This window comes from Paramisgurnus dabryanus, chromosome 2 (assembly GCF_030506205.2).
Source record: "Paramisgurnus dabryanus chromosome 2, PD_genome_1.1, whole genome shotgun sequence".
Lineage (NCBI taxonomy): Eukaryota > Metazoa > Chordata > Actinopteri > Cypriniformes > Cobitidae > Paramisgurnus > Paramisgurnus dabryanus.
Window position 1 is genome coordinate 31,069,542 of NC_133338.1, and position 72,089 is coordinate 31,141,630.

Sequence of the window (72,089 nt, forward strand, 5' to 3'; positions counted from 1 at the left end):
GAGTAAACTGATACAAATCTAATTATGCGACACCACCTGTGTGCATTACTTTATTAAACATGCCAAGCATCATCATTGCAAACATTCGAATGTAGAAGCGCCTGTGCGATGCTGACAAGCAGACATCATGACATGACAGCAGAACTACTGTAGGAACAGGTACTCTTCAGTACATTCATAAGTATCCATATGCTGTTTCTCTCCTCCCTGCAGCTACAATGGCTTGACAGAAAAATACCACACAAATTTGGATTGAACAAATTGGCTCGAGACTTTACCGTCAACATTTGGTGAAATAATATAAGATATTTTATCTTGATAAACTTTTCTTTGAAAGTTCACATATCTGGCTTACACACAATCAAATGCATTTAATGATGACACCAGAACCTACTGTAGCTCTGACTAGACTCAACTTTATATTAATATTAACACTCAAAATAACAGCTGCCTGTAACATGCTATTTCCAAGAGGAAAATAGATGAATAAGCCTGCTTTCAAATTTAATAGCAATGATATTTGGTAAGCCGTCTACAACTATCATGGCACAGTGAGGTAGAGGCCATTTGTTATAGTTTTACAATTAATGAACAAACCAGGGTGTCTGTTGTAGACAATTAACATGGACAAAATAGCCCCTGGTGGTGCATGTTAGAACTACACACCATCTGGACCCAAAAACATTTTTGATGGACACTCGAAAGTACGGAAGCTGAGAAAGGTCATGTAGTATTTTTATTTTTGCTTGCTTGTTTTCTCATGATCACATCTTAAATTCTCATTATCTCAAGATAACAAAAGTTGTTTTCTCGTGATCTAGACATAACAAAAGTTGTATTCTTGTGATTAAAGCATGTGTACTCGATAGAATGTGTTGTTTTGTGTGTAGACAGCAAAAGCATATTTTGCTAAATATTAGACAAATTAGATTTTACTTGGAATAATAATTAAATATATATTTGCAGGCAACATATATAACACATATTTTTGTTATATTACAGCAGAAAGTATTAAAGGCCTCCGCAGAACAATGTAACAGTCTGAGAAAAATTTGGTAAATGTATAAGATCCTTACAGCACAAGCCCTACCTGAATTGTCTTGCAGATATGGGATGGTTTACACTCTGATGAAATAAGATGAAGCACTTTAAAGCACTTAGATCTGTGAAGACAGCATTAATTGTAAAGGAATATCTAAGCATACAGTATGTAAAACTGAGATGTCAAAACCTACAAATTATTTAAGTACTGCTACAATTAAACAAAGTATACCATCAGTTACCGAGGTCAGTGTATACAGTGCACATGGTTATGAATGGTCAGCCTGCAAAGTTAGTTTATTAACCTGCTGTCCTGCCACAGCCATCAACCAGTACAATAACCACTAGTGGTTTGTGCGTTCAATAGACCACTTGAGTAAAATGTTATTAGTAATGGGTCGCTGTCTTGATTTCTGTCCCACTCAATGGCTACTCTTCACTGGGCAGAGATTGAGCAGCCATTAATCAGGAGCCTGGCAGCCGGTGGACTAAAACTTAAGCTGTTAGATTTTCAGTGTGTGTAATGGGAATGTTATTGCATTCGAAATCAGTCAATATGCCCTTTTTCGTAATACATGTGACATCACATCCGGCATCAAACAGTAGAGTAAGCTAATTTCCACGTGTTGTTGTTGTCAGTGGACAGTCACGAGTTGTGATAAATCAATTAAAAAATGTGTAATTGTTTGTATTAAAGCTGGTAAATAGGCGATTATGTTACTGATCCTACACACAGTTTTTAAGTTTACCAGCTAAAATTAACAAACTTGGGTCAACATTTCAACTTGGTGTATTGGGCTGAACACTTCCTCAAATGTTAATTCTGGTGGTCATCAATGCTAGCCAGGGGTTCTGTGAAATTATTTGTTATAAATTATATATTTGTTTTGTTTTTATAAAAAATCGGATATTTACATCTAAGAACCATGTCAGTCTTGCTAATGTTGATTTTATAAAAGCTTTTAAGATCATTTAAAAAGTATAAGAATAGGGTAAGAATATGCTTAGTAACTATTAAAATTTTAAGGGGGTCCTTGAAAAAGTTTGGTAACATGTTTATGACATAGGAAACCAAACATTTTCAAACTGTCTTTGAGAAACTGCAATTTTATGGAAAAAAATACTCAGCAATGGTGCTGAATAATGAATTTGCACTTAATTTGTCAGAAAGTATATTAAAGGGACGCTTTTTTTTGAAAATATGCTCATTTTCCAGCTCCCCAAGAGTTAAACATTTGATTTTTACTGTTTTGGAATCCATTCAGCTGATCTACGGGTCTGGCGGTACAACTTTTAGCATAGCTTGGCATAATCCATTGAATCTGATTAGACCATTTAGCATCGCGCTCAAAAATAACCAGATAGTTTCGATATTTTTTCTATTTAAAACTTGAATCTTCTGTAGTTACGTTGTGTACTAAGACCGACGGAAAATCAAAAGTTGCAATTTTCTAAGCCGATAGTGCCTAGGAACTATACTCTTATTCTGTCGTAATAATCAAGGACGTTGCTGCTGTAACATGACTGCAGGAGGCGCAATGATATTACGCAGTGCCCGAAAATAGTCCCCTGCTATTGAAAGGGGACTACTTTCAGGCACTGCGTAATATCATTCCATCAAAAGACTCCTTTAACATGGAAAAATCTGTTGCAAGCACAAATTTATGCAAACGTCACGCAAAGTTGATTCACACAATGTGAGAAACCTTTTTAATCCTTTTTAAAAGACATGGTGAGAGACAAAATCAGAGCATTGACTTCACACAAAATTGTGTGTTTGTTATAAATCCATCACCCCATTACCCATTCCAAGCATTTGAAACACAAACTTGGCATCCCTTTCTAAGATTGATGCAGCACACTAGACGATTAAGTGTCATATCTGTAAGTTGCCCTCAACTGAATTGTGCTAAGTCTCTTTCTTTTAACAGTAAATATGCCCAAATTCCAACATGCGTAGCTTATTTTACATGCGACTAATTTCCGAGGCTCAGCTCTCTAGAGGCCGAGACGAGGCCTTAAGTAGAACAGGTGTTCACATTTTTAAGGGTAGCGAGAGAGTCTATCTTTGTCGAGGACAGAAGGCTTGAAGGAAGAAATGCTGGCCAGTATCACAGATGGGCAAAGATCCAGCACACGGCCCTGTCTTATCTTCTGTCCGGAGACAGCTGTGACGCATTAGCGCGTAGCGCCGCAATCAGGCATGAGTCACGTGAGTGGAGTGCTGATGGTGGGAGAATGTGACAGCTTCCCCTGCGTTCATCACAACAGGATGGACAGTCAGAGACGTTATAAAGCCAAGCCTTTCAACAAATGTTGACCTCTAAGATGATTAATTTGTTTACCAACAAAGTAGTGATTGTCACCATGCTGGTGACTGTCATTATGATGTCAGGAAAAGAGAACCGAGTAGTCATTTGTTTAGTCTCTCCAAGTCTTTCATCAAAAACTACTGTATAATGACATAACAGTCCCGTAAATAGTTATTGTATAATTTACTCACCCTTCTGCCATTGCAGATATATGACTTAATTTCTTCAGATGAACAAATACAAATAATTTTAAATGAATGCTGCCATGTTAAAGGGATACTCCAACCGAATATCAAAATTATCTCATGATTTACTCACCCTCAAGATACAGTCTATCATCTTTCAGACAAACACATTTGGAAATATTTTACTAAATGTTCTAGCTTAAAATGATAGAATGCAGGCATCAGAGAACAACTTCTGAACACCCACTGTTGTAGATTCAGCCTCTACAACATTAGGAAAATTAGACTTTTCCTACCTGAGCGTGCTAGACAACTCCTAGTCCAGGCTCTTGTCCTGTCCAGACTGGACTATTGCATTGCATTACTGGCCGGACTCCCAGTCTGCACAACCAAACCCCTACAGATGATCCAGAATGCAGAGGCAAGAGTGGTCTTCAATGAGCAAAAGAGGCCGCACGTCACTCCTCTCTTTGTCAGGTTACACTGGCTACCTAGTAGCTTTCATCAAATTTAAATCTCTGCTCCTGGCCTTTAAAACCACCACTGGGTCAGCACCACCACACCTTCACTCGCTTATACAGACGTATGTACCCTCTAGATGCCTACGCTTTGCCACTGAGCAACGGCTTGTGGTGCCATCCCAAAATGGGAAAAAATCACTATCGCGTACCTTCTCTAAATATGTTCCACATCTGTGGAATGATCTGCCGGTTGCGACAAGATCTGCTAAATCTGTAGCAGTCTTTAAGAATCGACTAAAAACCCATCTCTTCTGCCAACACCTCACTTACTAATACAAAGCTTAATATCTTTATCTTTTCTCTATCTGTAAAAAGAAAAGAAATGTAACCCATGGCTATCATGTATACTATGTTAGACTTGATGAGACTAGTTCTAGTGCTGTTCTTGTATTGTTTTAATTGCTTCTATTGTTTACCTCATTTGTAAGTTGCTTTGGACAAAAGTGTCTGCTAAATGACTAAGTGTAAATGTAAACCCAAGTAAAGTAGATCCGTCCATTACAAAAGTAATCCACACGGCTTCAGGAGGTTAATAAAGGTCTTCTGCAGTTAATCGATGGGATATTGTAAAAAACCCATATTTGAAACTTTATAAACTATAATAATTAGCTTCCATTAATGACGCCATCTTGAACTCACACGTTTCACGAGCAACATACCCATGGAAATAAACGCTCACTACACTGATGCTGGGTACACACCAAATGAGAAACAGTGTGTTCCTTGCCTTAAAGCAACACTAAAGAGTTTTTGCTCTTTGCTACCCCTACAGGTTGGAAGCAGAATTGCCCATTACCATTGTTGTAAATAATTTAGCCTACTGCAGCAAAGCTGGCGGCTGATTGGATGGTAGGTCTGCAGTAAAGCAAGTTTTTGTAGTTTTCACTCGAACTTCAGGATCGCGACCCGACGGTTTGAAACTTCATTAGTGTGGTTTTGGCCGATAGAGGGCTGCAAAGCGAATGTGAAAATGCTGTTCACCCTGTTTCAAGTGGATGAACGACTGAAACTTTTTTTAGAAACGTTATTTTAAAGGGGTCATATTATAGGGCTAAAAAGCACATTACTTTGTGTATTTGGTGTAATACAATGTGTTGGTGTGGTTTATGGTTAAAAAAAATCATTATTTTCCACATACCATATATTTTTTAGCACCTCTAAGTCCCGCCCATCTGAAACAGGTTGTTTGGTACAAAGTTTCTCATCGTTGTGAGAAAGAGCAGTGTCAACGGGTGTGAACTGATTGGCCAGCTATCCAGTGCGTTAGGGATGGGCAATATAAACGATATGCAATATAAACGATAGAAAATTGGCATACGATAGAGATTTTAAATCTATTGCGATAATGCGTGTTGATGACACAATCTACCCGCGAACTTTAGAGCCACGAGCTGCAGCCGAATAAACATGGATGAAAGCGTCAGCGAAACATCGGAACTCGTGAAAAAGACCGATGCAACATCTATTATTTGGATTTAAGCCATAAAGTTACATAAGTTAACTGCTGCTCCACACGCAAAATTGGCATTATGGTCTAGTAATTGTGAAACATGCAGTATATTATATACTGTGTATTAGGCAAAAGTTCCAGCTAAGAGAGGTAACAAGACTAATCTGGCTATATAACCTGTTCTGAAACGAGTCTATTGAAATTATTATATCGCAATACATATCGCTATCGCAAGAGGCTGCAATGTATAACGCAATATGGATTTTAGGCCATATCGCCCATCCCTACAGTGCGTTGTGATTGGCCGAATACCTCAGTAACGTAATTGAAAATATGACGCTCCATGCCAAGTTTTGGAAGATGAGCTCCCAAAACAATAGTGAAAGTCACGAGATACTATCGTATTTACTACTACCTTATCAACACGAGCCTGAATCGGACCCAGAAAACACGGATGCTAAGCTAATCAATCAACTTTACCAGCGCCATGTGAGCAGAACGTAACAGATGGTAAGGTAAGGATACTAAAACATAAACCATGTTTGCATTCGTGAACGTAGAAACAACAAACAAGCACTAATCTGCACTTCTCAAATCTCGCGTTTGGATCATCATTAGGAAATGCATTAAAACACAGGCGCGTCTCTGCACCAAACTCGTCTTTGAATCGTCAGTGAGGAAATTTATTAAATATGAAAACATCGGCTACTTACAGGATGTCAGTGTAGTTGCAAAGTTACAATTGCTCCACTTTTTAGACAAAGCCTTTTTGTACATTTGCCTCGCACTGTGCAAGTTAGCATCTATTCGCGTCTTTGCATTGACTTTGTTATCTACTCGTTTCTATTGTTGAATCCGCAGTTGGTGTGTACACCTCATAAAACTCTCTGTGAGTCCAATATTGCATCGTTAACAGAAGCTAGTTATTATAAAGCTAGTTTACAAAGTTTGAAATATGGATATTTTTCTTACATTAATCCATCGATTTCCTGCAGTAGCCCTTCATTAACCCATTGGAGCCATGTGGATTACTTCTATGAAGGATGAATGCACTTTTTCAAAGTCAGAAGTTGTTCCCTAATCCCTACTGTTATAAAACCTTGGAAGAGCAAGGCCCTTTACTAAAATAAATCCAAATGTGTTCTTATAAAGAATGTTGGATGCGTATGTGTATCTCGGATGCATTGAGGGTGGGTAAATCATGGGGTCATTTCGATATTTGGCTTGAGTTTTGGCTTCGGAAAGCACATAAATCTATCATTGAAATAACCAGTGCCTTATTAATAGTTGTCATGTGCATGTTTTATCGAGAGAAATAATGGTACAAGAACAAATCAGATTGAATGGTATAAACATGCCGCCATTTTTGAGTTTACCAATCTGATTTATGTTTCCATACATGATAAGCTACATATGTTTAAATAATGATTTCTCTCACAAATGCGTTGTTTCACTTCTGAAGACATGTACTTGAGGCACTGGAGTCATTCGAATTATTAATTTCTGGAGCTTTACCATGTAGTTTACCATACAACATGATGGCATTTTTTTAATAAAATTTTCCATCTTACATTCTTTTTAATTCTTTTTTAAATTTCAAGGTTGCATTTGTTAATGTGTTTGTTTGTTTATGTTTATAGTTTTAGGTTAATTGTTAATAGTATTTGAGCAAGTCAATGTAATTGTAACGCATTTAACTATTACTAAGCCTTCAAAAATGTAACCAATGCAATTTCGCTTGGTCAAAAAAGTAAAAAGGATCACTTACAGTTGTAGCCGAGAAACACGTTTTAGTCAACAAGACCAAGTGTGAACATTTTGGTTGAATGAAAGTCATCAGAGACCGGTAAACAGCGCAAACAAACTGCAGGTTAGATTAATCTTCCTCTCGTGGTGCCTGAATGAACTGACAAGCACCCAGTGACGACATGATGCGTTACTCTCGTTCACCCACAGAGGGCGCCAAAGCGTGAGAGATAATTTATGTGTGTGAAGCCACGCCACAGACTAGACATCGCCTAAAATTGATGAAACCAAACCTAGAAGGAAACTCAAATTCAGTAGCATCATAAACATGAGACAGACTTTGACATTTGAGAAGCTTTGAATGATTCATAAACCTCACCGTTTTCACCGTCAAACCTCATCTTTAATTTTTCAGCAGCAGAGTAGAGTTAAGAGCGTGGTGTAATCTCCCAGTCTGGTGTCTGTCTGCTGTGTCTGATCCACCAATGATGCCTAGATATATGATATTTGTATTCGATAATCTATATAATACCTTGTCAATAAGATCTATTCATGATTATTTACAGTTGACACGATCTGCACACTTTAAGAAGTGTGAGTGTGTTTGAATAAAGATCAATGACTAAGCATTGAGGATTAAGATACAGTTCGAGTCCATACATCATTTACCCATTTGAGAATGTACCAGGTGAAGTCACCACACACACCTGGACTTCTTGCAAGTTGCTCTACTCTTTTATGTGTTATACTAACAAACAAACAGTTGTATGAGTGTACTGTACTGTATATGTGCATTTAAGACGTATTGCAGTGCCTCCCTGCCCTCAGGGTCCACTGAACAAAGAGGGCTTTCATATTTCACGGAGGAAAAACGCGTGGGCTAGGTCACAGTCAGGGTTGCGTTACCTGTATCCTAGCAATGCACATAATCGGTTAAACCACACCGCTTTTACAGCATTGTCAAGATCTTCAAAGTATGTAACTGGAATAAATTGGCACAGTCAAAGCACAGTTTTTCCATGTATATATTTATTACAAATTCAACAAAACAATGATTTTTTTCTCCTGGCAAACTTTAAGGATGGAGAGAAATAATAAAGATTATATACTTGGACAAAGAAGAAATCTAACAAATGTAAAGCACAACAATCACCACTAAGCCACAAAGTCACTGTATGTGAGAGGTTAACACAAGCACAATAAATGCACATTACTTAAAATATATTCAACAATTTGTTGAGAAAGTGAATTTAGATTTTCCTCTTAAAGAAAACAGTTCAATGTTTGCTTAATTGGACATCATTTCCTGAATAATATCAGTACCTCATATTTTGTCTTTGCCAGATGACACGAAGATGCTATAAAGTTTGAGGAATCCTAGTCATAAACACTGACTTTATTAAAGTCTGAATATCTAAATCACACAACACGTTAGACATGTATGCAAACAGATGTCCTACATCGTTTCTAGTGTCTGTTAAGTATGCACACTTCATGATTCCTTTATAACACATCCGAACATCTAGATTTCAAAAAGGCATGCAAAGAGCTTAAACCTCGTTGCAAACGCATCAAACAAAACTAACTAAAGTACTGTACAAGATCGAATTTCACAAAGCCCATTGTAGCCAAACGTTTCCCTTCTTAAAGCTCTTCCCGATGTCTTAAGAATCCGATGTACAAAAATAAAGGAATAACCTTACAAGAACCTCTCAGCAGTTACTGCGTCCGTTCAGCGGTTACAAACATGGAGGTAAGAGCGTTTACTATCCCAGCCCACTTCTGAAAAAATATTTGGTAGCAAAATAGAGTCTACAGTACAAATGGCATGAGTTTCCGAAAATAGGCATGCATTTTCGATTTATCAGACATATTTACAAGTTCAGCTGAGAAAGGATCACAACCCTGAGTGGTCCAGAAACCCAGATTTCTGCCTGTGTATAATTCTCTTATATACTATGTACAGACTACATACTATTGTGGCAAAGGCACACTCATTCAGTGTCATTTCTGGAGAACTTAAGGAAAATGCATGAGATATACACAAAGATTACTGGGTATGAGCCAGTCTCAACTGATTTAAGTCTTTGAAAAAAAACCTTGAGCATAATATCTATAGAAAGAGAAAATGCATACAAACAGAAAAAGTGGACTTTACAGTACACAAAATGATGTAATGCCCATTTTAAGGTTTTTCTAAATCAACCAAAATAAAAAAAATGACATTTCTTTCCTAAAGATGACAAAGTGTTGAAACAGCTACAAACAACATTTTTCAATTTTTTCAGACCTTAAAGAGCTTCTCAACCAGACATGGGGGGATAAACCAGGAAAGTTAATGCTGAAACACAATAGTAATTCATATTCATTCATTGCAAAATGCAGAAACCGACTGTCTGTCATAATTGACGACTGTTTCACAACAGACTGAAATCAATACTTGAGCAGATATATACAATAAAGACAAACACGCAAGGCTGGCAGAGTTTACACAACTTATGCGTGGTTAGCATAAGTCCAGCTTTAACACCTGAACAGCGAAAAAAGCAACTTTCATGTTAGGAAATATATCATTTCCAGACACACAGATGAAACTTTTACATACAGGTAAACAATTGAGTGTATATGAACATGTCTGCTATATAGTATTCTGTGCAGTGAACTGCAAAAGGTGTTATTAGCAAATGTCGGTGCGAAAACCTGCTTAGTTGCCAGTAACAGTATTTTTGTTTGTCAGTGTTTGAACACACTGCTTAAAGAAAACAGTGACTCTGAAGGCTCTAAAACACGGGGGAATCAAACACATCATGTTTCTTTTTATGCACCGAGTCATACTGATATGCACTACATAACATACATGACCTGGGCCAAGTTTCCATAATTTTGTTCAACAAACAAATACGATAAAAAAGTGTTTAACTGATATTTTGAAAACTTCATATCTTCATTTTACAAAAAACACTTTTTCAGGTTTCTAAAAACAATCAAGCATCCCTATTTATGGTAAACATGTGCATAACATAACAGCATAATAAAAAAAGAGAAAGGAGAGATCTTACATAAACATGCTATGTAATAAAATATAAGTTGCAATATTTTACAAAAAAAAGTATATACAAATTGATAATACACTTCTCCAAAGTGAGACAAATGTGAAAGTGCTACCGGGTCTGTAAAGGAAACCTGTGTGAACCCATTGGCTGGCAGGTCTACAGGTCTTTAACCTTGTTTCCAGATTTCTTGGTTTGTACATGCTGTGTTTGTACAAGAAGAGTTTTTCCTATGACACACTTGAACAATGATTTGCAGGGGTTCCCATCTGAGTGAGCACTTTATCCAGCCACTGCAAAGGACCGTTCAGGTGCAGTTCAATCCAGCAGGGGGTGCTAGTCACGGTTTGTCGCCTGATAAAGTCAAGATAAAGACAAATTGTGAGGTAAGTTAAAGTCAAATAATAAACTAAGCATACAGTTCTGCAGATCTTTCTGTAGATCTACACTATTTTGAACCATTGTGACTGATACAATTCTTTCACAAAATAAGACACCCCAGAACTTTTTGGGGGGAGGCGATATAAAATACACATGAATGCTTTTTCTAACCAATATTGAAAGCATTGATTTCTTTTTAAGATTCCATAGAGAGTCCATAATACCCTTTAGTGCGTATGACTGACTAAAGAGGTCAGGGCAATGCCGGTCTGCCCGCATAATAACTCTGTATGTGTGTAAACTCTGCTCTGTTGTTCCCAGTTCAGATCTGCTTTGGTCCCTCACAGGGACAACACATACTGCCAAACACATTTACATTCCACAATGCTTACACATCAGTGGTCTCGGTCCCCCTCGCGTGAGCGTGGACACACGTGATCCAGCCTAGTCTGGTTCTTGACACCTCACACTTTCGCGTTTTGCTGCGAGCCCTACAAATCTTTCCTCCCACACACACATGAGCAAGTTTCAGTCCTGGTTGAGTTATAGTCACTTCTGCACATGGAGACTCACACTTAAACAGTAAATGATGGTTGCTATGCATTTGATATATATTCACTACGGCTTTATCCAACAATGACGTGCCTGCCTGCCTGTAAAATAGCTTCATTTTTCTATTAAAGGTTTGACTATTTCCCGCTCTTTGGCATGGACTTCTTAATGAATCTTTCAGCTATAAACAGACTGTTTAGGAGCCTGTGCTGATTCTGAAATATAGCTTAAACACAGACCACAGAGTTGGGCAGAGAGAAAAAATGATTAAGAGTAGTTGAAAAAGAGAAGTGGGAGCGAGTGAGGAAGTGAAACAGGAAGACTTATACAAAAACAAAGGGTTTACCTCTTCCATTCAGGTTACTGTATTCAGATTACCATATTTAAATGTCAGGTTTTGAATGTCAGCCAACAAAAACGACTGCACCATCCTACGTCAAGTTTTCTGACTGGATTGGGATGTTTACTGAGATAAAAATAAAGGGCACAATCTAATAAACTGCTCGATTGTGGCAATAGGGAGTTTGTTTAAGCACTTAGAGAAAGAAAACTGGTCATGGAGGGGGGGGGGAGAGGTTGTCTGTTGAAACCTGATACGGCTCAGATTGTCTCCACAAACCAATCTGTCTGGAATCCACAGTCCCACTCTCTCGCACCAGTCTTACACTTTCCCTCCCTCTTTTCTGTGGATGTCCCTTGTCAAAACCCACAACTGCTTCTGATTAGGGACCTGGTTCCTTGGGCTCAGACAATGAAGTTACTCACAAGAACAGAAGGGACGGAGAGAACAGGAAACTCTTACTTTTGAAGGATACCATATGTGTGTTTGTTTGGTGTGGCATGATTTACCGGCAAAGACTTAACAGTTTATATGCCGGACACACTGAGCTGGTGGAAACCAGGTTGTCATGTTACGTCAGAACTCTTCACTAGAGAGTGCCAGACACTTTAGCCAATCAGATCCTGCCGCTTACCCACAGGTCTGTTGGCTCAGATCCGTTTGTTAAAGGACAGGTTCGGTATTTTACACTTAAAGCCCTGTTTTCAGATAGTTTATGATGAAATAGAACGGTTTTGACCAAAATGTTCGACATATGCGGCTGCCCCGAGAATTTTTGGGTGTTTGTTGTTTCACCTCCCTCCTCTACAATGGGTGTATAGGTGCACTGGAACAATCCTTCCTAAAATGCATTAAACTTTCGTTTACAAAGACGTGAAACTCACCGAGTGGTCAGGGGTGTTCACTGATATGCTTACACAAAAATCGCTGCAAAAGACGCATTCCAACAGGTGTTTTATTGTAGTTTTTGCCAAATCCATTGACTTGTGTTAGATGTGCTGTGAGGTACGGTATTACTCCGCGCCGGGAACTTTGTTTGTATTCTTGCAATTGGCAAAGGCGGATTATCGCCACCAACTGGGCTGGAGTGTCCATTATTCAAGCTCTCAACGGAAGAATATTCGGGTGTGAGGCGTTTGGAAAAATAGGTCCACACGTTTACAACGAATGCTAAAACAGCTGTTGGAAAGCATCGTTTGCAGCGATTTTTGTGTGAGCATATCAGTGAACACCCCTGACCACTCAGTGAGTTTCACGTCTTTGTAAACGAAAGTAATGCATTTTAGGAAGGATTGTTCCAGTGTAAATGTATAATCGTGAATCAGAAGATAGGTGCTCTTTAAATAGCCGTTTATGAGCACTATTCAAATCACACATTTAAGCGAACTCACACGGAGTCTCCAGGCTCAAATATATTAATAATTTGTAAAAAAAATCCATGTCCACAAGTCCATGTCTGAATATGTATGATAATCTGACTTTCCATCCTGTTATTGTACACAGCAGTAAAAGCCTCAGCTCAGTTTTTTGTTCAAATTACTGTTATTGTCTTTATCCATTTGTTTATTCAAATCAAAGACACAACAAGTCATGTAAATGCAAAGTAAGGTAAGCCAAACACAAGAAACAAGATTTTGTCTGTATTAAAGAAGTCTCAACATCTGACACGATCAGCTTTTAACAGAAAGCATTTTGGCTTCTGTGGTTTTGGTTTAACACCACTTCACAAGTGATGCAAAACTCTTTGAACGAGTCGACACAAGGCCACATTCCGAAAGCTGCGAACGAGACGAGAGATACAGAGGATGTGAGGTGGTTGCTGTAGTTACCTGTACTCCGCTCCCCAGCCCTTCACAAAGCTCATGCGAATGGTGCACATGCGGGTCAGCTGGTACACGGCCTCGAAGCCCTGATTCACAGACTGGGCCAAGAGAGCTGCAAACTCCTGATTGTTAAAGATCTTCAGATTACATCCTGGGTGGACACAAAGAAGTTTGAAGTTCAATCAAAATCTAACATAATGAGTAAACTGCATTTAGCTGAATATCAGAAAGCAGGGTCTGATCAGCAGTATTTACTGATGGTCTGTCTTGCTCTCTTACCTGGTGGAATCTTGCAGACGGTAGCAGGATGCCAGCCATAACGCTGGTTACAGTTGGGACTCTGAACAAAGATGGCGCTGTCGCTTAGACACTCCGCAAAAACCTCACCACCAATGTAGTACAAGCGAACACCCCGGCCTGCAAAAAGCCATCAAAACGTGATCTGTTAAAACTGCTATCAGTAACTTCTTTAGTTAGGTAAATAAATAATCTGTGTGTATCTCCATAGCCCGATTCGCAACAGTAAGCTTAAATAATTATTTGTAATTTGAGCTGTCAATAATGCAAGTTTGACTTGAAGAATTCAAATGCGAAACCCTCTAAGTGCATTTGACATGTTTTCTTGTAAATTAGCATTTTTTATCAGACTCGTAGGTTAAAGGAAAACACCACCATTTACAATATTTAACCATGTTCTTACCTCAACTTATTATAACTCAACGAATTAATACATACCTATCTTTTTCAATGCATACATTTAATCTTTGTACAGCACTTTGTGAATGTGTTAGCATTTAGCCTAGCACCATTCATTCCTTAGGATCCAAACAGGGATGAATTAAGAAGCCAACAAACACTTCCATGTTTTCCCTATTCAAAGACTGCTACATGAGTGGTTACACAAGTAAGTATGGTGGCACAAAATAAAACGTGGCAATTTTTTAAGAGGATAAAAAATGAGAACTATATTGTATGGGGAAGAGCACTTAGTTTGTAGCACTTCGACCTCAGACGCAGTAATATTGACAGTTTGAGTGAGAGGAAGAGTAGTTGGGATTGATGATGTTACTGCGCACCACGTTCGAAGTGTTTGGTGGCTTCTAATTTAATCCCTGTTTGGATCCTAAGGAATGAATGGGGCTAGGCTAAATGCTAACACATTCACAATGCACTGTACAAAGAATATGTGCACGCATTGAAAAAAGATAGGTATGTATTAATTCGTTGAGGTATAATAAGTTGAGGTAAGAGCATAGTAAAATATTGAAAAACAGTGGTGTTTTCCTTTAAGTTTAAGTCACTTTAATGCCAATAAAAAGGTAATTAGTCAGTAATTGAAATGCATTATTGTCACTTTAGTCATTTCATTAGTATTTAACAACTTTTACTGTCTTTAGCTGCAAAGTGCATGCAAGCTTTTGTGGCAAAAGACATAGTAAAAAATTGCAAATTCACTTAAGATGTAAGTAGAAGTCAAAGGGTAAAAATAAAGAAACTGAACCACACATTAGGTGACACTGTGATCTATGCGACTGCCACATACAGGTTGTGCTCAGGCCCAAGTACTCAAAAGTACAAGCACACGTTTGAATGTGATACATAGTCTTTTTGCATGTTATTATTCATCTAATCATCTTTGTAAGTCAACGTAGCGTTTAGCAAATTCTGATAACAAAGCAGTATTTCTAAATGGAGCGAGGCCAGAATTAAGCACATTTGAAGCGAAGGTATTTGATTAACATATAAAGTGTCGTTTAGTGATTTTCGCATCTGAGCTCTTCACTTCAACTCACGTAAAGAAAGTGACTTGCAATTTAATGTTTCAAATAAAGATGGCAATAGAAGAAAAAGTTACGGATAGCATCCTTAAAGAAAGTTTGTTTAAACTATTTGAATAAATTGACACCTAAATAATTTGCTTGAAATCCATTTAGGAGCTAAAACATTGAAATACTCACTTAAAGCTACAGTACAAAGTTCACATGTACTGTATTGTTTGGTCTGAGATGAAAGGCAGAAAACAGCATGACCTTTCTCTAATGTTGTCTAACAAATGAGTGATTGAAGCAGATGTGTGTACCGATGTGTCTGCGTGTGAGCTCCACGGCAGCGTTGCGGTTAACGTTGGATAGCAGGCCCAGGCAGAAGCGCTCAGAGTTGGATGGGTCTGTAAAGCCGTCCACTGTTAAAGAAGGCTGCGAGGCATGGAAAGTCTCGCCGACTCTCTGGTTCAGCTCATAATATGAGATAGAGCACCAGAACGCTGGTTCACAGTATGTCACTGGCTGGAAATCTGAGATAAAGAGAAAATAGAACAATGAAAGGTGAGAATCCCACAGGCACAGACATTCACGTCAAGAGACAGTGGAAAAGCAATACGGAGTAGAGGAAAAGTCTGGAGAAGGAAAACAAACAAATGGGTGGGGATAGAGAATACCTAAAGAAACAGAGAGCATAAGGGCAGGGAACTGACGACACTGTGATGTCAATAGCAAGCGGCAGTTCCCAGAAATAAAGTAAAAAGTGGAAATACCGTCAACACTTGGACTGAAACCTACAGAAAATTACAGGCTTACAGCACAAGCCCTCCTCTCTGACACGCACGCCACTGCCGTGCAGAAGAAAAAAATCACTTTGGGATCTGGGCTGTGTCTGCAAAGAGACAATCTGATACACAGGGAACTGTCGGTCTCCTCCCTTACTAAGATGGTAACTGACATGATGTTGTTCTCAGTGTTTAGTGTGGGTGGATTTTCCCGAGTTGTTTTGGTGACATACAAACAATCTACTCAACAATCCATTTCCTCCAAGACAGACTGAAAACACATTTCTAGAAATACACATACACACTCTTAAATGAGCACGTTAGCAAAACATGAATGCACTTGTAGCAGTAAGTTATTATTGGAGTACAAAGAGTTTGGTTCTGACATTGTTAAATAAACTAGTTTACACAAACTGAGTTTCACAAAATGCCTTCCAGGAAAATTTTCTTCTATACATACATAATATGTAATATATATAATATATATATATTAGAGCTGGGCATAGATTAATCTAGATTAATCTCATACAAAATAATAGGGGTGGGCCGATCCACTTTTTCCATTAGCGATCCGATTTCGATTCCTAAATTCTGAGTATCGACCGATACCGATCCCGATCCAATTCTTGTATTTTTCTTGATCCATTTAGAAATGTGTGTGTGTGTGTGTGTGTGTGTGTGTGTGTGTGTGTGTGTGTGTGTGTGTGTACACACATAAATATATATAAGGTTATTGTGTTTGCGTGTGTCTTGTGTGTATGACGCGTTTTATTCACTGCTACTCCAGTGCATTAACTCCGCGAGCACCAGACCAACCAGAGTTTTTGTGACCTTAAATATCTTCATATATGCAATTGTTTTTCACATAAAGCTGTTGAATATATTAGGAAGACTTTGAATATAGTGTGTAAAAATGTTTATGGTGCTTATATGGTGTTTATGGTTATAATAGTCTGACTTTTCTATAGCATGATAGTAACAACAATGAGTAACGCACAGTATCGAATTTGGATCGGCCCCGTTATTCCGATATCCGATCCAGCAAAAAAGGTCCGGATCGGCTCGATATCCGATCCAAAGTATTGGATCGGCCCACCCCTACAAAATAAAGGTATTTTTTTAACAGTTTGAGTTTGTGCTGTGTGTAATTATTATGTATATATAAATACACACACAATCATGTATGTATTTAAGAAACATTTACATGTGTGTATATATTTATTTATATTTTTATATATTTTAAATTATATATTAATAAAAAAAACGATATTTAAATAAAACATTTCTTAAATGTATATATAGGTATGTGTGTGTGTTTAAATATACATAATATTTACACCTATTACAAACTCATTTATTATGCAAAAAATTACTTTTATTTTGTATGAGATTAATCTAGATTAATCTATGCCCAGCCCTAATATATATATATATATATATATATATATATATATATATATATATATATATATATATATATATATATATATATATATATATATATATATATATATATATATATATATATATATATATATATATATATATATATATATATATTATATATATATATATATATATATATATCAAATGAAAGAACAGACCCTCTGATTTCAAACAAACAAACAAAACGGGGGAAAAAAAAACGTTTCATCCTCTCTTCATTTGTTCTCTTTTTATAGAAAACAAATAGATAAAGGACAATCTCTGAATCAACACTGTATTTGGTGCCTAAACATACAGCCGAAACGCACAGAAATAATGGGCAGCTGTAATTGAGGCTTTAGGTGATTATGTAATTGTTTCATGTTTAATTGTATTCTCGATTCGTTTTTTTGATTAATTGTGCAGCCCTAATACAAGTCATTCACCTGTGCATCATACCACATTGGTCATGTTGTATTTTGCTTGTCTGTATTATTGTTTGGCGGTAACATCCCTTACTACACCCATCAAAATCAGTACAAACTGCAAGCACCATTCAGTTATGTGTGACCATTCCTGTGGAAACTTGGCTAAAGTCATGTTTGTGATTGTGTTTTCTACTCAAAATCATTCAAACATAACCTTAATATCTTTAATACTGACCATGACATAGATTTAAATCAATGTGAAATCAATGACTAAAATCAAACCTTGACTCTAAAGATGGTTTCATTGAATTCACATGCGCTGACGCAGTTACGCATCTGACCGAAACTTAACTTCCGGTCTCTGTTTGTTTAATGGTCTGAGTTGCTAAACTGAACTCTGGAACAAATACCTTGTCGAAAATAACAAATAACGCTAAAGACGAGGGGAGACGGCGATCGTGTATTACTGCTATTTGAAGGGAGGTTTGGCAGCCGATCTGTAGATAAGATTGTATACATTATATAGTGCACATTTTACACAGTAACATACCGTATTTTTCAGTCTATAAGCCGCGTTTTTCTTTTCATAACTTGGTTGGTGCTGCGTCTTATTCTCAGGAGGGCCTTGCAAGTCAGTATGAATAAATTTTGACATTTATGAGGCAAGAGACAACATTACCGTCTACAGCCGCGAGAGTTCGCCATATGCTGCTTCTGTATTTTTGTAATTCAGTGGATTCATTAATGTGGAATGACGAGTATGCGAACTTCACGCTAGTTGGCTTGTTCGGTTAATTTAGCCTATTCAACCTTCCAGGTTAGTTCAGGTAACCAGCTATGGTTTATCGTTTATATAACTGATATTACTTTAACATACAGACATCTATTCAGCCTGCTGTTCTGTCTACTATTGTTTAGTTGAATAACTTGCCTTTTCAGATTAAATGTCTGTTCTTTGACTTGGATTTTGTGAAATAATTTTCTAAATATGTTTACTGTGACTTATATATGCTATTTCATCTTAATAATGAGTACGGTAAGCTAAGTGTAGTTTTGATAAGCTTTGGCTATGATTTGAACTAAGGTAATTTACGTGTTGTTTATTCAGCTTGTTTTTAGAAATAAACTACTCTAAAAGTACTCTGTTGTTAATTATCTTTTGCGAAGTTGGCAAAAATGGCACAAAAGCCATTTGTTTATGTTATTATTGCGTCTATTATTAATACAATTTGATTGAACAGTCACATATATTCACGTTATGTACTGGATGTATGTTGGATGTAAATCCTAATAATATTTTAGTGCTACGTTCCACCTGCATCAGCGGACTAATGCAGATGACATGAAAATCGTTCATTTTTAATACATGGAACAGGTCCTAAATAAGATCTAGTTCTCGCATTAACTGCCTACATATTAAATTACTTATAAAAGGTTTATAGACAGTAAGAATTACCTAAATTATTGTGGGCAGGAGACACAGGGTTCGGTGAAAGGTTTGGAGAACCTGCAAAGAAAAAGCTATGATGAATAAATGTGCACAGGACAAACAATGTCTATAACATCTATGTTATTATATTGCCAAATGCCTAACTTTATGACTACTTTTTGTTTACATAGCTCAAACCATGTAATTAATTCTGTTTTCTTGTAACTTTTGCAGAAATTTAGAAAAAAATGTGACTAAGTTACATGCAATTGCAATGTCAACAAACCTGAAACAACTTCATAACTATACAGTTTTATACAATGTATGCACATTCTTTAAACGTGTGTCAACCAATCAGAATCAAAAATGCTGTTCAACAGTTCTGTGGCTACAGTGTATGCCGAATCACCTGTGTCCATGCTGCGGTTCATCTGATGGTCACTAGTCTCTCCATCCTCACTAATATAGCCTGGAGGTGGCGTCTCTGCAACACACACAAACACACAGCACAAGTTATACTCACCCATAACACAGTAACCCAGCTGATGGATAAAAATTTAGACTAACACATCTGGCAAAATCGAGCAGGTGCAATGCAGACAATGACTCACAAGGGTTTTATTTTTCTACCCTCAGATTAAAACACCTGATTTAGAAAGCTGGGGTCGGCTCAGATTCAGCCGCAGGATGTGGAACAACACACCACCCTATTCCAGAAACAGACTCTCTAAACCAAATACCATTCAGATGGTACTAATTCTAGCCATGGGATAATCTTCCCCATATGTATCTTTAAATAAGACCAATGTAATTGTTTCACGTAGGTCTGATGCAACATCAGTTACATGGCTCTGGATTAGACCTACAGACAACAGAAACATTGCCTATTCATCATTACATCATTTGTTTACTGGTTGAAAAAGACAACAGAGCTGTATGTTGAATTAGCATGTGTAACCGGTTTAATGGCTGTGATTGTTTATGCCTGTGCATGTGCGTGCACTCCCTTATTTTTTGTCTAAACCTCTTTCCTTTGAGTCTTCACTTGTATCCAGTGTGTGGGTGTGTGTATGAGGCAGTGTCTGTCTGTTTGTCTAACAGCTTCCCAGTGTCCACTTTACTCCATGTCCAGTTTTCCTGTAACATGATTGGTAAAGCATTGCAAAAGCAATGCCAAGGTTACAGTGGATTCGATTCTTAGGTAACACATACTTATGAAAATGTTTGAGCCATTTTTTGTCCAAGGATTTTGTACTATAAAAATAATGATACATTTATAACATGTGTCACTTTAATATATAAAACCTATGTAGTTTAAAAACATTTTCAATATACTTATTTTTGTTAAGATGGGGCAACTGCCCATACAAATTAGAAGTTTAAGAAAACTGAGACAACTAATTCAAAATAAGATACTTTGGCAATATTTTCTGTTCAAAACATTTCCCTTTAAACATATGTCGGGATGGTAGAATAATTGAAAAACGTTTGTCCAACAATTTGTATGTTCTTAAATGTCAAGGTAGTAAAACCGTAATCACGGGCCTTTTATTAAGAAGTTAACAAGTATAAACAGTATGATATCACATTATCCAGTGAACCCCAGGTGGTCTTTATAGATGAATGAAAAGTTTGTAGACTTTTCTCAAATACTGAAAAAAATAGCTATTTTAATGATGGTCTTGTACACTTTCTATGTCAGTTGGTACAACCAATGTAAAACTATAAAAAATTATATTTTATCAAACACATTTTAAATGTATTAAAAAGTATATTTATGAATTTGATATCACAGAAAAATATGTAAACCAGCCAGGGCTCTAAACTAACTTTTTGCACTGGTGCACCACAAAAGTTAGGTGCACCCAAATTTTTTACTAGATTGCATTAAACACCCCAGTTTTACAAGCGCCCATGGTGGTTAAATGTACAGAATATAAACTAACATGTGTTTTATCATTTTCATGCTGTGATTCTTTTTCCCTTATAGCCTATTGCTTTTATGTTTGTTCGAAAATCTATTTCCTAAAAATACTTTTATTACATTGCTTTGTTCACATCTTTCATTGTAGTTTTAATAGTGTGTGCAAGACTTTGCCATTGCTGGTAACACAAAATAAGTAATATATAACAACATGTACTGTAAGTAAAAACTCCCCAATCATACAAGACGAATAGCTAATAGTAAAGGAAACAGACTGAAACATGAAATCTGTATATTTAATGCTGGGTAATGTTTGTTGGCAAATGATGATTTTCTACAAGACAATGCAGTGATTATGAGGTGGTGTTATTTCTAAGGTTAATTTCTGGTTAATGAGTACAAAAGCACACAATGGATTTATTTCACTGATTAGGCAATAGAGAATTCAGTATTAATGAGATATTAGGCGATATAGTGGTAATAGGTAAAGGTGTTTCAGTGTTTCATGTATTTCCTTCTCTTGCGCAAACTCACTCTGTTTTGCGCACACACATTTTCTCTCTCTCTCTCGCTCTCTTGCGCACACAGACTTGGACTCTTTCGTGCATTTTATCTATTTCGCGTGCACAGACTCTGTCTCTTTCGTGCATTTTGGCTCTCTTTCGCAGCATTCGCTTCACATTTGTCAACAAGAGCGGCTCATAGTTATGAGGGAGTTTAGACCACAATGTGTGTGTCTAATGTATATCTGTTGTTAAACCAGAAGAAGATTTTCAAGTTGCTTTTTTCACTTGAACGGCTGGTCGCACTGGTGCAACCTCAGATTTTTTTAAGTCGCACCATTAAAAAACGAGGTCGCACTCTCGAGCCCTGCCAGTATCCAAGTAGAAATCTGATAAATGTAAACCGGATCAGGAGGTGCAACCAGAAAGTCAAAGGGTGCAAGTGCTATAAATGCCCCTAAGAAATAACAAACATTAAGCTAAATAATTTTAAAAAGCTAATAATTTAGCTAATCATTTTAGTTTTAATAAATGCAAGCTAAGGTTATTTATAATTGTCATAATTTTTTTAATATATATATATATTTTTTTATTTTTGTTCTTAAATTGATAGTTCTCAAAAGTTGTTTTACATTTTTAAACGTTTTTTCAGGATTATAATTATAAATGCCACTCAGCTGTACATCTTAAACACAACGAGTCTCATTCACTAAACATGCGCATGCACAAATTTGTTCGTGAAATATGCATTTGGACGTTCTAACTAACAAATAATAAAAACTTTCATACTAAAATTTCCTCTAAATGTTTGCAAAAATGTAAGAACAACTTACACCACACATACGCAATAATCATGAACAAGGAAAAAGAACGCTATAATATATATCTGTGTTATATATTTTATATAGTTTTCCTTGTTCATGATTATTGCAAACGTGTGGTCTAAGTTGTTCTTACATTTTTGCATACATTTAAAATAAATTTAAGTGTGAAAGTTTTTGTTAAATCATAATTTGTTAGTTAAAACATCCGTACGCACATTTTACTAACAAATTTGTGCGTACGCATTCTTAGTGAATGAGACCCATTGTTCCTGACTCAAAAATAAGCATTACATTCATTTTTAAAAGATTTCTTTAAAAATAATTTTTATGAGCTTGTTTTGTCATTGACCTGTATATCTTGAATGAACTGTAACATTTATTGGATGTGTCTTCCAAATGATTAAATGTAAAATCTAATGTCAATGTCCAGTAATGGTTCGAGAGGTCATGTCGAGCTGTGTCTTCACTGCGCTTTGTCTGTTTGGAGGCCAGTGAACTGGACAGTTGCTCAAAGTGTATGTTTATGGTTTGCTCAGCTCCACCCATATCCTGCCAGCTGAGAAATCCTCCCACTGCCCACCAAACCACGGCAACTGCAGCTACAGACTAAACTTGTTCTATTAGGCTTGGAAAAGATTCACAAAAACTCTACACCTGTGTCTTGCCACTTTGTGGCAACTAATGACGACATTCATGTTGTGTTAAAAAGCCTCTTGACTTTATTTAGCTTCCATTTCTTGCTTTTCACAGGGGGATCTGATGTCACTTTGCCTTTTTAACCTTTACAACTTAAAGTCAAAGGGGTGGTTTCCTGGACAGGTATTAGACTAGTCCTAAACTAAAATAAATGTAAGAACCGTCCAAATTGAAAACAACTTGCACTGATATATCTTAAAATACATCAGTGCCCTCCCTTTGTTTTGCCTCAAAATGCACATAAGCTATGTTTTTAGTAAGGCATGTTTGTTTAAACTAGTTATATTACTAATTACTAATGGTTTAAGCTAATTCCTGTCCGGGAAACCACGCCAAAGTGTCTAAACAATGACACCGAATTATTTACTGATTTATTTGTATTAAACATCACTGTATTAGTGGGTATTTGTCTTTTACCTGGTATGTAGTTGCTCTGGGGCTCAATGCCAGCAGGGAAGATGGTGTTTTCTGGGATGGAGTGACTGTAGTCTTCCAGTTGAGGAAACTCAGCTGGGATTTCAGTGTGTCTTGGGACCAGAACTGGAGGAAGAACTACACAGAGAGAGAGAAACATAAAGACAGAAGATAAAGAAATATATACTTAAGTGACCAGACACTCACATTTAAGACATTAACTAAATGTGCTGTGTTGTTCCATTAACATTTATGCTAAATATGTTGAATAAAATGATCATAAAATTCAACATATAACATATATATGTTGTTGTTAATACAATTGTGTGTTGATATTTTTCTGAATGCTTACTGTAAACATTTTAGGCAGTGTGCTTTACCTGGTGTCTCAACACGCTGGTAGTGGTAGGGATTGACGCACACCTCATCCTTTTTCATGTGGAAGGCAAATTCACAGAGTTCAATAGCTCGGAGCTCATGGTGAGATTGTAGATCAGGCCAGCGCCATAAACGACAGTAGATCACATGAGGAAGTCCCTTTCTATGTGATACCTGCAACCGACCATCCAGTGACCTTGAAGAAGAAAAAAAAAGCACATTATGCATCACAGCCATGGACACTTTCATCATACTGCTGAAAAATTATAATGAATTACAGTAAAAAACATTGCGAAAGTGACTGCAGTATAAACAATCAAGGCTCAGAGGAAAAGTGATAAGAAATAATGCGATACCACAAATGAAGGAAAAGTGGCTCAATTTCCTGTTAATGTGGTGCTTTCGGTTACACACCACACGTGATCTGAATGAAGACAAGAAAGAGGAAGTCCCAAAAAAGAAGTTTCAAAACATTGTGTGTGTGTGTGTGTGTGTGTGCGTGCGTGCGTGCGTGCGTGCGTGCGTGCGTGCGTGCGTGTGTGTGTGTGTGTGTGCGCGTGTGTGTGCGCAAGTGAGATCAGTGCTCTAGTCTATTGATAAACAGCTGTACTAACTCAATCTCATAAATCCATAGGAAAGCAACAGTAGAATCCTAATAAAACTGTATAGTAAATGTGTGCAGGCCATGGCAAAAACTCTTTAAGCATGTCTATCAGAGAGTGAAAAGCAAAAACACCTCCATCCCCTCCTCCCAATTACATGCACAGACCCCAGCCCAGAAAGTGGCATGGGTCAGGTTGGTCTGCCCGAGGCCTCGGCAGCTCACCCTGAAGCTAAACATGCTTTTAATATTTCATAGCAGAGCTTTTGCTTCACAGGCTGATTTGAGAGGAAAAACATAATGTAAAATGCAGACGCCCCATGGAGACAGTGTGTTTCTGTGTGTGCTGAAGCAAATAAAGTCAAGGAAAGAGAAAAAATAAAAGTGTATATTTGAGTGAGTGTATATAGGCACATGAGATATGTTAGTGAAGTGAGGTCACAGAATGAGCAGAGATGAGCTATGAACACATTCACTTCCTTCAGTTCACACTTACTCTACACGCCTGTTCAGAGAAAAAGAAAGATGATGAACTGAGAGAAATTACTAAATCCTTACTCAAATGTTTTCTGTATCAAATAAAATGTCACAGCTTACACTTGCACAGTCAAGTTATGTGATCGTCAGAATGTGCACCTTATGGTGACAATATACGTTTTTGGTAACAGTAATAGTAACGCTACTTGTAATGCAGTATCCTAAACAGACAAACAGTCTTTAAAGCATTACAAATTTACAACACAATTACTTTAAAAATGTAAACATACTCATTACTATTATTTACGAATTTACAACACATTTAGTTTAAACTATAAAGTTACAACACTATTACTTCAATTATATATATTTTATCTAAATATATAAGTTTGGTCTGTTACAGTATAACACGTTTTTGTCACTTTGTCAGCAAAACTTGCTGAAGTTAATGAATTTAAATACATGCTATTAAAAATAAATATACCTCAACATTAACTAGGCTATATCTCAAAAGAAAACACTATGAATAAAATAAACAACTGCACAAATAACAAACACATTCCAGTAGGCATTGTTTGTTTACCCAGTTCACATAATTTTTTGTGCGTGTCTACCGCTGGAAATTTTCCGTCAGACTTTCCTTTGGATGGTCCCGTGTGGAAAAGTGAAAAAACATAATCATGTGTTCGAATAATGCGGTAAAGGCTACGGGCAAGCGGCACAAAGAACAACCACGCAGTGAACTTCTCATGATGCGTGTTATTTACCCACTCACACAAAGATGACTGTTTAAGTCTGCAGACACAATCAAGATCACAATCATATCAAAACACATATTCACGCTAACCCCATATGGTACACCTACACTGTTTACCTTCATTCACAGGCATTTGAGCGACTAAAGCATTTTCATGATGCCTATCAGTGTAGTGGATTCCTATATCGCCACGCTTACGGTCAAGATCAGCGTCCCGTAGATTTGAATACACAGATGCACTAAAAACGTGGCTGTACAGTGAGATCACAGCCTTTTGCAGACTTCTATTATACATAACTGGTACACTGTGAGTTTTGAAATATGCAATAGCAGCCCGAGGCTGATGGGAGTGGGAAGGTGGACACCAAGTCAGCAAAGCCCTCCAGTCTTTTGAAGAATCCAGGCCACAGATAGCATTCATTGCACTCTCCTTTTCATCCACAACAGCCATTACACAAAAAGCAGAGATATGAAATTACAGAAAGAGGTGAGACCTATTTTTTTCAGACTTACAAAACATCTGGCCACACATAAAGATGTATGAATTTCAATGCATTAGTTATCACACTATCAAAGCCAGTGGCATATTTAGATAATAATACTACTTATTAACAGATTTACATTTTTGTTGGATTTTTATTTAATGCACGCGCAGGTACGTTATATAGACATGCGACAAGCATGCTCAAATAGATAGCGCAAGTGGTGCAACAAGCTCTTTTTCATTGCATATCAACTCAACATGAAAGAAGAGCTGAAATGAGCTGTTTGATACACAGAGCTGTACTGTACTATTATTTTGACACAAATAGAAGAAACTATGCATTGAGACGCATTACTACATCTATGGAGAGTGTAGCTCATGGTTTCTTAGCAACTGCAGGAGCGCAAGCACCCGAGCAGGAAAAGCAGCGGTTTTAGATCCGAAATGTGACCGAAATTTAGCCCCAATGAAGATCTCCTCTTTAAGCTTATTGATTGTCCTGGCAGAATAACAAACAGTTAAAGTTCATCACATTAACTATAGACATATTTCTTTACGACATTTAACATTTTACAATGTAATGGCCCTTTTTGTTGCCTGCGGTTTACTAATAATGTGAGGTGTTAAAATGCCTTTTATGACAATTTTCCACTGACCCTGGCTGTTTTATTTTAGCTCTGTCTGTAATAATAATAATCTGCAAATTACCTCTTCACACATGAAATGAGTAACAGACGTTTGCTGTAGGTCTCTGTCAGGTTCAGTATACAGTAGTTTGCATTGAGTGATCAGTCAACAACAGCCTCTTTTCACAGCCTGCATTACATTGTGACAGGTTCACAAAACAATCCCTGTTGAAACGTGACGCATAAACTGTGAAGCTCAGACTGGAAATATCAGGGTCCTTGTAAAAAAAAAAATGTCAGCCACTTGCTTTTAATTCATTCCCTGCCAGCTTTTATTCAAGTTGCCCGCCAGCAACAAGTTTCACAAAATGCCTTCCAGGAAAATGTTCTTCTATAAATATAGATGGTTTCAGCAGTAACAACATAAACAAAAGTCCTTTTAAAGTAGTTTATTTCAGAGAATGAGCCAAATAAACAATAAGTAGATTACCTTAGTTCATAGTTCCATGAGTGTCTCATCAGTAAAGCGGGTTCGGTGATTAGTAGTACATTGCCATCACCTGCTTTCAGATGGAGCGGCGTTTACTACACAGAGCCGTATTTCACCAAAAGCTGGGCAAAATCGCGTTCATAATCGAAGACGATCTTATACGATTATTAACGCGATTTTGCCTAGCTTTCGGAAAAAACTGCTCTGTGTAGTAAATGCCGCTCCATCTGAAAGCAGGTGATGGAGATTTACATCTAATCACCGAACCAGCTTTACTGTTGAGACACGCATGAGAATCGCAGACGTTTTTTTGCACCAGCTCTATTGCAGAGTTCATGTCATGACTAGCCACTAGTCCGATCAGACGCGTAACCGTGACAACGCACGTGCATAATGAAACCGTCTATATAAACAAACAAATATATCAAATGAAAGAACAGACCATCTGCATTGAAACAAACAAAACGAAAAAAAAAAAAGTTTCATCCTTCATTTTTATAACCTCTTAAATGTGGGCAGGTTTATTCAAAAATACAAAATTTTTAGCAAAAAGCTGAAATAATTGCATTTTTTTAAAGGAAAATATTCACTAGTGAATAATACCGGAATTACAGATTACCGTAAAAACTCGTCAGGAAGGTGTCATTGGCAGGGAAACGTTTTCTCTTAATTGACGAGATAACTCATAAATGGCGGGAAAAAGTTAACACTATAGTCTTTCTGAAGAACATGCAGATGCGCAAAAGCACACTGCTTTGTGCAGTTTAATAGCAACACATGATCTGTTTTTACTGAGAAGAAAGTTACCAGAGTTAAAACACTGTTATTTTCATAAGAAGTTTTGCTACATATGATAAAAAATTGCCAAAAGTTTTAAGCTCTCTAAAAATAAGCAATCAAAGTCCTCTACAAGTAACCACTGGCTAGACACACATCATTTGCCTTATTCACACTCATGCTGAGCTGAATGAAATAAATGACAGGTAACTTCAATTAATTAAGATCAGTGAGAAATGACAAAGTCTGTAAAGAGATCAGTCCTTGGGGTCTGGCCTTCGTTCAATGCATCAGTCTAAAAGTATTGTATTCACTGTCAGCTCTTCACTTATCCATTACATTCCACTGCTCAATGGAAAGTGTTTGCTGCCACATGGGCAAAATTATGTGAAAAGGAAGTAATGAATAAGTATTGATTGAGCTGGAGAGGGCAAATTAGGTCAGTAGTGAGGCAGACAGAACTAACAGAAATGTGCATATCACACACCCAGTCTGGACTAGCCAGCTCTCCCCCAATCCACATGCCGGCTGTCACTTGAGTAGAGAGAGGGGTGAGCAGGGACTGGCAGGGGGTTAGGAACAGAAAGAGAGCAGAGGGGGTGAAATAGACCAATGGAGGGGTCTGACACAGACTGAGCCATGGTGGACTGAATTAATCTGGAGGGTGAACAACAACACAGACGCTTGTGAATCAGTCCAGGCATCCTTGACTTGACCATGACACTCACACACCCTTCCAAAGAGCATAATCATACTCAACTTCCTGCTTATAAACAACAATCCAGCATCAGGTTTATTGTTAGGATCACTCCACATTGATTTTACAAAGTTTTGCTTGCACACGACAAAGCTGAACTACTGCATATTTTAAATTCGACAGTACTAATCTCAAAATGATGTATTTGTTTAGCTGACAAGGCAAACGTCAATTCAAAGAAAACTTTTTTAAACCTGCTGAACCGGTGTGAATCTGCAAGTTCAAACTTTTTGGGCGAGTTTAACAAAAACTGCACTCAATGTTGAATGCAAATTTGATTCAGAGTGAGAGTAGAGGACAAAAGCAACTTTGACGTCAGCCGAGATCGTCTGTGGGACCACTGTGCACCCAGTGGAACATACGCCAACCCAGCCCCCACAGCCCCCCTTTAAAATCACTTTAAGACCACGGCAATCCCCCTCCCCCCATCCTAAACCCAGACGGCACACAGCAGCACAACAGACTTAATGTGATACGAGATAGTGCCGTGCAGTAATGATATAAAAGTCGCTTTGGATAAGTCTCCGCTAAATGAATAAAAGTAATGTATACGAAATGATTGAAATGCATCTTATTATCACGGTTACTACTACTAAAGATAAACGCTAGATAAAGTTAAGATTTTTGTAACTTTTTATGTCAGAACCTGCTGATGTCCAACAGTGGACTGACTGGTCATAATATTTATAGCACAAAAACAGAGGCCAGTTAAAAGCATAATTGAAAAACATACAATATCCACTTCAGGAAATCCAAATCATCACGACACTCTTACTGTATATATTTGGCCCTATTTCTAATTCAACTATATATTAATATACAAGTACTGTATATGCTTATTCTGTCATAGTGTGAGTGTGAGCAAAAAAAAACAAAAAATTCACATTAAGGCCCAAGTCACACTATCCAAACCAAACAGGCCAGAGCAAGGCGACAGTCATTCAATATCATCGGTCTATGTTGAAACCTTCTGATGTGTGCAGTACAGTTACGTTTAAATGTAGATCGCCAAATCACTGTGTTGATTTAAACTTAAAATTATGAACGCTATAGTTTTTTTTCCAAAACAATCACATCCAATTGACAAAAGCGTGCTCAGGTTCGAATCAAACTAAATAGAGTGTGAGTGCATGAGGAAGTGAGGAAGGAGGACAACTGCACTCAGGAACGGTTCAAGGCAACCGTGCCAAATGCGAGTGCGCCCTAAACTGTATACCTTCTTGAAAGTCATTGGTTTTCCTCTTTCTGGTAAAGTCATTAAGGCCTTGCTTAAGTAAACAGAGCCCTACGGGGGTCTCATGTACAGGTGGTTGGATGTGGTTACAGGGGCCCGTTCACTCCAAGGAAGCAGAGGAGTACAATACTATAGCAGAAACACTACAACCAGTCCAAAATTAACACCAGCGCAATGCCAAATGTGACTAAAACTTGGGCTTGGCAGTTATAGTGATTTTATTATGAACTGCTAAATAATGCATGGTTTCAATTGCAATATAAAAACATTAGTCTATTCTTGTTAGCAACTTGAGATGTTTTGATTGGAAGCCAGGGATTTTTTTTACTGTCACTCCTTAAATGGATAGTTCACACAAAAATAACAAATTTTGTCAACATTTACTCACTCTTATATTGTTACAAACCGGTATAAATGTCTTTGTTTTGATAAACAAATGATGTAAATGACGACAGAGTTTTCATTTTTTACCCCTTTTAAGGAGTTGCCTAATACCATTTCATGCATTCTGACTTATTAATACTGTTAAAAAGTTGGATTCTCATGTTAAACATGGCAAAGTTTCAAATAACTTGTTGGGCGTATGACATATGAGAATTTCTGTGCCGAACACACTCGGTCAGGGTTCATTTAAATTTTGGAATTGTTTTTCGGCTCTGGCCCTCTATAAGTCATTTGAACCATAAGTCGTTTTGTTTTTTGAAAACACAAAATCAGCGTCACCAAAAAAGTTTGTTTTGGTTGTAAGGGAATTATAACTTTGTCCAGCTTCTCAAAGAACCCAGCATTAAGCGAACAGTAGATGTAGTTTGTTTTACCTGCAGCAATGTTGTGCAAGTCTGTAGGCTTGTTACCAGTATTTCAGTGAGAAATGTTTTATAAACAAGGTCCAGTTTGACGCTGGATTTCCAGATAGTTTAAAATCAAAAGATGAATCGGTCCGATGAATCGGTCCCAATGATCAGATGAATGAAGATCCTGGTCATAATTCAGAACCACACGCCGTAAGTAAAGCTGCATCAAATGTTTTGTTGCCAATTGGTGCACAAAAGAATAATGAATCAGAAGTTATCAAGGGATTATGCGAGGATGTACTTAATGAGGAAATGTTTTAAATCACCATAGTTTTCACAGATATCCTAACATCCAAAACATACAAATTGGGCACTATAAAAAAAAAGTGATGCATGTTAAATCAATACCAAATGTTAATATTTCTGCTCAGTTAGGGTTGACTTATAATGGTTATGCAAGTGATTATAGAAAACTGCATACGGCTCATTTTATAAATGATCACAATCGCATCAAAGGTGTGCATTTTCAGTCTATTGTGATCTAAGCCCATCGAGTCATCTCGAATAAAACACAGCCCCTTAACCCCTGTTTTCAAAAATTAAAGACTACAGTGATTACCGTGGATCAGTGTCAGTGTAAATATGTGGCAGACATTAAAGTTGGTCTCTGAAACTCTCAGACAAACTTCAAAACATCCTGCACAAAGTCTACACTAGCGCTCTTCTAAAAAAAACACACAGAGCTCACGACTGAAGAAGGGCTATTTTCTCACGGTGGTCAGCAGTCGTCTGAGGGTCAGCGGTAGTGTTAGTGATGACAGAGTAGCACAAAGCACACTTGTTGTCTGCTGTACAGACTATCTATTATTCCAGCAGATATGGAGGCGGCTCTGAGCTTTTCTAAACCTTCAACCCGGCAGGAACCACAAACCCAGAAGCAGCCCACGCCCTCCCCTGGGCAGACGAAGCATTCCTGAAGGCTGACTAACCTTGCCTCAAACAACACACACACACACACACACACACACACACACAGGAGAGATGCACACAAGCACATGAGATGAACACTTAAATACCTGTTCTCAATGCGAAGACTTGCTAATAAAGAACAACAGACTGGTACAGTACACAAGTGCACTTCCAGAATGCAGAGAATAAAACAAGACAGATACACAATCTAACAGACGACAAACTGTTTCACTAATCCTCACCACAACCGCAGACAGACTTGGCACAGTCACTTTACTACATCAATTGGGTACTTCAGGCCAGCTACTGCCCTCGGAGAATCCACAAACACCTACGGGCACGCTATCAGTCAAACAGGACACAAACATAAACACAAGTTTCGTGGGCGCACATATACAGTTAAGTAATACATTTTGTGCTGAAACTGCAACAGCACTCTGACAGACGTACACAGCCCTCTATGGAAAGTGTTTCTAGTTGTGGCACCCACACGCATTCAAACATATCACACTTGTTTCGTTTTTAAGTGTACCACATAGATTTTGAAATATAAAAATTACGTCTGTTAAAAGATTAAATCACATACAAAACAAAAGTTTGTGTTTGCGTACTGTGTCTATATATTATGTATATATAAATACACTCATATATGAATGAATTTAAAGGAACAGTATGTAAGAAATTTATATCAATTAATCATTAAATGGCCCTGAAATATCACTAGACATTAAGAAATCATTTTAATTTCAAATACTTATATCACTGACAACAGCAGTCCGGCCAGGATATTGTCATTTAAACAGTGGAGTTGCAGCCCTCAACTGATGTTTATGTTGTCGTTTGGTATATTGGCCACCAGCTGTGTGATTGCAGTACCAGTTTTAGCCACACATTTTGTGATTGCAATACCAGTTTTGGCCACAATCCTACATACTGTTCCTTTAAGAAAAAAAATTATTTAGGTATATTTTTTATTTATATATAAAATATAATCTATCTATAAATTAATACGTAAATATTAGGGATGCTCCGACCATGATTTTTGCACCTGATACAGATTTGTTATCTTATAACGATATTGATTCCGATTTTTTTTTTAAGCTGATATGCAACGTCTTTGATGACTGTAACTGTTAAAAAAAATTCTAGGTAAAGTAATACCACAGATGTTGTCTTTGTTATATTACTTGCAGTAATTAGATAAACTCACCTGAAGGATTATTAGGAACACCATACTTATACTGTGTTTGACCCCCTTTCGCCTTCAGAACTGCCTTAATTATAGACGGTTTCATCGGACACACGTTCGCTGACGCGATACACGTCCGGTTTCGTTTTTTTAATGGTCTGACTAGTTTCTATTGTAAACTGATCTCTTGAACAAATGCCTCGTTGAAAATAACAAATGTTTTGGTTTCCTAGGTAATCTATGTGTTGTTTTTTTGCTTGTTTATATAAATAAACTACGTTTAAAGAACTTTGTTGTTATTTATTCTTAGTGGTGTGTTTATGTTGTTACTGCTGAAACCGTCTATACGTGGCATTGATTCAACAAGGTGCTGAAAGCATTCTTTAGAAATGTTGGCCCATATTGATAGGATAGCATCTTGCAGTTGATGGAGATTTGTTGGATGCACATCCAGGGCACAAAGCTCTCGTTCCACCACATCCCAAAGATGCTCTATTGGGTTGAGATCTGGTGACTGTGGGGGCCATTTTAGTACAGTGAACTTATTGTCATGTTCAAGAAACCAATTTAAAATGATTTGAGCTTTGTGACGTTGTGCATTATCCTGCTGGAAGTAACCATCAGACAATGGGTACATGGTGGTCATAAAGAGATGGACATGGTCAGAAACAATGCTCAGGTAGGCCGTGGCATTTAAACAATGCCCAATTGGCACTAAGGGGCCTAAAGTGTGCCAAGAAAACATCCCCCACACCATTACACCACCACCAGCAGCCTGCACAGTGGTAACAAGGCATGATGGATCCATGTTCTCAATCTGTTTATGCCAAATTCTGACTCTACCATCTGAATGTCTCAACAGATATCGAGACTCATCAGACCAGGCAACATTTTTCAACTGTCGTACAAATTGTAGCCTCTTTTTTCTATTTGTAGTGGAGATGAGTGGTACCCGGTGGGATCTTCTTCTGTTGTAGCCCATCCGCCTCAAGATTGTGCGTGTTGTTGCTTCACAAATGCTTTGCTGCATACCTTGGTTGTAACGAGTGGTTATTTCAGTCAAAGTTGCTCTTCTATCAGCTTGAATCAGTCGGCCCATTCTCCTCTGACCTCGCGCATCAACAAGACATTTTCGCCCACAGGACTGCCATATACAGTGGCAAGAAAAAGTATGTGAACCCCTAGGAATGAACTGGTTTTCTACAGTGATTTGCCATAAAATGTTATCTGATCCTCATCTTTGTCACACCAATTAACAAACACAATGTGCATAAGCTCACAAGACATAAATAATTCCAGTTTCTTGTGTATTTTTTGGAAACACCCATTAAACATTCACAGTGCTGGAGGAAAATGTAAGTGAGCCCATGGACTAATTACTTTATTGAAAGCTTTTTTGTCAGAAGCTTGCAAACGAGTCCAATTAATAAAATGAGTTTAAATGTGTGGTTTAGTGCAACTTTAATTGATATTAAGACACTCACACATTTTAAGATTGCTGTCCTTAAGAAGCATCAGCTCTTCTGAACCATGCTCTTATAAAGATATCTGATCAAGAGATGTTGCACTCCATAAGGCTGAAAAGGGATACAAAACAATCTCAAAATGTTTAGACCTCCATCAGTCTTCACTTAGACAAATTGTCTATAAATGGAGACAGTTAAATACTGTAGCTACCCTTCCTAGAAGTGGGCGCATAGTCAAGATAACTCCTAAGACACCATGCAGAATACTCAATGAAGTAAAGAAGAACCCACGAGTAACAGCTAAAGGTTTGAAGACATAATTGGAACGGACACACAGCTCTGTTCCTGAGTCTACCATATGCAAGTCTTTGGACAGGTACGGTGTCTATAACAGTACACCACGGAGGAAGCCCCTGCTCTCCCAAAAAAACATTGCTGTGAGCCTGAAGTTTGCAAAGAGCACCTTGGCAAACCACAGTGCTACTGGGAAAATATTTTATGGATTGATGAAACAAAAGTTTAATTTTTTGGGGAAAATGTTATGGCGCAAAATGGGCACAGCTTACCAACATCAAAACATCATCCCAACAGTGAAGTATGGTGGAGGGAACATCATGATTTGGGCTTGCTTTGCTGCCTTATGGCCTGGACCACTTGCCATCAGAGGGTAAAATGAATTATTAAGTTTAAAAAAAAATCCTACAGGATAATGTCAGGGTGGCTGTCCACCAGTTGAAGCTCAGAAGTTAGTTGATGCAACAGGAGAATGACCTTAAGCATTGTAGTAAATCCACTACAGACTGGCTTAAGAAAAACAAAATGTGCCATTTGGAGTGGCCTAGTCAAAGCCCAGACCTTAACCCGTGGAATGACCTCAAGAGAGCGGTTCACACCAGACATCCTACAAATGTGTCTGAGTTAAAGCGGTTTTGTAAAGGGGAATGAGCAAAAATTGCTTCTGAACGATGCACAGGTCTGATTCAGAACTACTGAAAGTGCTTGCTAGAAGTATTATCTGCCAAATGAGGCTCAACAAGCTGTTAAATCCAAGGGTTCACTTATATTTACCTCCAGCACTATGAGTGTTTAATGGGGGTTCTCAAAAAAAACACAAGAAACTAGAAATATTTGTGTGTTGTCACCTTACGCACATTGTGTTTGTCTATTGTTGTGACCTAGATGAGGATCAGATCACATTTTATGGCAAATCACAGTAGAAAACCAGTTTAGTCCTAGGGGTTCACATACTTTTTCTTGCCACTGTACTGGATGTTTTACCTTTTCACACCATTCTTTGTAAACCCTAGAAATGGTTGTGTGTGAAAATCCCAGTAACTGAGCAGATTGTGAAATACTCAGACCGAACCGTCTGGCACCAACAACCATGTCACGCTCAAAATTGCTTAAATCACCTTTCTTTCCTATTCTGACATTCAGTATGGAATTCAGGAGATTGTCTTGACCAGGACCACACCCCTAAATGCATTGAAGCAACTGCCATGTGATTGGTTGATTAGATAATTGCATTAATGAGAAGTTGAACAGGTGTTCCTAATAATCCTTTAGGTCAGTGTATATTATTGTTTTAATAGAGTATTAAATAAATAAGCAAACAAATATTTATTTTGCAAAGAGATATTTAATATCTCTTTAAAAAGTTTTATGTCTCTTAAAAGTAATGAAAATTAAACACTTCACAGTCTTTACTATATGAATTAAATATGCACGCATTTGTATGAAGTATAACAGTTCTTCAGTGAAGAGCAGAGAGTGATTTTATTAAGAGATGAATTGGGATACTGCAGCTTTAAGACGTGAGAGAGATCACTCTACACGTGCAATAATGACCGGCTGCTGTGTGCACGCGGCGGGTGTACGCAGACAATAGCAGCTGTGAGAAAAATGAAAGTTTAAACGATCAAAACTTTCAAACGCATCCGAATAATAAACTTTTGGCATGAGGATGCAAATGTCCGCAATAGATATGTGTTATATAAGCTGTTTGATAGGGATGTGAAGACATGTCGCGCTGTTGACCGGAGTACGTCCTCATAGAAAAAACATATATCTCTGTAAAGGTAGAGAGAGAAACCCAAATCTGCTTGTCACACATGAGCAATGGGTTATAAAAATGCTCGCACCTATGATGACAAAAGTAAACAGAAAGATCGGTTTATGAGCACTTCCATCTGTAGACAACACTCGGTTCAAGTGAGAAATCTTTTTGTGGTTATGTTTCCAGCCGGACTGAAAATGCGTTCTGATGGTGTACTGGTAAGGCAGATTGATACCTTTTCGCAACCTTGAGTGACAGAGAAAATATCTTGCCTTGTTGTTTCGCCCCCAAGCCAGCCCCCTTGCAAAAGCGCACTATCTCTGTGTCTGCTAGCCGTTTGCATTCACACAAACTCGAAGACATCTTGCTGGACGAGATTGTACTTTATATTTTTCTTAGTTTGTGACAAGCACACCACCACGGGTCGCACTTCACCAGCGCAGGTCGCACTTCACCACGGTTGCACTTCACAACCATCACAGCCCCAAAATAAATATAATTTTTCTATACCACAGGGCTGTTGAATGCTTTATTCTTATTGGTTGAGAAATGTTCCACATTTACGCATGATTTATTGGTAAATGCACACCTGACCTGTCAAATGTCTTAAAGTAACAACCAGAGCGATGTTTATTTTCGAATAATTCAATGGCCCTTTGTCAATCAATCATTCCTTACATTTATATTAATCCACTTAAGTGATTTGGATTACTTTAATAATGGATGTTTGTGCTTTTAAAGCGTTGTCAATTGGGGGCGTGCCCCATATAATAGGACAAAATGAAGATAAAATTATTAATCTGGACTGGCATGGGAGTGAGGAAATTGTGAGGAAAATTTCATTTTGGGGTGCACTTTTCTTTTAAGAACGGTCAGTCGACAAGATGATTTAAAAAATAGCAGACATCCCTCACCACGAACAATCACCCTTATGGCCCTAAACATACAGACCTAACCCCAGGCTGCTCCTAAACTTTCAATGTAACATAAGTCACTTGGACTTTGGAAAAGCATCTGTTAAAAGACTATGACAATTCTAAGGCCAGTGGTGTCTGTCACTAGGATAGTGTCTTTGCTGTCAGTTTCTGACAACTTTTCTTTTCAAAGCGTTGTGAAATCCTGTCAGGCTGTCTTTTACTCCTACCATCAGCCGCTGCACAATAACTGTGAATCATCAGACAGATTCGCTTTCTTCAGACGTGCGGCACTTTGAAGGCATTACCCCGTTCGAAACAAAACAACCCTCGGCACATCAGTTACAAGCCAATGACATCCGTCTGTTTGGCTTATTAAAAGGCATCTTTGAATCACTATACTGTATAGAGTTTCAAGATGTCAGACATACTGTAAAGCCAGACATCTCTTCGAAGCACAGGCGCTTTCGGTTTTAAAAACAATAAACTCTATCTCCACGGCACACATCTTTTTGGCTGATAACAGACTTGTTTGGGAAATTGGTTGAACGCGCCCACACAATAGACCACAGGTCTTATTCACAGTTCATATGCCTTTGAAGTCATTGTGAAGAGAGATTAAATGCAAACAAAGACTGTGGGGTGAGATATTGCAAACATCTCACAACACAGACGTGCTGCAGATACACATACTATATAGAGCAGACATCCTCTCAGGAAGTCTATAAGGAGACTCTAATGGGTCTTCAACAGGTGTATGGCAGGCTTGAGTCAGGAGAAGGAAGTGTGACTCTGGTAAACTACATTTTTTGTATCCTGTCTTGGACAACATTAATCCATCTTCTATCTCTTCTTTTCCGTTTTGTCTTTTGAACTCCACTCTTACCATCACATGGTTTCCACTGATTTGCCTCTTTAAAACTCTCTCCCTGTCTGTCATATCCAGCAGGCTGGGACAGGCTTCCAGTACTAGCGGCATGTGGGGGCAGGACAGGATTTTGTGGCCTGAAGCACGTTAAAGTGAATGAGTCTAGAAGAAAGCAGCAATGAAGACCCTGGATCTTACAGCAACGTAAGAGTTGTCTCACAGGGGTTGTTTATACAAGTAAGGAATAATTGACGATGAGCCATTGAATTACTCGAAAATAATGCACACCCAAAGTGGTAATGTGGCATGACGCGAAGCGTCTAATGTAAAAAACAAACTGTGCTCGGTACATCAAATTAGATCAATAGGCGGAGAGTAGGCGGTCTTATGTGGCAGCTCGAACACATTCGACCACATGCGCATCTACACCACAAAAGCAATCCGGTCAAATGCGTTTTCCACTACCTCTGAATGTGGTTGAAAATTGATGAGCTAAAAATGTTTCACACCCCGTTTACACTTGTCTTTAGGCTTACAGTTGTGAAGGCTACGGTTTCCAGACATGGCTAAAGATAGAGACCTGGACTTAAACTGCTCATTTCAATTAAACTGCTCTTCTGATACTGACCGTCTAAATATTAAGGACACCACTTTAAGTATATTAAACAGTTCCATTAAGTGCCACTCGTTAGATAAAAGTACATGGGTGAACAGGAGATGTCTAATACCAAACTTATACAAGTTCAAACAACCAAGAAGTGTATGGTCTACACAGAACCCAGAAGTTGTGGTCTCCACATAATATGGTTCCTTTTACCAAAGTACTCTACCTCAAAAGCACCAGTGGGTCAAACCACGAAGCCACAGGCATAAATATTCTCCCTTTTTTACTTTAGGGTGACTCAGGCCGCTTTCTGGCTGGAAGCTTTGTTTTCACCAAGATATCTGATGTTTGGAAACAACAACCAACATAAAAGCACTGCAGGCTCGGGCCACAGCTGCTCAGCCCACCAACACCACACAATTATGCCAACTTCAAACTTGGGAAGGAATACTCCAAACAACTATTTATAAAACTATACAACGTAAGTGACGAGTGCGACTGTCAGGCATCTTCTAGTTTGTAAACAAGCCTAGTCCAACCAAATTTAGTAAATATGGTTAATTTAGTCAAGGAACCTAAATGTGTTTAACAATGACATTAAACAAGGAAGGAACATGTAAAAAAAAAACTCCATCATGAGGTTTTCAAGTAGGGATGCACCGATACCACTTTTTTGGAATACGAGTACGAGTACTTGCCGATACCGAGTACTTAATAAAAAACATGATTTAAATTTACAGGTAACAGCTTTAGTCTTATAATTTAACAAAAAAACAAGGGACTAGTTTTCCAGTTTGTTGTAAACTCTGCCTCTTTGGACAACACAAGAGGCATTAACCCCTTACATGCCGCTCAAACATAGACATTTCTCAGACCGTGGTATCGATCCCTGGTATCGGGGGACTTTGAACAAGTATGAGTACTTTAGAAAATGTGGTATCGAGGCCGATACCCGATACCAGTATCGGTGCATCCCTATTTTCAAGCAAATTCTGGTCCCTTGGTCCCCACGTATAATTATAAAGCTGATTATAAAAAATTGGTTAGATTAGAATAATATAACTGAACTTGTTAATTTGCAATCCTAATATAAAAAGAGCATCTATTTCCTTGCTAAAAAAAATTATTTTGTGTATTTGGTATAATACAATGTGTTTGTGTGGTTTATGGTTCAAAACGCATTATTTTCCACATACCGTAAATTTTTGTAGTTCCAGATTCGCTTTCTTCCTAAAACGCACTAATTTTGTACAAAACTGTCCCTGATTAGCCGGCTAATTCTGTACATTGTGATTGGCCTGAATACCTTTGACGTCAGCCGGAAATGTGATGCTCCTTACCATGTTTGAAAGATTTGGTTGCGAACAGGAGTAAACTTACAGGCATTATGATTTATGAATTATGATAATTTCGGTCTTCTCTACATCACCAATACCAGGAAGTGAACTGTTGCCTATAACCCTGTGTTGTTGTAGCCCAAGAAAAAAGATTTACGTGGAAACGATAACTTGCGTGATGGTTTGCATATCGTTAACATGTACTAATACACACTTACACATCAAAGGACATGTAAAACAATGAATCAGATAATTGGTACTCTTTAATAGATGCACCAGTGTATAGAAGCAGTTACATCACCTGGGTTCATGATCAAAGAATATCATCTATAGAAGTGCTGCCCAGTATAAGGACCTACATCACCTACAGACCTAACATGCTTTCATGTGGCTCGTGTGAGCAGGACTGTGAGCAGTTGGCAAGCATCAGACTGTGACATAACAAGATTAACCAGTCATTGCAAAACTGAGTGAAAACAACTTAAAACAACTTAAAACAACAACAACCTCCTTTACAGTGCCAGCAATACACTTATGAAGAATAACATCTCTGCACATTCTGCACCTTTAATAACCATCATCTACATTATAAACACTGTTTACTCCAGATACAGCAGCTACAGCGCTTCCCAGATTAAGGTCGTGTTATATAACCTCATCATCAGACAGTAAATGGAAATGCAATGTGGATATAAAAATTAAATATGGTATAAAGTTGCGATAATTTAACAGAAGTGTCAGAATTTGGCAATATATAAAAATACGCTGATAAGAAGGTAAATATTTTTCCCCTTTGTGAATGGAGATGGTTTGAAATCAGACACTAGCTTTAAGTTGCTTTTTGAATAGGGGGACTTTAACTTCACGGTGGGGTCTAAAGCTGTTTTCCCTTCAATTTAAGATCCATCCATCTTTTTCTGTCTGCTTCTGCTCAAATCACGATATTCAAACACTAATACATCACAACAACCCGATGTTTCTATTGGTAAAGTCGAGTATTGGGTGTTTGAATGACGGGATGTTTTAACTGCACTCACCGCGGTATGGTGATACACTTAGTGTTGACACTCTGAGTTGTGATGGCTTTCTCCAGCTCGTCCAGCTGTCCCGTCTTCTTCAGCTTCTTTACCAGACTCTTGACGGCCTTTTCGCACCATTTCTCCTCCTGTCCGTTCTGCTCTCCCTTCTTCCAGCCCAACAGCCTCTTCACGATCGGCGGAGTGAACGGTAAAATTGACATGCTGGGTTCAGTTTAACGTTTCTCTATTGCGCAGTCTCTCACGCAACTCGAGAGAAATCTGGGACACTTTTAATCGTCAACGTAATCCGAAGCTGAAAAACACGGGCAAATGCTTTAGATATCGATAATAAATAAGGAAAGTGTGAAGGACTTGAGACGTGACTGGGACACGGTCTCAAGTTCAGCACTCAGCTCCGTCTGTCTCCCGAGATCGTCGTGCAGAGTGCGCGCCAGCCACATAGCACATAACAGGCCGATCATATCACTCCGCGCAAAAACATAGTTCCTTACATCCTGTCTTGGACAACACGCTGTCCGAGGAAAAACATATATACTTAATCAGAGCTTTGAATACAATTTCTGTCTGTATTATGGCGTACGTGTTTGCTCAATCACAGTTTCAATGATAAAAAAGTAAGGTTTGCTCAAGTTTAAAGACATCCGCTGTCCTCCCTGTGTGCTGCGGCTTTCTGTGACGTATGGTGAGGACTCTGCCATTAATGCAAATCGGTCTAAAACTGTGACTAAAATATTCACACGTGCCTTTCCAGGTTGTTTATTGTGTAAGTCAAATTTATCATGATCAGCAGTAAACAACCATTTAGAGATAACACAAGTTTAGTCTTGTAAAATTGGTGAAATAAGCGTTAACAACAAGGTATAATGATGCCAATATTATGTAAATAAATAAGGTAAAATTATCCATATACCAGCATGTAAACATTTATGTGTACTATGGATTAAAGAGTGAAGATGTTTCTAAACTAAATTTACTGAACTTTGCTTTACTTCCTGTGCTATTGTGCAACACTCATAAAATCGGCTCAATCACCACTAATAGAAAGTGATAAACAGGAAACAAGTCACTTATTCAAATCCTTGCTTATCGTTCACAAACTCAGTAAAAGCAATTAGTTAAATTCCCAAGCAGAGAAGAGTCAGGTTCTCTTTTGCTTCCTCTGTCTCCCCCACCCCCCAAAATTACCTTCTGCCTCATTTAGAACCAAGTGGATGAGGGGGATATCCCACTGAACTGAGTGTACAGGGTTTAATTAATCTGATACTGGACATGCACTGCTTTTTTTAGTGAGGGAGTGGAGATGAAAGACAATGCTGAGCATGCAGGAGCCCTGCCTCCCCATGACAACAGCATGCAAGTACACATCTCCACTGAAGGAACCCACAAACCCTTTATTCATTGAGTTTCTTTGAAAACATTTCTTTTGGGAATAGAAGTGCAGAGATTTCTTTAATACACAGATTATTAAATACACGGATGAGCTAACTTTAATTAACAGTTTCTCTGCACTTTAGATCAGAATATTTGGTATTGCATTATCAAAATGTAGCCTATATCTATAAAAAACAGTATAAAAGATTAAGTGTTGTTTACATGATCAATCTTTATTGTGAACCTTTTGGAATTTCATGGTTTTCTGAATAATTTTGTCATTAAACGTGATCTGATCTTTAGGTATTGACAAACATTATGGGGTGTTTTCCTGAACAGGGATTATCTAAAACTTTAGGAAATATAACTATTTTAACAAACATGCCTTACTAAAAACATTACTTGTGTGCATTCTGAGTCAAAACAAAGGGTACTGATGTATTTTAAGATATGTCAATGTAAGTTGTTTTCAGTTTGGACACCTCTTACATTTATTTTAGTCTAGGACTAGTCTAATCCCTGTCCGGGAAACCACCCCTATGTGTCTAAAAATAGTTGCACAAAAGAATCAGATCCTTTATATCTTTAATGAACAAAAGTAAATGATTCCTTAGAATTAATAACTGGTTAAACCCCCCCCCCCCCGGCAGCAATAACCTCAACTAGATACTTAGTGTAGCTGTGGATCAGACCTCCACATCGTTGAAGAGGAATTTTAGCCCATTCTTCTTGGCAGAACTGCTTTAGCTCCGTCATGTTCATTGGACGTCACATGTATATATCCCTCTTCAAGTCAGTCCATAGCATCTCTATTGGGTTGAGGTCTGGCCTCTGACTTGGTCACTCCAAAAAGCGGATTTTTGTTTTTCTGAAGCCATTCTGTTGTGCAGTTTCTCTGGTGTTTTGGGTCGTTGTCCTGTTACACCACCCATTTTCTACACATTGCAGCTGCGGTACAGACATTCTCAAATTATTCTGAAGAATTGTCTGATATACTTGGAATTCATCTTCCCTTCAATGATTGCAAGCTGGCCCTAGCCCTGATGCAGCAAAGCAGGCCCAAATCATGATGTTTCCTACACAATACTTTACAGTTAATGTTTTCATGATGATATGCCGTGCCCTTTCTACGCCAGATGTAGCGCTGTGTGTTTTCTTAAGGAGACTGCAGGTGTGCTAAAACCTGACTCCAATTAGCTTTTTGAGGTCATTAACTTAAGGGTTCACATACTTTTTCCATAAGCACTATGAATCTTTGTGGTTGTTCTCAATAAAGACATGAAAGATCAGAATTTAAATGTATTATTTTTAGACACATCAATACCCTTGACTTAGATGAAGATCAGATCACATTTTATGACAAATTTATTCAGAAAACAATGAAATTCCAAAAGGTTCACATACATTTCTTGCCATTGTACAGACTGATTACAGACCACCATCTTTGAAAACCTGCACATGTCGAGCAAACGCCAGTGGGAGTTTAGGTCAGAAGTGTCAAAAGAAGTGTGCGCAGCCAAGGACCAGATGCTACATCCAAAATGCAAACACAAGAGCATGCGCTGCTAAGATTTGATTTATCTTTATCAGATTGATCTTGAGATTGTTGCCCCACTAAACTCAGCAGCACCTAATAATGGCCATGGTGATAGCCATCTGAAAGCCTGTTTAACATAAGCTGTATGACAGCAATAAGCTGTGCTGTTTTATGTTAATAACATACACGCATACATACTCTTCCATTCATGCTTTTCTTACTATTATATTTTTTATCAAATGTAATTAAAGAAACCCAGATATTTTTAACATAACTTAAGTGATGGATTTTCCAGTGCAAGTCATTACAGGTTATCATTGGCACACTCTTTAAACGTTCTCAAGCTTTGCTAAAAATACTCTGGACCTTAGCTCAGCATGACACTGCTTCTTTTTTGATCTATTTTAAAGGACCTCTTATGTATATTTTTACAGCATTTCCTTTGTTAGACTCTTCTAGTTAAAAACTGCATGGTTGTTAAAAACTGCATTTAATGTAGTTTCTGTATCCTTTATACATAAATACACTTTAATGAACAACTGCATAGTAAAACTATGTCTTTAAACATGCATTGAAATTTCATATCCTCGTTTTCTGAAATGACCAAATATTTCCACAGAGGAACTGAACAATAACAAAAACATCATCTGTGTGTGCGTCCATGTGGTAGCGTGTGGCAGGATGGAGTATTATCATGTGCGCCTTGACTGCAATGACCAGCACAAGCTCAGCACCTGTTTATTCCCTCAGGCGCTTCAGGACAGGACAGCTGGTTTAGGGATGTGTGGATGTATGTTTGTGTATATAGGAAGGGATGAAGTCCAAGGCCTGGGGGGCTTGTTGTTAAGAGTGTGTGGGGGCAGGGGGCAGATGGGATCTGGAAGAGAGAAGTGGGGGGATTTGGGGTGTATGTGTCTGTGTGTGCGTGCATGCATTTGTCTGAAGAATTGCCTCACACAAAAGCATGCCTGCGTGAATGAGTAATGACCCTAGACAATCTGATAGTTGATGAGGGTATTGTGGATACTTGGACTCAAGAGACCCTGGGGAGCTACAAGGTGGCAAAGAGGGTCAGAGGGGGCTGAACTATATCCCGGTGGAGAACATGTGTTAGGAGTGATAAGATGGAGCTCATGTACAATCAGCAGTGTTTAACACAATACTGCTACCAATCATATGAAGGGCAGCTGGTTGGTAGCAATGATTCTAGTTAAGGATGTTCAGTGAAGCAACATCTGTGTCAGATTGTCTTATGCCATTTATGTAAATACCACGTACAACACTAATTACATTTGTTGAGAAAGTTAAATTTGTTCCATTAGAGTTATTTTTATTTAACACTATACCCAGATAGCAAAATTGATGTGGCCCAGATCTGGCTCACATCTGACACTTTCATCTGGCCCACCTTTGGCATGGAATGATGGCATTTGAGCGGTCCACCCCTTTTTTCCAGATCTTTACCAGAAACAAACCATAGAAATGCCACATGTCAGCCAAGCACAAAGCAAATAATGGAGATCTGGCCCAAATCTGGGTAACAGTTTATTTAAATTTCGGCCCAGATCCAATACCTTTCTCTGGCCCACACCTGGCATGGATTGATGGCACTTGTGTGGTCCACTCCTGTTTGACACATCTCAACCACGAGCAAGCCAGAATGATGCCACAATCAGAGTATGCCTTTTAACCATGGTGACAATAAAATGAAAAACTTCATGCTGCAATGCATGCTGGGTATTAACAAATTACAAATCTGATCCAGGACTCCCAGCATGCACTTGGACATGAATAAATAATTAACTTTTTACAATTTTCTTTGTCACCATGGTTGAGATTCATAGTATGATTCTTGATGTTTGTATGTCCCAAATATCCTGCAGTTAATTTTTGTCCAAAGTTTTTAAAACTACTGAATGACAAACTGATGTGAAAGTGCTGGATCTCATATATGATATTGACAGAAAACAAACTTTTGGTGAAACTTATGATGATTTTTACTATTATATACCAACCACCACAGAATTGCACTATTAACTTTACATTAATGTCTTTTATACACACAAAGTAAGGCAACCAGGAAAAAACTAGCAAATAAGTGAAGGGTCCAACTAAAACAAACACTAATCACAATAATGGTGACTTACAATTAAACAAAACATCAACATCTAAACCTGATAAGTGAATTGTGTTTTCTACAGCAATATTTTACTGAACATTCAGAAATAATGTGAGAATAATAATATATACCAGTAATATATGGGTCACTTAAGGCTCATATTGTCAGAACGTTTTTGGGCATGTTGGGAACTTTCAGGGAACGTTCTTAGAACTTTTTTCTGTTAGCTGGGATATGTGGATTACTTCAGACTCACACCCACATGAGCCGGTGCTTACTGTGCAATATCTTTGCCAAAACTGGTCCTGGTGCGTCTTTATACAGCTGGGCCACATATGCAACATCATATGTGGGTCACTTAAGACTCACACCCACATAAGCCGTTGCTTACTGTGCCATATCTTTTCCAAAACTGGCCCGGATATGTTTTTTAAGAACTGGGCCACATTTGCTACATCATATATGGGCCACTTCAGACTCACACCCACATGAGCCGGTGCTTACTGTGCCATATGTTTGCCAAAACCGTCCCAGATATGTTTTAAAAGAACTGGGCCACATTTGCTACATCATATGTCGTGCAATATCTTTGCCAAAACTGGTCCTGGTGCGTCTTTATACAGCTGGGCCACATATGCAACATCATATGTGGGTCACTTAAGACTCACACCCACATAAGCCGTTGCTTACTGTGCCATATCTTTTCCAAAACTGGCCCGGATATGTTTTTTAAGAACTGGGCCACATTTGCTACATCATATATGGGCCACTTCAGACACACACCCACATGAGCCGGTTCTTACTGTGCCATATCTTGCCAAAACTGGCCCAGACACGTTTGTAAAGAACTGGGCCACATTTGCTGCAACATGTGAGGGCCACATTTGGTTTATTCCAAGATTAAACAGTGTCTGTTGTGCAGCATTTTTGCCAAAGGTGGTCCATATATTTGTTGTTTGATATTTGATATTCACTATTTGTCGGATGGGCCACTTTTGGTTCATATTCAGATGACATGTTGCAGTAAGCACCGCATCTTTGCCTAAAAAGGCCCAAATGTGATTTGATATATTTGGCCTATTTTTGCTATTTTACATGTGAGCCACTTTAGGTTCACATCCCTTTTATTCGAGCCATAAGAAGGCCAGCAATGACGCATCTTTGCCTGAAGTGGCCCACGTGTGCTTGCTATCTGGGTACTTAATGCTGTACTGTTGAGGCAAACAGTTGGAAAGAACTGTCACTAAATCATTTTGAGAAATAGTTCTAACGTGATGAATTTGTGCCAGTTTGTTTGAGTGACAGGTACAAAGAGATAAACAAACACTCTTGCCAAGAGCTAGTTGTGTGTGCAGGTCTGACTACCAGTGTTTGTGTATAAGGGTTTGAATATATCTTGAAATATATTATTACAAATATGGTTAAATGTACAAAAAATTTACAATGAAAATAATATTGACATGATCTTTACCAAAAATACTTGACCATATGTTTCACCTAAACTTTAACAATGTCAACATGGTGTAAAGGTTAGATTTAGGCTATGTTTACATGACAATGATATAGTAAAAAACTGAACGTTTTTCACATACGCATGACAACGTTGTCAAACAGATCTACGAAGATACCAGAAAATGTTGTATTATTCATGACAGACCAGTAGATGGTGATGCTGCTGTCTAAAGAAACACTATACAAGCATGCGCATAAACGCATTCTTCTTCAGAGCGATAAATACAAACAATCAAAGGCATTGAGCAGTTTGTATAGATGGGTAATAAGATTTTTTTACTACAAGTAAGGTTTTTTACTACAATTGAACCTTCACTTAAAAATGGCAAAATGCTGTAAATTTAGTTAATAAATTCTGTATCTCGGGTAGTATATACAAAGTCCTGTAGACATGTTTATTTGTTACGGTATGTTTTTGTTGTTTTGGAACCAGACAGTTTATAAAGGCATAGGCATGTGGAAATGAGGAAAAACCAAAGCCATTGCCAATGTAATCTTCAGTCAAAACTATTTCACACAACAGGATGATGACTCTCAGACCGGTCCAGATATTAAGCATGCCAAATATCTTGCGTGCATCGGTGCATCTTGCTTCCTATTTCCGACATTTGTCTGGGATTGTCCCAAACCTGTCGGCTAGTAAAAATCGGGGCTAAAATCATGCAGTGTGAACTCTGCATTAGGTGTAGGTAAGAAAATATCATTAGCCTGGTATGAAAACTATGAATACTATAAATACTATGAGATCTATAAATACTCACTAATATAGTAAAACCAACCTCACTGTATGTGAGTGTGCGTTTGTGCATATGTGAGTGTGTTTGTTTACGAGCCTACCTGAAACACTCCATAGGGTGTAATTAAAGGAGGTTTTATTGCATACTCAACTAGGGTGCTGTGTGGAGAGTTGTCATAGTACGACAGCATGAAATTTCCTGGCAGCACAATATAATCCACGTTTTTACTCTTCAAAATCCATCAATCTGTCCACAGACTAAGACAGATCCGAAACAGAACTCTCATGTCAAGCACGCACAAACACAAATGAACACACAAATGCACACAGAGACACACATACACACACATCCATAAACCTTTAACTCCTCAGAAGGGTCTTCGCAGTAAAGGTTTCAAAGCTCAATCACTGTCATAAACACAGACAGTTTAAACAATGGAGGGGGGTTTGTTGAGACCTTCAACCAAGTATGGAGATCTCTCCCTTCATTTAAAGCAGGGGTATCCAATCCTCCTCCTAGGGGTGGTGTATCTCCAGAGTTTTGCTCCAACCCTAAGCAAACACGCCTGGTCCAACTAATCAAGGTCTTACTATGCATACTTGAAACTTTCAGGCAGGTGTGTTTAGGGAAGTTTCAGCTAAACTCTGTAGGACACCGGCCCTCCAGGATCGGGTTGGGACACTCCTGCTTTAAAGTAACAGAAATTTGTTTATCAATATTTCTATTGCGCTTGGAAGGGCAGGTGAATTTGTAAATTGCTATACAGCACCAACACAGCCTTTCAGTGTGAAGAAGATCCAAACTATTTGTAATTCATCACTTTTTAGCTCCTGCTTTAACTACAAAAGAGCATTTATGTTATGTTTAATAATAAAGCTAAAATACTGTACTAAAAGCATTGATCACGACTATAGAAAATGTAATGCTATAAAACAAGAAAAAGAAGAAACCGCATATGATTGGCTTATTTTGCAGGCTGTATAGTCATGTACTCATCATGTCACTTCAGTTGTACGTTTAAAGATATTGTTAAGCTCCGAGAGCTGTGATAAATCTGGTCACCACTATCTCAACACCAGCCCACACTCCATGATTGCGTAATATGACACTATGGATTTGTGTTATTGAAAGAGTGTGCTGTGTTGCAAAACCACCAGTGACTCACTATGTGTATGCTTGTAAGTGAGTAACATGGACTAACAGAGTGCAGAGCCAGCACGGGAGGCATATATTTTGTGACTGATATGGGCCCTGAATACTCTACACCCATATGGATTACTGTGATTCACGTGCTTATGTGTGCTCAAGGCTGAAGTGATAGCACACATGAGTCAGAGCAAAATGCCATCTGAGTGTTGGAAATAATCAGCAAGTGCTGACTAATACGTCTATAGGTGACAATCTCTCTGTCACGTGCCATGTTGGCCTGTTATTTGGATTTGACTGAGTTAAAAAGACACTAATTAGTTTAGCTCGGAGGAAAGTGTTTCACGTGTGGCATTTACCAGCAGCAATTTTGCGTTTGAAAGACGTCTAATAGCCTTCCAAAAACAGCCCAGACGCCTAGGTTAAAACAAGGCAAAATTTGGGCTGTCAGTAGTGTTGCCAATACGTCCCGTATTTTAAGCCTAATTTATTTGTCCCGTGCGTACGGGACGTTCCGCGACCCGTTTTTTGACTGCTACGCTTGATCTAACCAGTGACTACAACAGGCTTCGACTTCGTTGGCGCCACAACGACAGGCAGATAACATCAAAATCCCGCGAGAGGGATTAGAGAAATCCTACAGAAACCTCTATCGAAATGCTCTCGCGGTACTTTGATGTCATCCACTGTCAGTCCTTGCGGTGCTACAAGCAGCAGCAGTGCTGCTGATCACGACACCTTTTATCCAACCACAGATCCCCAGCACATTCAGAACACGAATAATACGATTTATGTTTGCTTTTTTTATATAGTCCGTTACTTAGCTGTTTGTATAACATCGGCATAGTTACAAAGTTTGGTCTCAATTCTGAAGAGATCGGTAATCCAGACCTGCCTAAAACGCATCAATCTGAAGGATTTCATCATTTTCAACTTTACTTGGACATTTTGGCGCTTCTGATTCACATACTGTAAGTGTGTTTTAATTTATGTTTTTGATGTTGACCCTGTAAGACGACCATAGTGTTAGTTTAGTTTGTCACAAGATTAAAATTATGGGGAAAACGTTTTTACCTTTAGTGCGGGAGTCACATGTGTTTTGTTTTAGACAGGTGAAGTTAATTTAAAGTAGCCTTACTGTGTTAAAAGTAGGCTACCTGCTGTAAATTAACAAACTATTAATAAACCTACCATGTATGTTCCCAGGGCATAAGAGTTATAAATTAATATTTAATTAGGAGATTAGCTTTCATTTTGACAAATGGCTTAAATACACTGTATTCAAAACCATACGCACTGCTGCGAAAGGCCACATTTTGTCCCGTATTTCAGAGTGAGAAAGTTGGCAACCCTATCTGTCAGTCTAACCATAACCCAAAAAATGAATGAAATAAAATAAATAAAACCACTGTCCTGCAAACTTTAGTTCCAACCCTAACCAAACAGGTGTGTTTGATTAGGGTTGGAGCTAAACTTTGCTGGACATGGCCCTCCAGGACCAGGAATGCCCACTGCCCACCACCCCATAGGATAAAATGACGGTCGGCTATTGCTGGGTTACTAGTGAACGCCACCTGGTGGCGAAGACTTGCTATTGCGATTGATTGATAAATCTATCTATCTATCTATCTATCTATCTATCTATCTATCTATCTATCTATCTATCTATCTATCTATCTATCTATCTATCTATCTATCTATCTATCTATCTATCTATCATGGTTCTTCAGTTTTCACAATAAACTATTACACAAAACATTATTTATTGTTTAATAAACATACATAATATATAACTCTGGTTTAGTGACATTTTAAGTACCATTAAAAGCCATTTGTGCTTCATAAAAGTGAGTGTACAATGTACAATGGAGTTCAATTTTCAAAAGGCAGCCTTGTCAACATTGGGTTTACTGTAATGAGGGGATGCAGACTTTGCTGTGGTGCTGTTGGGTGGGGTCTGAAAAGGAGCGGTCCAAGAAGAGTATTGAAAAAGCTACAAGCACCCTTTAATCCACAGTTAAACCGTTTTCGAAGTTTTGTGTACTGTGAAACTCTAAATATCCTATAAAGAAATAAGAAATGTAAAAATATCACTTTAAGCAAACATGGTGGCTGAACAGTTTAGTCTATATATATACACAACACCTTACAGAGAGCCTGAAGCAGACACCACAGGATAGCGTAGCTCTTATTTACACAAACATTACACAATATGATTTTTGTGTCTCTATGATTTACTTAAAGTAAGAATTATTAGATATAAGCTGAGGCAAAAGACTACAAGGCCTGTGACTTGAAAATATTAATCATAGTTAGGCAGCGTTTATAAAACTGTGGAAACATTTCCAGTGTCTGCTAGTATAATTTAGGAGATTAAACAATACAGCACAGTTATAAATCACTAATGTATCACACAGCTATTTGGGCTGAGCTCCAACTCCTCATGAATGGAAGCAGAAAAGGCAAAGGAAAACATCTGAGGTTGCTTGGCTTCAATGAGCGTTCACATCTATGTGTCTTCCAGGAAAATATTGACTAGCTGGGTGGCCGGTGGCCAAAATACTATGCCAGAGGATTGTCTTGCCCGTTTCAAGAGGTTATTACTGACATGCTGTTTGTTCAGTCACCGCTAGGTGGCAGCAAGTGCTGACAATTGATGACAACCGAAGGTTAAACCCCCCTACCACTGAAAAAGTGACAGTATTTCCAATAATTAATTTATTAAAATATTTATTTGCGTTTGAAAAAAATGTAAGATCTGATCGTGCAGCATGTAAAAGCAAAATAACACAAAAATAACACAATGAAGAAGCTCATGATCTTATAATCTTGAGGTGTTGGGATCTTAATCATATGGAGACACTTATTTCGGTAGTTATGATACTTTATCCTTGAGGGACTCTATGACAGGCCTGACATATTGCTTCAATAACACGACATGATGAGAAAGAGGAACAGGGATCCATTTTAAGAAGGAATGCCCCCCACTCTGGTTTCACTGTGAGAGAGATGATGATGATGTAGCAGGTGATGATGAGAGATACATGGACGTGACAGGGCAAAAGAATGGGGTTTAAAATTAGCTTACAAAAAATTGTGGGGTTCACACAGGGATGTAGTTTCAGGGGTGGGTGGGGAGGTGGTAACCCCACAATAATCAAAAGTAGTATGTACAACACACCTTACATTTATACCAAAATAAATAATGAAAACATTGGTGCATTTGAGACTTCAACCCTTCATGTTCAAACCAACTCTATGCCCTTGGGCTCACACATCTTTAATCCTACATATATGAATCTCATTAGTAAGTAATAAAACTGGATTTGGCATTAATTAAAGGCAATGAACCTTATTTAAATAATAGTTTAATTAATTACTTTTTTAAAATAACTTTTATTCATACAGTATGTTCATCTTATAGGATGTTTCATATTCTCAAGGACAACTTCACTCGTGCATATGATTTAAGATTACATCTTTTATATGTTAGCTTTGCATTGATGGAAGCTGAAGTTTCATTCAATCATATCCATCAATATAATGCTCATATATTTCCTTTAAACCAAAAGTGAATTACAGTATGTATTGATTTTCTTAGGTCTTTGGGGAGAACTACAGTATATAGGTGATGATAACGCATATTTTCCAATGGAACATCAATATCATATTTGTATCATTTCATCAACTCAATATATAATAATAATACAAGTAAAAAATCCCCACCAAGATACCAAACGTGTCCGTGTGTGCATATGTATGTATATGTGAGAATGTTTGGTAGCAATAAGGATGTTCAGCTGAGGTTGGTGAAAGTAAAACTGATGAGAAAATGTCTGGCTGTGTGTAGATGCCCAGTCATGGAGCCAGTCCGTCTGCCGGCCGACTGCCCTCCTGGAGGCTCGAGAACATCCGATCCTCCTGTGGAGAGAGAGAGAGAGTGAGTGAGTGAGACCAAAGGTGAGAAAATAGAGAGGGGAGGGGCTGGGGGTGGATTGCATTCATAACACTTGCTGTATTGCATTATTTGGTATATCACTGAGACATGAAACGCAATCTTTTAAATGTAAACATGCAAAGGAAAAATGTCATATTGGTATATTTAGGATAATGCCTGTGCTAAAATAATGCATCTTATTCAATGCAAACTTTAAAATCAAGTAAAAAGTCAATAAAAATACCAGATTTTGACAGTTAATAATCACTTTACTCATACATATGACTTTGTACCTATTAGAAATAAGCAATGGATTGTCTTTATTACACTGTGGTCTGTCTGAGACAGAGTCTGATAAAGGCTGGAGCTGAACAGCAGGACTGTGTCTGGCTCAGTGGGGACCATATTGATTTCTCTGCTGCAGAGCTATTGACAGGAAATGCTGAACCGACTTCAGTGGCTCATTTCTGCACAAAATACACAACTCTTACTTGCAAAAATAAAATCTGCGAGCTTAAGAAATGTAATACTTAAAAATTATATGATAAAGCAACTGCAAATATATGTCCACAGAACTACAAAGGCAAAAAAGAAACCACCTTCACTTATCCAGCGGGTATGCTTTCAAATTTAAAATGGAGCAGGAAAAGATCGGCAGATAGGGGAGCAGAATAAGCAGAGAAGAGATGAGAAGAAGTGAAAGGGTAGGGAAATGGTTTTGAGTCACACAGGATTTGGGTCTAGCGGTGTTGCGTCTGAAGGATGTTTAAGGAGAGGTCTGTTCTGAACCAGCCTTTCATTCTCACTATAATTACTACAGTGGCTGACAGACATAGTGCTTAGAGAAACAAAACAGAGACAGGATTAGGAATAAACACCAATATGTCTACACGCCAAGGACTGGACACACAGAAACGTATACATCACAGACAGAATTGAATTACATGCTTTGATACATGGATGTTAAAAAAATCTAATAGTTATACTGACTGGTGAGAGATTTAAATGGAAGGAAAAAGAGTGAAAGAAAATGAAGCTTAAATATTATATTTAGATAATTGCGTGGTGACAGAATGATTTATGTCACTGTCTATCCTAATTTCACCTAATATACTTCATATTTTTTAGACTACATGGGAATATAAAGGAGAAATAAGCCTATGTGAAGAAACAAATCAGCTATGTACATAAATGTCCCATGAAGAAAGTTATAACAGTGTCTCTTAATTTGTTGGTATAGTGTGCTTTTGTTTTATTCCATTGAAAATGATAGTATTCAAACCACCTTACAGTTTTTCTCAGTCGCTTTGGAGCATTTCTCCAGTCATTCTTTTAAAAAGTGCATTTCTCAGTACAATTTGTACGAACTGCACAACATCATGGATTTCCTGTTTGTCTCTCAAAAGGAATTTTTTACATCAGTTCCATCAAAATGGAAAATCCTTGTGTCATTGTTTATGAATGTGTTTAGCCATGTTGTCAACCAGAGTACACAATTATATATGTCATTATTTTCTGATGTCAACTTAATGGCTACAAGCCAGTCAAAAGCCACTTAGAATTATCAATTTCAGTAACACTAACTTGACAAATAATAGATTGCTGATTGGCACTTGAAATTTAATAATGATAGTTACAATTTTGAAAATAATGATTGTAAAAAAAAACATCTGAACTTTTTTAATTTCAACAGTATGAAGTTACTCATTCATGTATTCATTCATGTGAAATACTGAATGCAAGAGATTGGACAGAATTCACATTTACAAATTTTTTTCAGTCCCTATGGAGCATTTCTTGAATCATTCCTAAAATTGGCAAAAAAATAAGTGCATTTCTCAACAACTCGTACAAAATGCCAACACCATGGGTGTCCTGCAAAAATTTGTAACTTGTTCAAAATCCTTAGTTCCTTAATTTTTACGTCATTGTTCATGAACAAGACAGTCAAAATGTTTTGCCATGTGGTTTATATACCAAGTGTACACAGTTGTGTGTCAGTATTTTTTAAGGTAAACTGTGGATGAAAAATCCTATTTTACAAAACAAATAAAAATAACAAAAAAATTAGAAAGGTTCACTGTACACAATAAGAAATGTCAAATTTTCTTTAACTCAAAATTGGAAGATTCACTTGAAAGCTATTTTCAATTCAGTTCACATTTACAAAATGCTAAAAAAAACTACAGAAAACATGCCTACAGTAACAGAATAGGACACAAAGGTCAACAATTTGCATGCCTTGTACGATAAACTCGTATGTTTTGAGGTGTAAGACTATTTAACAGAAACCAGTATAATGTATTTTGATATAAATGACAAAAGCAATTGAACAACACATAATTGTACATAATCATCTGCATGATTGTACCAAGCATTTTCACTTTGTCCAAAACAATCGGAATTTGCTTTTATGTTGTGCACAACTGACTTGATGTGAATGATGTGAAGGTTGAACAAAGTGTTTTGAAAGATTAATTTCTGATCTGAAAAACTGTAATTCATTTTTAACAAGTAACAACTTTACAAACAATGGATTGGTGATTGGCACTTGCCACTTAACAATGATATTAATAATTTAATTTATCAACAAATGACTCAATGAAAATGACTTTGACTTAATGGTTCTTTGCGGAACCAGAAATTCTTATGGTTCTTATGGCATCACTGAAGATCCCTTTGTAGCACCATAATTTTTTAAACAGTGTATACATTTAAAACCATATGCCCGTAAGAAGCAAATTAGCTGACATTCCCTAAAGTCTCTTTTTCTTAAAGAAAAGTATGATGTTTGTCAAATGAAATCGTAAGTCATATAAAAATAATTGTTGTTGTGGTTTCTGCATTGTGAAATCTTCGCAAAGTTTCTGCATTGTGAAATATGTTTTTGAAATAATATTGTTTTGAATCATTAATCTGTCTTTATGTTCAATTCGTAGCAGATTTAAAGCATATCACTGTCAGAATGAGTTTTTAGAAGATTCTCAAGAAAAATTTACTTATATACAAAAGGTCAAAGAGTCATCAAATGAATCCCAAACTAGTATGATCTGCTGTGGTTGAAAATGAATTAGAGCAGCATTGGCTGAGCCAAAATCACCACACTGAAATCCAGTTCACTGTGAGGTCAGCCCACCATGGAGTTAAAAACACCACAGCCGAAACACAGCTGAGAGCTATTGTGACAGAGATGCCGCTTCTACAATATGACAAATGAGAACAATTAAGAGACAAAAAAACAAACAATAATGCTGAAGATATATAGAAGCATAAACTTTAAAGAGCACATATCATGAAAATCTGACTTTTTCCATGTTTAAGTGCTATAATTGGGTCCCAAGTGCTTCTATCAACCTAGAAAATGTGGAAAAAGATCAACCCAGTAACTTAGTGTTGGTAAACCATTAACTGCAAGCATGTGAAAAAATAGGTAATTGAAATTTGACTCACCTTGTGATGTCAGAAGGGGATAATACCACCCCTTAATCTGCACTATCCAACCGCCATTTAGTGGAGATATCAGCTCATTTGCATTTTAAAGGACACACTCAAAAAGGCACATTTTTGCTCAAACCAACAAAGTGGCAATTTTAGCATGCTATATGCTATATATTCTCTATATGGTATTTTGAACTAAAACTTCACATATGTACTCTGGGGACACCAAAGATTTATTTCACATCTTAAAAAGCCTTATGAAATGTCCCCTTTAAAACCATAATATTAGATGTCGATTATGCTGTTTTGTGCTTAATCCCTTAATCTCTGCTAAACCTTAAAATATGTAACTTTAATTTAAAAAGGTAAACATTCAATCTATCCAAAGCCCCGACTCTTGGGGGACAAACATGCTAATTTTCCAGATCACAGTAGCCAGATTTTCTTTCCGTTTCCCTGCACAGATACAACGTTCAAATGTGTACGTTTTTCTTCTCCGTCTCCACAGTCATAATATGGCATTCACAGGGCTGAAGAATGTGTCTGGAGCAGGGCGGCCGCGGCAGCATGGTGCAGGGATAATGTCTATGTTGCTTTCTGGGAGTCCTGTTTTAAAAGGGATGAGGTGGGGCCAGGCAGACTGCTGAGTAAGCTGGCCACCACGCGGTCGCCCTAGAACAAACAACAGCATTTAAAAGAAAGCTTCCCCAGACCCCAATATAAACATCTTGCATCCCAACATCAGACAGAGATCTGACATTTAATGTATTGTGTAAAGACACCAAAGTCAATTTGGTTTTTCTAAAACGAAATGTAATTAAGATACTTTATTCTGTCTAGAGATTTTAGACATGGTATTAAAAACCCTTCATGTCTCGTTCCACTGGAAAATAAAGTATGTGAACTAAAGGGAACTTACAAATTATCTTTATTCGCATAACCTCACAAGCCTGACATGTTAAATATTCCACTGTGGCTTTGTAAGTGTTTTCATACTCTCTTCACTAGTATTATTTATGAAAGTCGATTAAACCTTTGTCATCAAAGTCAATAGACCTGCTGCTGATTTACTGAATGTAAAGAACAGCATTGACAAACGGGGTGTAATGGAACTAGATGTTAAATTTGGCACATTTCCTGAATCATCAACAATCATCTGCATAGACATTTATCTTCTACATGTACATATGCATGAAAAGCGATTATGCGATGTATACTATATTTACATATCAGATTACTGGCCATCATTTTAAGTGTTTATTAGAGGACTTAGTCCTATACATACTCATGCATGTAATGCATAAACAGTATTTACGGACTGTGACATTGAAGCAGCTGTAAATTAATACATTTATCTGTAAATAAATACTTATAGCCCATATGTGTACATATCCATCATTTTTCCACATTTCAATTTTTACAATAATCAATAGTACATTAACCAGCAATAATATTGTGTAAAAAAACTAAAAGCATGTTTAATGAAAATTATTTTGTAAAAATTGGAGATTTAACACACAAAAATCCAAAGTGCATTTCCTTAGTTTTTATTTCCTCTCTTCATCCATAAAGACACTGCACCATACATAAATAATTATGCTGTAAAAATGACTCAGTATTTACAAGTATTCCATATAATACGTTTATATAAAACTTTATATTAAATTTAGATAGATTACATTTGGGATCGTGGTTGTGAGTGCATGTAGTGAACATGTGCAGGATGTGTTACGGATAAACGGTTTAGAGTTTGTTCGCATGTGCACCGTATGCTATCTGTGGTTGTTGAGCAAAATCTCTAGCCAGCATGGACACGATGTAATAAACTGTCTTGAGTAGCACGGTCCCCAGCCCTTGGCGAAACTGATCCTCACGCTGTTCGGGTCATAGGGCCCTTCCCGGTGTGCCGAATTGCCGGGGGGTAGAATTTGGCACGACTTCTCGTAGTCAAAAATTTTTATAGAGTAGCCCGGCATGACTCTCCTGACAGTCAGGCTGAGATAGGGGTGATGCTCTAGAGTCGGTGAATTCACAAATATGGGGTGCTGACTGCGGTTGTAGGCCCAAACTCCATCGGGTTCTTTGCTGAGGAGGATGCCGTGGCCGATCTTGCTTCGGGTGCGCTGGACGGAGGTGGGACGGGACGGGAGGGGGAGCAGGCCCAAGCACAGGCCTGTACCCTGAGGTAGATCATAAAAGATGCTGAGAGAAAGGTCACGAACTGGGTACAGGCGGCCTACGCGTGTGCGGAGCTCCCAGTACGCCACGTTACACCAGTGGTTTTGTGCCAGGGAGGACAGAGACAGGCTGCCATCTGAAAAGAGAGAAAGAAAACATGGAAGAAATGTAAATTTCAAAAATATGGGACACACAAACCGCGGTACATTTTTCCAAAAAATTAGCCTGTCGTGAGTTGGTAAACGTTAGGACAAAAGAATGCCATGAGCTGTTGTAATAACTCTTTCCTAACAAGCAATATAAAAATATTTTATTGCATGGTTACATCAGACATTGTGATTCCTGATTGAAAGCCAGTGCAGTCTATTACAGCGTATTTCAAAAGAGTTTTACTGAACTTTTTATAACATTAATGTGTTGTCATGACAAGTAATATCAATCTTTGTTCCGTGCATATTCAACAGCTTTCTCATTCGCATTGATGTTACACAGAGCATAATAATTCCCCGAATCTTAAATCGTATCAGAAGAGGATTTGAAACTAAAGAAGCAACATCCCCCACTAAAAGGCCCAAATCTGTCATCTCTGACTCTAACACCCCCGCTCCTGCCCCAGCATTCCTCTCTTCCCGCGCGGGGCCGACTGGGGCCTCCTACTCCCCCTCCGAGGGCCAGCATTCAGCTCTCTGACCACTCAGTGAAGGCTTGCGACCCCCTGACCCCCCAGCCGCCAGCCTATCCAGTCTGATTAACTCAAACACAGACTGATGGCATTATTTTGCTTCACAGGCTCTATTGAGAGAGAAGATCTAAAGCCCTGGGTCTGTGTCCCCATTCTGCTCAGTCTCAACCCTCCATGGCCTAAACAGACAGCGCAGGACACACTGTTAATGAAATTTTTGTTTAAAGAGGGTGATGGAAATACAAAATCATTATCTGTGATGTAAATCATCATCAATATGTAAAAGATGAGCAATGAACAGACAGAGATGTACAGCAGCACAGTGAAGTGAATGATAAAGGTTTACGAAGAGATTTTAAGAGACTCTCTCTGTCTTTCTTGATTTCAAAACATCTCAGTCATCAGAAAAGATATGTGATAATGTCAAATGTAGCATTATTATGTATTTAACTACCTCCCCTGTATTTTAAACTATTAACCTATTCTCATCCAAACACAAGCTAATAGCGTATTTGGTGCAAATCTAATCCAAGAAGTGCAAAAATTTGATTTTGAATTGTTAGTGTCTGCAAAAAGCATTCTTGGTGCTTGTGTGCCTAGCCTAAACCAACACCACAAAATGAGAGGGGGAAGGAACGGATGGAGACCTGTCTGTCCTGCTGTGCCAAATATTAGATCTCCCACCACATATTAGACCCTTCTACTGAGCCAGTGACTGCTGAGGGAGCTTAGGGGTGATAATAGAAATGCCACAATGAGAACTGCCAGAGAGCTACAGTACAGCGGCCATCTAAATTCCAACTTTATTTAAGTGCATCTTAAACTATATTTAAAAAACACTTAAGCTTTAATCTTGAGTTAAATAATAAATGCTGGAATATGGTTCATTTAGTTGTTCGTTCCTCTGCATGATGAATTTGCGGTATGCGAACTGACTTCATATTGATCCCTATCTAAGATGAAGCTAACAGCCTGTGTCAGAATGAGAAAGCACAATGACTTCTCCCTGTCACAACACTGAGAGCAATATTCATACGTATGGTTCCTTATATGCAGATAGACACAGGCATACATGCAATCGCTGATAAAAGTCCTTTAAAAACAGGAGCAAACAGTTTTTGCAACAATTGATGGAGTCGTTCTTTGTCAACATCTGTAAAGAATCTCTGCAGAGACAGGCAGGATTTCATTAGTTAAATTGCGTGTTGGCCTGCGCTCTGTCAGGAAGAGGGGAAGCCACAGCGAGGCCTGTAATTTAAACCTTATTTTAAAATGCGACTGGCTGGCTGTGCCAGGACCTGCACTGGAAAACTCAGCAGGAAGCAACAACATGAAAATAATGGAGGAAAGAACGTATGTGACACACCAGAAGAGGATCTTGTTCCTTGTCTTTAGACCGCTAAATGCTGGGTAATCATCACAGCGCTGCGAGACATGGCGGGTTAAAGCACGGGAGGCCCTGAGCCCCCAGTCAGCATTCTGACAAAACTGCCCTTTGTTGCTCATAATCTAATTTACAGAGAGTTTTGCTCTAGCGCTGAAATGTTGGTGGATATTTTTAAAGAATCTTTAGCTATTTGCATTTGCTACTTTGAGATATTTAGCAGACAAAATTAAAACACTCAACACAGATGTTAATGAAAGTTAACAGGAATGTGCATAATGAAGAAGCAGACACGTGTCAAAAGAGGATTTGTCAGCCCCATAAATAGCATGGATTATAAAAGAAGGAAACCAAGAGAAAACAAATGTTTGCATGACTTGGATGAGTTGAGTACTGAATGTGTACAGTAGAGAGGACAGTTTAGGCACTCAATGTTAAAGGGGTCATATACTGAGATTTTTTTTAAGATGTAAAATAAATCTTTGGTGTCCCCAGAGTATGTATATGAAGTTTTACCTCAAAATACTCCATAGATAATTAATTATAGCATATTAAATGAGCCACTTTGTAGGCCTGAGCAAAAGTGTGCCATTTCCTTTAAAATGCAAATGAGCTGATGAAACAATGATGGTTGTTTGTTGCAATTGAAACTCAATTGGCTGTCAATTATCTTTTTCTCTGTCTGTCTTTCTCTCTGCACTAAATGGCAGTGCCGTGGTTGGGAGTGCAGATTAAGGGGCGGTATTATTGTAATTCGCCTTTGCTACCTACCTCACAAAACAGGCAAAATCTGAACGACCTAATTTTTCACATGCTTGCACAGAATGGCTTATCCAAACAAAGTTACTAGGTTGATCTTTTTTACTTTTTCTAGGTTGATAGTAGCACTGGGGACCCAATTATCACACTTAAAAAAAGTCAGATTTTTCACGCTATGAGCCCTTTTAGTCCTATAGGAACAACCCAATTTTAACAGCCACCAAACTAAAGCATCACATTCATTGTAGAAGCAAATGATTACTAACATATTTGGGATATTCAGAGACTTAGCTTGTCTCTTCACTAAAAAAAAACTTGCATGCCTACCTGAATAATCCTGTGACATGCCATCAGGTGAATTTGTGGCTTCAGTTTCTGTGTAAGGCAGCAACGGGAGGGAAGAATCTGTAAGAGACAGAAAATAACATTTTTATCTTCGCCTAACCTAAAAACATAACATACCACAGATGACAAAAATAATTTAGATCCTACAATCTATTAAACTAAGGGTTTACACATCATATTGACCATTAATACACAAAATCAAATGATAAGATAAACTGTAGGAAAGTGCATTACTTACTCAGTGGCTTGTGTTCGGGTAGGGAAGCGAGATGGGAGTAGGGAGGAGGTGGTGTGTCTGAAAACAAGGAGATTAGTTTAGTGTATCTCTTTAAAACTGAACACATTTCTGTCTGTTCATGTCAGACAAGTAACTGGAGATCTAATACTGAGTGTTGGTCACAGTAAATGAGAATGTTTCGAGCGTGGTATGAAAATTACAGGTGAAGAAGAGCATCCATCAAAAAGACAATGAACATGGCGTCATTTGCCAAGCATGCATGGAATCCAATCAGAATTGATCTGTTCTGAATGACATTATTACAGCTACATATTTTTGTTGAAACTGTAAATTACAACTTTATTAACTTTGTTTAAAGTTCTCATGTAATGAAAATGTAACTTAAGGATATATATAAACTGGTATGGTCCAAACGCTGAAAAAATTCACATAAAGAAACATAAGCATTCAAAACGTAAAGTTTGGCACGTGCACTAAAAATGTCTAGAATCTTTATGACGTCATCCCACACTTCAGCTTCTTATCAAATTTCCTGCCCAATCAAATGTCTCTAGACACTATAGCGTCCCGCCCCTACATTGCGAAACAATGCAAACAGTGTAAATATACTTTGCGTGAATAAAGTCTGATATCGCTTAGTGTCATTCAAGCCGCTGCAACTCTCTCACACACACAGAGTGCATAAGCTCGGTGTGATAGCACATATGTGCGAATCAAGGCTAAAAAAAGCAAGGAGGAGATCAAAAATCACAAACGATTAGACAGCCTAAACATAAACAACACTGACGAGTAGAAAAGAAGACAAACCGCTGCATACAAATAAACAAATTGCACATCAATGTTATCATTGAGTGCGCTTACATGCACAGAATAAGCGGATAACTATCAAAAATCTGCTTATTGTAGAAACCAGTTTTTATGTGTTTACATGCAAATCAATAAACAGAAAACTGTGTTTACATGAGATTTTGTGATCTTGAGATCAGGTTTCTCACATGTAGTGACGTCACCACCTATAGTACATAATGGAAATCTGTCTTAAATTATACTGTTGTATCTCTTTTCGTGTCGGCAGAACCTGTAAATGTAACATGAGCTTTAATTTTCAGTTTCTATGTCAACTGCATGAGTCAAGCGTAGATTTTTATGCATTACTTTGCGGTTCCGCATGTGACGTTTTATTTCACACGCGGAGACATGCGCACATGAACAAAACTGCGAGAAAGCCGATTAAGGTGTTTACATGCCGTGCGATATCGAGGTGATGAGCAAAAAACTACCTGTGACGATCGTTTTTTGCTTATGCCGGTTATGGGATTTCCCGGATAAAAGAAAAACGTTTTACGCGTTTACATGACCTTACACATTATCAGTTTATTAAGCAAAGTCGGCGTAAGACTGTGCATGTAAACACACTCATAGTTTTTATACCGTAATAACAGTTTCATATTATATCTCTAATTCGACTTTGTTTTAATACAAGTGTGGAGCTCACAAACTGTCGAATGCGGCTTTGCTGGACTGTGCTATAAACGAAACGCTCTTGGTTATTATAAAAACAAGGGAGGGTTTTCTCGATAGTTCAATTATGACTTCCTGTTTAAGTTCAAATGATGTCACCATCAAATAATGCTGTGCGTTTTAAGGCTCTTCAGTGGGCCTTTAAAACTAGTAGCTTAACCGCTCACTAAAAGAACACTAGTGGTGGTGCTAATATACTGTGGTGACCTTTTGTAAAAAAGATAGAACTAAAGAGTGATTTACAATGCCAATATCATGAAAATTAAGATTTCCTTTAGCATTATGGTTGGGCAGTGACTATACCAGGTATGTCTATCTTATTCACATCACCTCTCTGTGGAAAAATGTTGAAAGAGCAGGGAACAAGGGTTTTCTATTCATTCTCAGCAGTCAGGGCATTTTAACTGTTCGATCAATTCTGTTCGTAAGCTCAAACCGTTCATATGAACAAAATGTTAGAGTAGTGTTTTTATGAATAGGGAGGGAGCAGAGAAATTGAGAATCCCAGTGGGACACTCGTTGGGAATTCCACTTCCTGAACAGGAGTATCAGTGTCCAACTCTCCTCCCTATCATTAAGTGAATTCACCCACGTTTCAAGTACATCACATTTATAGTAGTAAAAAGGATTTGATTTTGTGTATTTGATGCAAAACAGAACTGTTCTTATTGCACTTTATGACCAAACAAGACTTTAACCCCATATAAAATAAAGAAATCGCTATCATTACAAGCAATATATAAATCTCAAGTGACATGATGGATCAGCAATGACCATACAAAGTCATCATGGCCTTGACTGCAAATATCCATAGTTCTTCCTTACCATCTTTAACTGGTCCACAGAGTTGGCTGTAGTGATAGGGGTTGCAGCAGCAGACAGTCTGGTCCTCGGCTCTGAAGCTCTGGCAGTAACACAGGGGTTTGAGGGCAGAGGAGAGCCGCAGGTCGGGCCAGCGGAACAACCTACATAGCAGGTACTTTGGAGACACCAGCTGACCACCAATCCTCACCTCAGTCTGTGATACCAGAACACATCCACTGAGCATCCCACCGTTAGATTCCACAGCCTCCAGTAAAACCTCCAGAGACTTTTCTTTTAACTTCTTTAGAAAGGCATACGTGCACTTCTTGAGTTCTTGCTCTGTCACATGTTTCCGTTCCCTGGCACTCAAAGCGCAAGTGCTGTTGTTTCTTTGCTCCACATGACAACTAAATCTGCTTTTGCCCTGACTGCCTCTTGAAAGGTCTTTAAACAAACAACATGTCACCGTCTTGCCCTCGCTCTCCTCGCTCTGGGGGCTTTGCGCACACATGCCCTCGCCGTCGTGTTCGCCCGGTTCCCCGCTTTCCCCTCCGCGTCTGCCGCAAAAGGCCCCGTCGTTTCCCGGTGCGTATTCCGTCCTGGAAATTTTCTCCGGGTTGCAGTCGCTCCAGTCATCCACACCTCCATCGTTCCCCGCGGTGATCAAACGGCTTCTCCAGAGTCGCCGAACCAGACCCGTGCGTCTCGTCCTGAACATACGACAGTTTAGGCAGTTTACATCCGTGTTTCCTATGTTTGGTCAGAACCGCGGAGACTCCGAACGGCCCTGCGCTCGCAGTCCGACATCAATGATCTGTGCTTACATGCACAGCCGAGCAGAGCCTGAGCGAAGCCCAACATTAGACTCCGATGCTACAAAATATCAACACTGTGGCAACAGGATAGCTGTAAAGACACCGCACGAGGTACGAAGCAGTGCACAAACTCTGCGAGCATTCTCCGTAAACATGAAGAACTTTGCGAAATGCGTAGAAATTTAACAACAACGTCTACTTTTCGCATGCAATCTGCCAAAACAGACCTTTGTCGATTTCAAACAAACCTTCTGCAGCGCATGAATGGGTCTCATTATAATCCTCATTCACATTTCACGCGCTTCTCGTGAAAGAAATGATTTTGTCGCGACGGAAAAGTGGTCGGACTAACGTAGCATACATGGGATGGCCTGAGGTTTCCGCTCCTTTCTTTCCGTGTTTCGGAGGAGATTAATGGGATTCTTCGAGGGTTTCTTTTGCCGTTTCACTCTTTCTTCTTCAGAAACGCGCACACACACGGGGCCCCCGAGGAGTGCAGTGGAGCCATTGGTTGATTCCCATCATGTGCTCGTCTAGACACTTCGGCGGCTGCGAGCCGCGCTGATTGTTGCGCAAACACGGTATCAAGTTTCTGAACTCTTAAAGGAGCAACATGTACCTCTGTGAGAGTTGTGCCAACCATACGACACCGAAATGTTACTGTTGCGTTTGTGCACGAATAAAACATTACGTTTATATATTTGAAGGTTTCCCAAAGTGATACAAGACCAAGCAGTGGTCATGGTTCCATTCATCAACAGACATTTTTTTAATAAATGCATAATTTAATAAAACAACATCAAATCATAGTATTATTAATAATAATAATAACAATAGTTGTTGTTCTTTAATATTACAATGTGTATTATTATAAATAACAATCATTGCCATTGTCCTACAGTATGTAATATTTATTCAAAGGATAGAAAACAAGAGCTTACATAAGTAGGTTGTGTTATGAGTTAACAATTACGGATAATGAGAAATGATGTTACTGATACTAGCACAACTTGTTTTATGAAAGTTTTCAGAACATAGTTTTTAAAGTAAATGTAAGCCCTTTATATTGATCTTATTAACAGTATTGGTTATATCAACAATATTTATTGCTTTCCAAAAGAATATGATTTAAGTTAATTTGGGTAACTAAAATCAAACCCTTGTTTAAATTAACCATGGTCTAACTACAAATAAAAACGAAAAAAACATGTCTATTAGTTAAAAGATGATAACTACATATGAATAAAGGTTTTGTTACAATAAGCATAGTTTAAGCAGGTTGTTGTAGTGAAAACGTTGATAACACAGTAACTACACTTTTCTATAATAAAACCATGGTTGATTTCAATAAGGGAAGATCTAAATTTTTAACGTCTGGGCTGTTAATTTTACATGACTTTTATACCAAGAATTATTTATTTCAATTAATGCAATCTAATAAACATTATGTGGATCTTAGTGACCCAACAATATTTTTCATACATAGCCTACAACAGAGATTTTTTAGCTATATGCACATTTCGCAAACATTTGTGAACTGCCAATACCCAAAGCAAATTGCATGGTGGGAATCCACTTTGTGTTAAGTGAAAGAATCCTTGGGCTTTTTCCCTTCACTTATCAGTGGGGTGATAACTGTGGTAGCCTGGCGTCAGGCTAATAATTGCAGCTACTCCCATTAAGTCTCCTAGATAATCTATCAGAGGTTTGAAGCAGAGATGGGGAGACCAGCACCAAAATATCCCTAGTTCATCCAATCTTGACAACCATGGTAATGTTGATAGGGTCTAACAAGACCCAACAGGAATAGCATGTCATCAAGCTCCTTATTCCTTAATGGATCTGTACTAAGGAAGGGGCACAAATGTTGTTCCCTGGTCACATACTTTACAGAATAGTGATAATAGCGATTAATCGTGCAAATGCACATTTTCTCAATTAATGAATTTTAAAGGAAAACACCACAGTTTTTTATTATTTTACTATGTTCTTACATCAACTTAGATGAATTAATGCATACCTATCTTTTTTCAAGCCGTGCACTTTTAATCTTTGTAGAGTTTCGTGAATGTGTTAGCATTTAGCCTAGCCCCATTCATTCATATGGCTCCAAACAAAAGTTTTATTTTGTGCCACCATACTTACTCATGTAACTACTCATGTAACAGTCTTTATTAAAAGTGCATGCATTGAAAAACATAGGTATGTATTAATTCGTCTAAGTTGAGGTAAGAACATAGTAAAATATTGAAAAACGGTGGTGTTTTCCTTTAATGAATTATGGTGAAATCCCAGCACACCCAAAAGCCAGTGGGCGCTCTCGTGCAGAAACTCCAATTGTGCCACAGAAGAAGTATCATTACAAACACAGGGTTCCCACACCTTAGTTAACTTTAAATTCAAGGACCTTTCAAGGTCTTTCCAGGTCCAATACCCTCAAATTCAAGGACTAAATGTGGGGACACATTTCAAAACAGAGCAAGGTTACATCGTGTTACCTTTTAAGATACATTGTTAAAGTTCCCTTTCGAGGGAACTCGCGCTGCATCACTGCGGTGACACTTTGCGGACGCCTCCAGGGGTAAGTGTGTCTGAATGTGTATATCAAATTCAACTAATGGTGAGTCTTCACGACAAAGACAGGGTGATGCAGGTACCAGGAAGTATATCGCTATCTGAAATATTGCCAAAGACGGTGTTACATGGACGCAGGAAGTATGGCAAGGAAGACGCAGCATCTCGTTCTCTTCTCAGTGAACAACAGTTACATCTGTAACCTGAGACGTTTTCATGTGTCAAACACAACTATGCAAAAAAGCATTTTGGTATGAATCAAAATTCGCAGAAGATATAAGCATTTAAAGCGAACAATTTAGCACATGTGCTTAAAAAGTGTAGAATTTTTATGATATTATCCTACACTACACAGGGAATATTATGAAATTTTTTCCAGAAAACTTCTGGCATAAAATAGATTCAAGCACTTTCAATGACCTGTATCTATGTATGTATATTTTTAAAAAACTTACCTGGCCCTTGAATTATTTCCCCCAGATTTACAAACTTGCAAGGATTTCAAGGACCCGTGGGAACCCTGCAAACACATTTATATCGCCGTTCATAAAATTGTTTCAGGTATTTTCATGATAATAAAGAACATTTTGAATAATTTTTGTTTAACGAGTGTTGCTTTTTTAAATGCACGTTATAAACGACTCAGACTCATAATGATTTTAGATTGATAAGGACTTCTTACTGACCAAAACGCCATAGTACACGCCTGAGCTGCGCAAGAAACACAGAATCGATTTTAGACAGGTCTTGGGATACACGATTTATTATTACAACCCTAGTGCTAATTGCATAAATTCTGCAGTAGTCCATCTTTAAATACAGTAAGTGAAGTTGACCTGAGCTGAACAAAGATGGGATAAGTTTTGTCTGTGTACTCTCTGCAAATTAATGTGTAGTCAGATATTGTAAAAATAACATTTGCAACTATTGTTGTAATCTATGGTAGAAGAAAGCTAAGGCCACAGACGGACATACGATGTGTAATCTGTCTCCTGTGGATGGTTTTCAGAGTTAAAAACACAACTTATAGTTTAGACAAGAATAGAGCCAGAGCCCTAAATTAATGTCTACTGTGTAAATGTGATAGGTGCCCTTTACTCAGGGGTAAAAACACTACATAATATTCCTACCAAAAGCTACTGCTCTTGATATTCTGTAAAGACGTATTACACACAACCACGTGCACACACACACCCTCTGGATGATTACCCTATTAAATACACCAAGAGCTGAATAAAGAGATCTAGTATGGTTTTCATCTTATACGCTGTAAAAAATCTTTTCTGCCAATATTTTTGTTGAATCAATCATTTCAACTTACTATTATTTATCTTCACAAGAGACGAGATGCTACAACTTATCAAATATAATAGGGTGGTCATTTGTGCCATTTTCCCCGGACGCATCCAGGCCAGGATTTAGGGTGCGTCCTCCGCAAGTCGCATTGGTTGACAGCACACGTCATCGAGGTTTAATATTTCAGGTTCTATTTCAAAAAAGCTACCGTTATATTTCAAGGTAAGAATAAATCTGAATTATATAGTTCTTAAAGGAACAGTATGTAGGATTGTGGCCAAAACTGGTATTGCAATAACAAAACTTGTGGCTAAAACTGGTACTGCAATCACACAACTGGTGGCCAATACACAAAATGACAACATAAACATCAGTTGAGGGCTGCAACTCCACTTTTTAAATGACAATACCCTGGCCAGACCACTGTTGTCAGTGATATAAGTATTTGAAATGAAAATTATTTCTTAATGTCTAGTGACATATCAGGGCCATTTTATGATTAATTGATATAAATTTCTTACATACTGTTCCTTTAACTGAAAATGTGAGAACCTCGATGATGTATGCTGTCAACCAATGCAACTTCCAGAGGACCCAAAATCCTGGCCAGGACGCGTCTGCCAAAATGGCACGAATAGCCAGCCTAAAATATACTATAATATATTTAATTTTGTAAGTTATAACAACTCATCTGTAGTTATAACAACTTATCTCTTGTCAGGATAAATAGGTTAAAATGACTTAAAATGACAAAAACTTTAGGCAGCAAAGAATTTTAATGAATCTAGTGCAGCAATGTGCAAAAACAACCCATCTGAGGAGTAATTCAAAGATGGCCTCCCTGTCCCTTGTTTCTGTAGTTACTGTGCAAAGCCGATTCTTTCCATTCGTTCTGTGTGCTTTTCCAACATGTCTGTCAGCCTATGAGAGTGAAAGGAGAATATCGAAGAAACTGAGGAAGGAAATAGGCTGAAACCAGAGGAAACAGTGAGAAACTCTGTGAGATCAGGCCACGCTGTTGCCATAGCTGATTGTAGTCTAGTGCCTGGCGCCGTCAGAGCAGACCATAAAGTTCTAGACAGCGAGATAGAGCTCATACTCTCACTTTTGCAAGTAAACAAAGAGTGTACTTCACTTAGCATGCACTTCACTTATGGCCTGTGTTGCATTTATGTAGCACAGTCAATGCAAATGAGGTTATCTTGTGCCTCGTCATCTCAGCGGCCAACAATTATCACAGTGGCATGCAAAACCAAAATGGTCGTAATAGGGGCGCGTTGTCTCTCTTGCGGACCTCTGCTGAGACTCCAGAAGAAAAAGAGAGATGAGCAAACAGAGACAGGGAGATATGAAGATTACAAGTGTTTGCGTTCATCAGTAAACCTGCATAACCAGAGACAGACATGTCCTGTCAACAGTAATAGACTTTGCGTGCATCTGTGCCAACCAGTGTTTACGTCAGTCGGTACAAAGACTCTATCTAATCTTGAGGAGAGAGACAAGGACAGACAGTGAGAGAGAGAGAGAGAGAGAGCGGAAGAAGGACAAGACTGGTGCCAGGAGCCCCGGGCTCCTCTGCTGAACTGGAAGGGAGAGAGATAGAGAAAGGGCGAGCGAGGGGGAAGGAGACTTACGAGAGCGAGAGGTGGGGAGACCGAGAAGAGAGAGTAAATCAATGGAGGAGATTTGAGACAGGAAGACTATGGCGTCAGTACAGGCTGGAGATAAGGGCTTCAGTTCCATACACAAACACACTTGTTCTCCCGGCCTGAGTAGCTACACATACTTTGTCTCTCTGTCAACTGACCAGACACCCACAGGGCCTCTCTGTTAATGCTTTTCATCAGCACTCGTATAGACAATATTCGAACAAGTTTATACTCCTTGCACTCCCTGACCCCTCATGCTAAAATTGCAGTAATTATGTTAGAGTACATTTACATTACATTCATGCATTTGGCAGACGCTTTTATCCAAAACGACTTACAGTGCATTCAAGTTATGTTTCATCGGTGTGTGTGTGTTTCATGAAAATCAAACCCACAAACCTTTGCGCTGCTAACCCAATGCTTTACCAGTTGAGCTAAAGGAACAGAAACAAGCAATGTTTTTAAAACATGGTATTTCTGGTCAGCTTGTGATCTGCAATGAGAATTTGAATCTTTTTGGCTAACTATCCCTAAGGTTGCACTCTGGTCAAGAAAGAAACAATGGATTGGCTGAACTCACTTGTATTTCTTCCTTGAATCAGCAACATGCTCAAAGTTATAAGGCGATGAAACACAGGCC

General features: G+C 38.2%; 2 protein-coding genes and 1 long non-coding RNA gene across 3 annotated transcripts; 1 reads left to right on the forward strand and 2 right to left on the reverse strand.

The window, feature by feature from the left end:
- Positions 1-8,266: 8,266 nt before the first annotated feature.
- smad3a (SMAD family member 3a) lies at positions 8,267-41,831 on the reverse strand. Its single transcript, XM_065267546.1, has 9 exons — positions 41,405-41,831; positions 23,970-24,163; positions 23,593-23,727; positions 19,638-19,712; positions 19,256-19,306; positions 15,482-15,694; positions 13,681-13,818; positions 13,408-13,552; positions 8,267-10,659 (listed from the first exon to the last, which is right to left on the reverse strand). Exons 1-9 carry the CDS (start codon positions 41,605-41,607, stop codon positions 10,536-10,538), a joined length of 1,278 nt encoding a protein of 425 aa, XP_065123618.1. The 5' UTR covers positions 41,608-41,831; the 3' UTR covers positions 8,267-10,535.
- Positions 41,832-50,570: 8,739 nt separating this feature from the next.
- LOC135749181 (uncharacterized) lies at positions 50,571-58,596 on the forward strand. Its single transcript, XR_010532309.2, has 3 exons — positions 50,571-50,800; positions 53,680-53,789; positions 57,713-58,596. It is a non-coding gene; the product is annotated as an uncharacterized lncRNA (long non-coding RNA).
- A 139-nt stretch (positions 58,597-58,735) lies between these two features.
- Positions 58,736-66,457, reverse strand: smad6a (SMAD family member 6a). Its single transcript, XM_065267661.2, has 4 exons — positions 65,137-66,457; positions 62,791-62,847; positions 62,535-62,612; positions 58,736-59,518 (listed from the first exon to the last, which is right to left on the reverse strand). The coding sequence occupies exons 1-4, from the start codon at positions 65,831-65,833 to the stop codon at positions 58,977-58,979; spliced, it is 1,374 nt and encodes a 457-aa protein (XP_065123733.1). The 5' UTR covers positions 65,834-66,457; the 3' UTR covers positions 58,736-58,976.
- Positions 66,458-72,089: the final 5,632 nt, after the last annotated feature.

Excerpts from the sequence above, each read along its gene's own strand:
- smad6a (XM_065267661.2), bottom strand. The coding sequence starts at position 65,833 with ATGTTCAGGACGAGACGCACGGGTCTGGTTCGGCGACTCTGGAGAAGC. Across the intron at positions 62,848-65,136 it reads CTGTGGACCAGTTAAAGATG|ACACACCACCTCCTCCCTAC; the intron begins GTAAGGAAGAAC and ends CCTTGTTTTCAG. Across the intron at positions 62,613-62,790 it reads ACCCGAACACAAGCCACTGA|ATTCTTCCCTCCCGTTGCTG; the intron begins GTAAGTAATGCA and ends TGTCTCTTACAG.
- smad3a (XM_065267546.1), bottom strand. The coding sequence starts at position 41,607 with ATGTCAATTTTACCGTTCACTCCGCCGATCGTGAAGAGGCTGTTGGGC. Across the intron at positions 19,713-23,592 it reads CCAGAGCAACTACATACCAG|AGACGCCACCTCCAGGCTAT; the intron begins GTAAAAGACAAA and ends TGTGTGTTGCAG. Across the intron at positions 15,695-19,255 it reads TCCTGCCCACAATAATTTAG|ATTTCCAGCCAGTGACATAC; the intron begins GTAATTCTTACT and ends TCTTTATCTCAG.